Genomic DNA, 72089 nt, shown 5'->3' with positions numbered 1-72089 from the left:
GATGCTAGAGATAACTTAATGTCAAAATTATCCATAGAAGGTAACAAATTCTGGCTTTGAAGTTCTAAGTTTCTGAGTTTCTGGTTGAATTCTTGAGTTCTTGGGTTCAATATTTGTTTTCTTGATTTGATGATGCATGTGGTTAAGTCTTGTGCTATTGAGTTGTGTGGGGTGAGATATAGGTGGTGGTAGACTCAATTTGGTGTGTAGTTGAGGTTTGGAAGGGTTCCAAGAGGTTTTGGTTCGAGGAAAATCGAAGGAAGAAAAACAGGGTGTCGCTAGTCTGTGACTAGCGCTGTAGCGCTAGCCTTTGGGCGCTACAACGCTAGGCTTAGGTTTCCTGGCGCCTCTGGCTCTACTTGTAGCGCTATAGCGCCCTCTTCGTAGCGCTGTAGCACTACCCTGTTTCCATAAAGGGGTTTTTGGGTTATTTTCAAGGGTTTTTGCCCAGGGGTTCGGGGTTCGATTCCACCACCCCGTTTGGTGGAATTAGGGCTTCCCAGGGGCTCAAGATTGGTCCCGGGGCTAGGTTTTGGACTTGAGGTTTGGTGATGATTTTGATCTATGGCTGTGACTAGGTGTACGCTAAGGCTTGGACGAGATCGTGCTTAAGGATCAAATTGAACAAAGCTAGCGAATCTGAAGGTAAGAAAACTTCACCCAGTTATGTGATTGTGACGGGACTAAGTGCTCCCTATATCTATATAATTTCATAGATGGTATTACGCCATGGGACATGTGATAAACGGCCTAAGGGTGTCCTACTCAATATTTGTCCACAGGGCGCGGCTCGGCCACTGGTAGCTGAGGACAGCTTAACATTCACTGAGCTCGGTTTAAGCAGGCCGGAGTCAGTGGGATAAACAGAGGGTGCAGCCTAAGGGCACTAACCCTGGTTATCATATGTGATTTGATTATTGATATGGAATGATGTACTTAGTATGTTAAATACTTGATTAATGTGAATATCTGGAATGTTGAGTATATGAGTATACTGTATGAGTTATCTAGTTGTTTATTTGATGATTATGCTCTGTTATTGTGTTTTCTTGCTGGGCCTTAGCTCACGGGTGCTACGTGGTGCAGGTAAAGGCAAGAGCAAAGTGGACCAGTCCAGAGTTGGAGAGCTTTGGGGCTGAATGTACATAGTCAGCTGATCGACCGCCATGGCTGAGGAGTGATACAGGACAGGGAGAACCTAAATGTATATTTTGCCCTTAGAGTGGCTAGTAGCAGTACATTTGTTCTGAATTTTGTAAACTGTCTTTTATCTTTACTACTATTGAGATTCCATGTAAGAATGTTTGATTATAAGAAATAAAACTTTTGAGACTGAAATCTTTTAACCCTAGTACAACTTTAGTTATTGTAACACGTTTCTAACCAAATGACTTGATTAGCAAGTCTCGCACGTTTGTAAACACACAGTGTAACGGTCTTGGCTATCCAGGGCGTTACAATAGAGCACTTGTGAGCCAACCCCCAGGAAGAAAACCCCACATGGCATAATAATAATCGAATGATTTATAAGCAATAAACACATGCTTCACAGATACAAAATGCATTTATTGCAATCATATAAATCGTAAACATGTTTCACAGTTTGCAAGTGTACTCATTTCACTCACATGAATCATTTACACGGCCTAGGAAAACAACCTTGCCGAACGACCCAACCGAGTGAGTTGCATACTCCGGCACCAAGCCTAGGGTCCATGCCGGGCAAGTGGGGACTAGACCCTTAAACTGAACTCGCCTTCATGGCCCATGTTATGCACACTGGCCGACAGACCCACATTACACACGATGGCTCAATGTCAATTGCACAAATCATTCACAAATAATTTAATGCTAGTATGCATGACAACTAATATGCTCTATGTGCACATGCCAGTTTTCTTACCTCGAGTCCTGGGCAAATAGTGGTACAACCCTGAGTACGATCCCCCCTGAGCCTTATAAAAACCCTAGTCACAACGTAAATAAAGCACTCATTGGGGATTAGACTCAAATCCTGAGTACCAATCTAAACTCTAACCCTTGGAACTACTAACTCCACTTAATGGGGTGCTAAAAACATCCCTTGAGCTCCCAATTGGGCGCCCAAGACAGACACTCGAAACCCCAAGCCTTATTCCCAAAATTCAAAAATTCCACGTTTCTGGGGCACTGGCGTGGTCGTGCCCTACCCTATAACTATCGCGCCACTAGCTTCGAATCCTAAAATTAAATTCATAATTCCTTACTTTCTAGGACACTAGTGCAGTCGCACCTCAACCTAGCGCGGTCCTGCTAGGTTGTCAGAAACCCAAAAACGAACTCAGATTTTAGTGTTCTTCCCAAATTCATAAGTTAAGATTTCTCCCTACAAATTCCGACCCAAAATTCGGTCCTAAGATGTTTTCCATCAGATTTTTAACACCAAAACAACCACAAACCAGTTTTACAACCCAAAAAAAATATCAAAACATCATTAAAACACCTAAAACATCAAAAGTTGCAACTTTGAGCTTAGAACTCAAGCTCCTACCATCCAAATTCGAGAATTCCAAACAAAATTCTATAAATTGCAATTCGATTTTGAACCTTAAATCCATTTGAAAAAGGATTCTAAGCCTACCCAACTCTTCTCAACAACACAACTTACCCAAATCCAAAACTACACCCCAAATTCCTAACTTTTCCTCAAGAACACAAAGTGGAACAGAGAGAGAGAGAGAGAGAGAGATTTACCTCTGAAATTTCGAAAATCTTAGCTATAGTTGTGTCTTAGACAGCTCCTAATCCTTCCAACAACTTCAATTCTCTTGGGGAAATTCCTCAATCCAAGTTTGGAGTAATTCTTGAGTTTAGTGACCTTGAGAGTGTTCTTGAAAGTGACCCAAAATTGGAGGGTGATTGTAACACCCTGGATAACCAAGGTTGTTACACAATGTGATTATAAATGTGCAAGACTTGCTAATCAAGTCATATAGTTAAAAATGTGATTCCAAAGTCATAATCAGGTTAGGATTAAAAGATTTTGGTCATAAATGGGAAATTTCTCATTTAAATAAACGTTTAGTACATGGGATCCCAAAAATAGGTCTTAAAGGACAGTTTACAAAATTTCAAAATTTCTGGCATTGGTCATCATCTCTAGCCTCAAACCTAGTGTCAACTAGTTGTATAGATCTCCTTGGACGCATAGCTATCCAAGTTAATCTGCAATCAACGACTCAGCGGTCAGACTATGATGACAGGGTAACAATCTTTCCATGATCCACCATTGAAACACAACCAATCACAAGCAATCAAAATATAACATTATCAAAATATTCATCCACGTGCAACAACAATGCTAATAAGCACACCCCAATATCATCACACAATAGTCAAGGGCCAAGCCCTATCAGTATCTCATGCTCCCTATAAATCAAACAGATAACAACATTCATATTTCTTTCCAAACACTTAAGCATATAAACACGAATATACAATTACCAAACCCTGAGTCGAGCTTGTCTTTAGCGACGAATGTACATGTCCAACCAATCTTCAGGAACCCATAAACCTAGGACGCTCTGATACCAAGTTGTAACACCCTGGATAACCAAGGTCGTTACACAGTGTGATTATAAATGTGCAAGACTTGCTAATCAAGTCGTATAGTTGAAAACGTGATTCTAAAGTCATAATTAGATCAGGGTTAAAAGATTTTGGTTATAGACAGGAAATTTCTCATTTAAATAAACGTTTAGTACATGGGATCCCAAAAACAGGTTTTAAAGGACGGTTTACAAAATTTCAAAGTTATATACAACCACAAGCCACTCTAATGGCAAAATACGCATTTCAGGTTTTCTTGTCCCTACACTATCCGTTGGTCGTGGTGGACGAGCAACTGACTATGTACATTCTGCCCTAGAGCTCTCCAACTCAAGATTGGTCCACCTTGCCCTTGCTTTTACCTGCACTACGTAGCACTCGTGAGCCAAGGCCCAGCAAGAAAACCATAGTGCAGAGCACAAACAATACAGACAATCAAATGATCCATAAAGTTGTTAGCCATGTATTTAGCATGCTATAACAATCATCTAATCAGAGAGGTCAATCAATTATTCATAAGTCATTCATCTCAGTATTAAACAAACTATAAACAACAGACAACAATGATAACATATCAATATTCATCATGCAATGTTCAGGGTTGACGCCCTTAGGCCGCACCCTCTATTTAACCTACTTTCTTCGGCTCACTTAGGCCGAGCCCAGTGTTTAACCCACTGACTCCGGCCCGCTTAAGCTGAACTCTATGATTATTTAGCTGTCCTCAGCTACCAATGGCCGAGCCAAGTCCTATGCACAAATATCATTCCCAGCACTCTTAGGCCGTTTATTTCATGCTCACATGGCATATCACAATCACACAACATATGCATTCAAATACAGGGAATCTCAGTCCCACATAGTCACATAAGGGTGTAGTTTTCTTACATTTAATTCTAAGTGCTTTAGTCACTACGAACGACCCTCGACCACGATCCCGTTCCGAGCCCTAGCGTACACATAGTCACAATCCATAAATGGTACTTCGATGAGTTTAAATTCCAAAGGACAATCTCGGGACCAAACTCACTGTAATGCCCTACTTCCTTAGAGTCGTTACTAAGTGAGTTTAAAATGTGCATTTAACTCGCTAATCAAGGTTTTAAGACAAAAGTGTAATTAAACCATAAACAGAGTCATAAACTTTGAAAATAATTCCATTTACTGAAAATCATAAAGCGTTTAACATTTGGGATCTCAAAATACTGTTGAGAAATATTTACAACTCAAAAATATAACCAGAGTCGGCTAAACGACAAAATCTAGGTTTAGTACAATCATCTCCCAAAATACCTCTGGCCGTGGCAGCCAGGCAGGCCAAACATGTACGCGCCACTTCACGCTCTCCGTACTCATGGTTGGTCGACTTTCTCCTTGCCTTTACCTGCACCACAGAGCACCCATGAGCCGAAGCCCAGCAAGAAAACCCTCACAAGCAGATAACATATGCATATTTAACATTCAACATATAATCAAGCCACCATCAAACTAAACACATATGACCATGCCGTCCCAGACACTTTACCAGGCTCTGGGTTTGCGGTCCACACCGTGAGGATATCCCAAGTATCCTTTAGGGTCTCGCTCTAGCAACTCGCACTCCGTGTGCTAAACGCTGCTCCCGGCCCTTTGCCATTCTCGGCCTTACCACTCTCAGCCTTCGTCGTTCCCGGCCCTCGCTGTTCCCGGCCCTCACCGTTCCCGGCCCTCGCCGTTCCCGACTCTTGTCGTTCATTCACATATATGCACACATAGCATAATTAAGCATATACTTAAACATGAATAAATACAATCAAATGGGTTATGCCCTGCAACACAATCATATAGGGTCGTGTCCTGCAACACAAGCTCTACGGGTACAGCAGTTTTCTTACCTGTGTCCCAAGCTTTCCAAGCACAGATGTCTCGAGCACAGTCCCCTAGTCCGAGCCTCGCTGACACCCTAGTCACAACGCACCAAAAATATCCATCCATCAAGTTATAATCCATTAAATAACTTTGGGTCATAATTCTAGTCTCCGGGACCTTGAATTCTATCAATCTGGGTGATAGAATCCATCCCAAGCCTTAACCTTTAAATTCCCAAGCCTAAAATCTCTCTAAAGCCCAAAAATGCACTAAGTGCCGCGGCCCCATGAGGCCATGCCGTGGCCTGCCCCCAACCAGAGACCAACCCCAAAACAGGGCAGGCGCGCCGCGGCTCAAGCAAGGGCATGCCGCGGCCCGCCCTTCATCCTGGCCACCAAAAGGCTTCAGAGGGCCACGGCTCAGCAAGAACAATGCCGCGGCCCAACCCTTCGAACCCAGAAAAATCCTCCATTTTTGCCACAAAAACCCATCCAATTAACCCCAAAATCAACCCAACAACTCAAGCTAATCATCACAGAAGTTATATCATGAACTCAACAACAAAACCTAACAAGAATTCTAGCTCAAAACCTCATCAAACTCAAAGATGACTCTTCATCCAACTCACATGCAATACTCTAAAATATCAGCAGAAAACCAATATAATTCATCAAGTTAAAGGCTTACCTTTGCTTAATTAAATCTTTGAGCTAATCTTCTAAGTTCCAAGCTTCAATCCCCCCAAGCTCCAACCTTGAATTCTGAGTTTCCTAGCTTAATCTCCTTAAAGTTTCCCTTAGTATGGTTTAGAGAAAGAGAGAGAAAAGAAGAAGTTTGGGTCGGTTTCTCCAAGTTTCTGAGCACTTCTCCAATTTTGTTTTATTTAACTTAAGTTTCTAAGGTTACCTCAAAGCTCGGGGTGCCAAAAACGTCCCCGAGGGCAAAATGGTAAATTTCCCCAATTTTCCCTCCTAAACATTCTAACCTCAAATATATCTCCAAATATTTATTTCCATAACCCGATAACCCCATAAAATGTCTAATACCCAAAATACCCCTTGACTCGCCCTGAGTCAGATTTTTGACCCGCTGTGACTTTCTGGCTAACAGCTCCCTAGGACTATCTCGGATCGTGCAACACAGATATATCACGAGTATATCACAATTATCACATTTATGCCCTCAACAAGCTAAAGTTACAAACATGCCCCTAATAACCAAACGGGGCCCACATGCATATTTAATTCACCTAACACATGCATTTCTAATCACATACTCACACAAATTCACATATTAGCACAAAAAATCACTCATTGCCCTCCAGGCACTCTAATCAAGGCCCTAAGCCTTATTAGCAAATTTGGGTCGTTACACTCACGCTCTCGGAACCTATAATTCTACCAAACGAAGTGGTGAAACCGTCCCCCGAGCCCCTAAGCAAAAACCCTAAAAAGTGCCCAAAAACTAAGTTCTAAAAGTTGAGTAGCGCTACCTGATGGGCGCTACAGCGCTAGAGTCAGAGACTCCAGCCCTCCAAGAATGCAGCCTAGCGCTGTAGCACTCCCAACCTAGCGCTACAGCGCTGCAACCAGAACATGCAAATTTTATGGGTTTCTCCCTTCGCATCTCCCGAGCCAAAGCTCAAAAAATCTTCCCCAAACCTCAACCAAACTCAAAATTGAACCCATAACTCACTATAGCTCACCCAGAATACCCAAATAACACCAAAACTTGGCTAACAACCTCATCAAACACAGAAATAAAAATTGAGCTTTGAAGCTCAAGAACACTAACTAAACCCAGGAAACCCAAGACAATTAAGGCCAAAAATTGTTACCTCAGTTCGATGAATCCGACCCTAGGTTGCCTTCAGTGCCCTTCCAAGCTTTAATTCCTCCAATTCCCAAGCTTAAGTCCTTAAACTTCCATCCAAAATTCAAACTCAGAAATCAACCTCAACAAAAACTCAGCAAACTCAAAAACCTTAAACCTTACCTCAACTTGGAAGCTAAATTTCCAACTGAACTCCTTCAATTACTCCAACGATCATAGCCCCAAAGCCTAGCCTAGACTCCTCTTGAATTCTTAACTTCAAAGTCCACAAGGGAGAGTGAGAGAGGGAAAATCGCGCAAGAGAGAGATGGGTGAGCTGAGTGCTTTTTGTTTCTTTTCTTTTCCTTTAAAACTTCTACAACTTTCTCCTATATTCTAAGATAAATCAGGTTATATCCTCTAATAACCAAAAGGTCCTTTTACCCTCCCAATTAAAACTAAGCCTTTTAATCAATCTAAGGGTATATTAGTCATTTGCTCCCAATTCCCGCTAATTCCTCGAGTGTTCCTAATATTTACCACTTAAATCCTGTCATCTAATTAATCACCCATTATTTTTCCCCAATGTCTGAAAATCCCCAATATATTTTCTAAATTCCCGAAAATACCCTTAGGCTCCCCCGAGCCGGGTATTCGTTCCCATTGTGACATTTTTGCTAATTGCTCACTAGGATCGCCTTGTGCCAAATAATCCAAATACATCCACATAAGAATGTGGTCTCGCACTAATATCACATATATATTCACATTTATGCCATCAACGCGCCAAAATTACAAATATGCCATTATAAGCTAAACAGGGTCTATATGCATATCTAATACTCATAAACATGCATTTCACATATCCATATAATCATGCAAATCATCTAATCATGCATTTTATCATTAAATCACACATAAACCAATTATGTCATCCAAGCACGCTAATCAAGGCCCTTAAGCCTTGTTAGTGATTTTGGGTCATTACAGTGATAGTGCTTGAACGTGAATGGCAGCTGCCTACACACTTAGCCAAATTTTGTCTATCCCATAGCAAAAAGACCAACACACCCCTCCCCACAAACTCCTTTCTTAACACACCTCAAGGGCAGAATGATCATTTGCCTATAATTCCTATTAAACCTCAAATTACACCACTAATTCCCAATTTAACAACTAATCCGTCAAACACAATAATCCCACCAATTAATTTCACTTTACCAATTATCTCAAAATATATACAAAATTACCAAAATGCCTATTGGTTCACCCCGAGCCAGACATTAATCTCCGTTGTGACTTTTCTGCTAAATTGCTCAAAATGATCGACTCATGTCGAATATCACAAATATATCTACATAATAATGTGGTTTCAAGCACATAGCATATAAAGTTACAATTTTACCCTCAACGAATCAAAATTATGAAAATGTCAATTTTTAACAAAAGCGGGTCTTTAAACACATTTAATGTTCATATTCGTACATACTCAATTACATAAACATATAAATCACACTATACAATTAATCAGCACATAATTACCCAACGTGTCCTTCCGGTTTGCTAATCCACACACTTAATTTCATTAGAGATTTGAGGACGTTACAAAAATACCTTAGAAACAAAGCTTGGAACTAATAGTTACATATATATATACGACCCCAGCAACATCAGGAACTCAGTTGTGTGTTCAATTTCTTTTGGAGAATTTTTTATTGGTGATGGGGACGAGATTATACATGGCCGAAGGCAACGAGCTTCACATGCGGCAAAGATATGTAGATCCAAGTCTTGAGACTTCATGATCTTGCTCATGGCAATGAGAGGATTACAATGGTGGTTGGCTTGTCGTTGAAGGTTGCTTGACGATGGTCTTGCTACTGAAGCCTGAGAGAGAGTGATTGATTTGTCAAACAAGAAAGTGGAGAGAATTTGGAGCTTTCTAAATACAGCTAAAACTTTTAATTTTTAAATGATATTTATATAAGTTGGAATTGTATTTTTAATAGTGACATAAATAAATAATGGACATCTGACTAGATATGCAACTAATAGTTACAAAAATATAAAAAAAACACATCGAAAACCAAGCTTGGATCTAATAGTTACATAAAAAAGAAAAAATATATATGACTTCAGCAACATCAGGAACTTAGTTGTGTGTTTAATTTATTTTGGAGAAGTCCTTATTGGTGATGGGGACAAGATTAAACACGGCCAAAGGCAACGAGCTTCACATATGGCAAAGACGTAGATCTAAGTCTTGAGACTTCATGATCTTGCTCGTGGAAATGAGAGGATTACAATGGTGGCTGGCGTGTCGCTGGAGGTTGCTTGACGACAGTCTTTCTATTGAAGCCTGAGAGATTTGTCAAATAAGAAACTGGAGAGAATTTGGAGCTTTCTAAATATAACTATTTTTTTTTTTAATTTATAACTTATATTTATATAAGTTGGAATTTTATTTATTGACATAACCATATAATTTATTTTTTTACTTTTACGGTGAAGAATGTAAATTTTCAAAAGTAAAATATCAACTAAATAAAATAAGGTTTATACTTTTTTGGACTTTGTGTTTTGTTTCATTACTTATTTGGACCATGTGTTTTGATAAATTATTTTTTGGACCCTATATTTTGTAAAATAGTTCAAATAGAATCCTAAACTTGATTTTGGTCAAAGTTTTCTCAACTGAAATCACGAATAATTCACCAACCTAACACTTCAGAACAAAAATAAAATCATCATGCTTAAAAACTGTGTTGTTATATTCAATTTTGTTTTCATTAAAATTGAGTCTAAGGGTCTATTTGAGTAATTTTACAAAATATAGGATCCAAAAATAAATTTTTTTAAACACAGAATCCAAATAAGTAATCAGAAAAAATAGAGATTCAAAAAAAGTATAAACCCATAAAACAATATACTATTTTATTACTTTATTGTTTGTCTTAGAATGAATTTAGTATCCTTTATTTTAATTGATACCATTTCAACACCTTATATATGGTAAATTAATTTAAAATTGTACATTTCCACTAATTTTGGTAAATAAGAATTTTGATAAAAGATTTATAAATATGTTATAAATCTAAAAGAAAAAAAAAGTTTGAATTACAAAATTTAAAGCATATTTATAATTTTTTTAACAAAAATATTATTTACCAAAATTAGTGGGAAGGTACCGTTGAACTAATTTATAAGATCTTTTTATTTTTTATTATTTTAGGAAAAGATAAATTCATTAATCACACAGCACAAGACTTAATTTAAATACTATTACCTAAAGATCTTGTAATAGAATTAGCAGTGCATGTGCCACTCCATTTGTAGAATGCATAATAAATTGACAAGAACCACCACTTAATCAATAACATCCGATAATACTAATACTAGACCAAAACAAAGAAAAGAGCTACCCTTAAAAATAAAAAAAACTACTATGCTTGATCACATTCAGAAAAACTAACATGATAGCTTAGGCTAAAAGCCATTTGAATACTAAAATAGTTTCGTTACTGTTATACCCAGATTTCGAGCCATAGTAAATATGACCTCGAAAGCTGAGTTCGCAACAAATGGTCTCGTGAGGGTTAGGGTATGCTCTACGATTGTAAATCGAGCCTGCAAAGTATGATACATGACCTCGAATGTAGTGACCTCGAAATGATCTCGATCTCGAAAGATAGCTCTGAGAGCCCCTCATCTTCGGGAACAACTTCGGAGCAGGGATATTGAGCTCGATGTACTATCTCGAAAGCAATGTTAGCTCGGGAGATGTCGGTGGCTCGCACAATGACGTGAAACCTGAGATGCTGAAGCCTTGGAGATACGCTATGACCACCTTGAATATCTACAAGTATTGTAAATATGAGATGTAATCCTCATTTATTGATGTAAATCCCCAAGAATCGTGGGATATTATTTAGTCAGTTATGCGTTTCCTGATCTTTGGGGGACGTTTCCTTTTATATCTGATTATTGACATTTAAAGCCATTTATTTTTATTCACAAAAGAGTAACTACCCAAAATATGTGGGATAGTATTCTGCATCCTTCTCTATAAATAGAAAAGTCATGCACCATTGTAAAGGACCGAAAATCTGATCCTTGAGAGAAAACTCTGGAGAATTCATTCTTGAAGAATTCCTAGAGATAATCTTGAGTTTAATAACAAAGACTCGTGGACTAGGCATATTTAACTGCTGAACCACGTAAAAAACCGTGTTTGATTCGTTTGTTTATTTTTGGCCATTGTCTTAAATTGTTTACGTGCTCTCTTCTTTTATCTGTTGACGAAAAACGGCGTCAACAGTTTGGTGCTTTCATTGAGAGCCTCAAGCATCCATCCCGGAGAGATTCATGGCTGCAAACAATCAGAACACTCCTGAAGGAAATTACCCAAGGCGTCCTGGAAAACAACCAATGGAGAACCCAGACGCTGAAGAAAGGAGTGGGTCCTCTGATTCCCGGGGACCACCTCCACAACCAAGGGATGAGGACATGTACTATAACCCTGAGCGTTATGTCCCTATTGTAGAATTAGAGAATCGGCAGCTGAAACAGCTGCTGGCAGATGCCAACAAACGTAACGAGGAGTTGACTAGGATAGCCGCGGAGGCGCAGGTGGCTCAGCCCCCGCTTCCGCGCGAAGACCAAGTCCCTCCTCCAAGGGACGTGCACGTTCCTCCCCGGAGGCCCCGAGGACGTCCACGAAAAAATGCTGCCACAAGGAGGCCAGCACAACCTCCAGCACCAACAGAGCCATCTGCTCCTTCTAGGCCTCAGAGGAGTACCCGAGCTCGGGTCCCGCCTAATCCAGCTGTGGGAGTGCCTGCAGGAACTGAGAACAACCGAGCTCCTGCCGAGGCTCAGACTCAGGTTCCTGGTAGTGCACCGAACGCAACTGGCCCATCTCGGGCAAATTCTGGACCCTCCAGGCCGAGGCAAGGAAGACAACCACCGTCACCTATACGGTTTCCTCCGTCTCCCATAAGATATCCTTCACCTCCCCGCAGGAACGCTCAACCTGGTCAAAATCAGGATCAAGGGCGTACGGGGGAAAGACAAGGAAACAGGGAGACGTTCCAGGGGCGAAAAGGCGCGCCATCCGAGAGAAGTCAGACGTCCCGATCTCGCACTGCAGAGACAAGGCGACGTAGAAAGGATCCACCACGAAATGACCGATCGATGAGTTTCACCAGTGATGAGTCCGGAGAAACTAGGTCTGTCAGTAAACACGACCGGGGTCGTAAAAATACTGGAAATCACAAGAGCCATCCCGACCTGCGCAATCATCTGAATCAGAGCAGGGGAAAGGGAGATCAGACAAACCCGGATCTTAGGAATCATCTGAATGGGCGTAGAGATCCCTCACGGAGACGCGAGCCTGGGATCGCGATTAATGACTATCAATTCCAAACACCGCCTAAGGACCCAGTACAAGAAAGGATCGATCAGCTCGAAAAAGCCTTTAGGCTTTTGAAGAATGAACGAGGGAACGGTCGATATGAGGACTCTGATGAGGAGCTCGAGCCGTTTGCTCCCAATATTTCTAACACTCAGTTCCCCCAAGGGTTCCGGATTCCTCACGTCCCAGCGTTTGAAGGAAAAACCGACCCATGCAGCCACCTGAGTACATTCAACACTATCATGAGAGCTAGTAACGTGGGTTACGAGCTCAGATGTATGTTGTTTCCGACATCATTGGCCGGACCTGCCAAGAGTTGGTTCGAGAAGTACAAGAGACATTCTATAACTTCGTGGATCAATTGTCTAGAGACTTCAAGAAGCAGTTCCGAGCTATGATGGGAGTCAGACCCGAAGCATCCACTTTGACTAACGTCCGACAACAACCGGGCGAAACACTGAAGAGCTACCTGACAAGATTTAATCTAGAGGTCGCCCGAGCTCGTGACGTGGATGACAGTGGGCACTTGATGGCCATCCGAGCTGGTGTTTTACCCGGGAGTGCCCTTTGGGATGACATGCAAGGGAAACCGGTGAGGTCGATAACCGAGTTTAACAGACGGGCGCAGAAATTTGTCAATGTAGAGGAGGCGAGGTCAACACTCAAGGCGACCTCGCAGACCGAAACTACAACGATAAACATTAACTCCGCCTCAACCTCGGTTGACCCAGCAGCTACACAGCCTACCTCGGAGAATCCCTCCAAGAGGAAAAAGAGCGAGGGAAATAATCCCGAGGCTGATGGAGGAAAGAAGAAAAAAGGAGAAAGGTATTTCTCCGTATATAAAGTGCATACCGAGCTCAACGAGTCTCGGGAAAACATATACCTGGCTAATGAAAACCAGGTCCCCTTCAGGCGTCCGGACCCTATGAGGAATCAAAAGTCCAAGAGGGACTCCAGCAAGTATTGTCGATTTCATAGGGACACCGGCCACACAACTGATGAGTGCCGACAGCTGAAGGACGAGATCGAAGGATTGATCTCGAGAGGTTATTTCCGGTAGTATGTAAAAAACCAGAATACTGGACAGGCTACTGCCAGCCAGAGAGTAGTCGCGCTTCCGGCAGCACAGAATAATAACTCCCGATCTCGGGATGAAGACAGGCCTCCGCCGATAGATGGAGAGGACGTAATAACCATCTCGGGAGGTCCTCATCTCGCAGGAGGGGGCAGAAATGCTCAAAAACGATATGTGAATGAGCTGAAGACAGGGGACGGGTCTCCATATGAACCCGAACCAAGGGCACCAAAAAGCCAAAGGGTTGAGACTCAGCCTATAACCTTCACCGAGGAGGATGCCTCCCATGTCCAGTTCCCTCATCATGATCCACTCGTCATCACCCTACAGCTTGCCAACAAAAGAGTGCGTCGAGTTCTCATAGACAATGGGAGCTCAGTTAACATTCTTTATAAAGCGACACTAGAGAAAATGGGACTCTCCCTTCGCGACCTGAAGGCTTGTGCAACCACTTTGTACGGCTTTTCTGGAGAAGGAACCGCCTGTATGGGGTCCATTGAACTCCCTGTGACCTTGGGAGACTATCCAGTCTCGGTGACCAAGATGATGGAGTTCGTGGTGGTAGAGTTACCATCTGCCTACAATGTACTGCTCGGGAGACCCGCCCTGGTCGGGCTGGGGGCAGTTTCATCTGTAAGGCATCTAGCCCTTAAGTTCCCAACTCCAAGCGGGGTCGGAACATTGAAAGGAGATCAATTGGCAGGAAGGGAGTGCTACAACATTTCCTTAAGGGGAAAGAAACAAACAAGCGCGCAAGCACTCGTTGTCATACAGAATAAAGATGGGACAGTTTTAGAAATTGATGAGGAGATCGATCCAAGGATTGAGGAGAAGGTCGACCTCCACCCTTTGGAAGAGCTCGAAGAAGTTCAGCTCGAGGAAGCTGATCCCTCAAAGAAAGTGAAAGTCGGGAAACACCTCCAAGACGAATCAAAATAGCAATTAATTTGCTTTCTGAAGAAAAACCAGGATGTCTTCGCGTGGTCACACTCTGACATGGTGGGAATAAGCCCTAATGTAGCGAGCCACGCATTGAATATAGACAAAAGCTTTCCCCCGAAGCAGCAAAAGCGAAGGCAGCTGGATGAAGACAGAAAGAAAGCACTAAAGGAGGAGGTAGACAGGCTGAAAGCAAATAATTTCATAAGGGACGCTTTTTACCCGGACTGGGTGGCCAATCCAGTGTTAGTCCCAAAACCCAATGGGACGTGGAGAACGTGCATTGACTACTCAGACCTCAACAAGGCCTGCCCGAAAGACTGTTTTCCCCTGCCGAGAATTGACCAGCTCGTAGACGCCACGGCAGGGCATGGTCTGATGTCGTTCATGGATGCTTATTCTGGGTATAACCAGATTCCCATGCATGCCCCGGACCAAGAGCATACGAGCTTCATCACAGACAAGGGGCTCTACTGCTACAATGTCATGCCATTCGGACTCAAGAATGCCGGAGCCACGTACCAGCGGCTCGTAAACATGATGTTCTCAGAGCAAATTGGGAACAACATGGAAGTTTATGTTGATGACATGCTTGTAAAGTCTCAACTTAACAAAAACCATGTTGATGACCTCGAAGAGTGCTTTGGTGTGCTCATAAAGTACAACATGAAGTTGAATCCTCAGAAGTGCACTTTTGGGGTGTCTTCAGGGAAATTTCTGGGTTTCATTGTCAACTCTCGTGGAATCGAGGCTAATCCCGATAAAATAAAAGGCCCTGATCGATATGCCTTCACCTCGGAAGCATAAAGATGTTCAAAGCTTGACTGGCAGGATGGCAGCTCTGGGCAGGTTCATTTCGAAGTCAACGGACTGCGGTCTCCCATTCTTCAACTTATTGAAAGGAAGTAAAAAGTTCGAATGGACAGATGAGTGCGAGCTAGCCTTTCAAGAGCTCAAAAGGCACTTAGCTGAACCACCCATCCTATCAAAGCCTGAGACGGGAGAAGTACTGTTCCTGTACCTCTCAACTACCGAACACGCGATAAGCGCGGTGCTCGTCCGAGAGGAAGAGGGAATACAGAAACCCGTCTACTATATCAGTAAAAGATTACTGGGGGCAGAGTCAAGGTATCCACTGATGGAGAAGCTCGCCCTCAGTCTGATCCACTCATCTCGAAAGCTCCGCCCTTACTTTCAGGCACATCCTATCCATGTACTAACAGATCAACCACTAAGGCAAGTCTTGTCTAAACCAGAGGCGTCTGGTCGACTCCTAAAGTGGGCTGTTGAGCTCGGACAATTCGAGATCACCTACCATCCGAGAACAACCATTAAGGCACAAGCGTTGGCAGATTTTATAGTGGAATGCACCGGTACAGCCGACGACGAGGTAACAACCACGGCCCACGAGCTGTGGAAACTTTACGTCGACGGGTCGTCAAATGAAAATGGAGCGGGGGCAGGAGTTATTCTGATCACTCCTACAGGGAGCAGATTTCACTCTGCTTTAAAGTTCGGCTTTAAAGCATCTAATAATGAAGCTGAGTATGAAGCTTTACTTGCGGGACTACGAATAGCAAAGGAGCTCAAGGCCAAAGCTATACATTGCTACAGCGACTCCCAGCTCGTAGTTAATCAAATCTTGGGAGAGTACCAGGCTCGTGGCACAAAAATGGCAGCTTATCTGGAGAAGGCAAAATCCGCATTGGAGTTTTTTGAGTTTTATGCAATCGAACAGGTTCCCCGAGAACAAAACTCAAACGCAGATGCCTTAGCTCGCCTCGCCACCTCCGCCGAAAATGAGGAGCTAAATGTCGTACCCGTAGAGCACCTGTCAGCGCCCAGCATTACTGAGCCTGACGAGGAAGATGTGTGTATGGTCGAGACAGAGCCGACCTGGATGAGCCCGATAGTTGAGTACCTCGAAAATGGAATTCTTCCAAAAGATCGAAATCAGGCTCGGAAACTAATGTATCAACTTCCCCGTTACACCATCCTGGACGGAAGGCTATACAGAAGAGGGTATTCCATGCCATTGCTCAGATGTGTAACTCCTCCCGAGGCAAAGAAGATTATTGAAGAAATTCATGAAGGATTCTGCGGAGACCATACCGGGGGGCATAGCCTGTCCAAGAAGATTATACGCCAAGGATATTTCTGGCCAACCATTAAAACGGATTCTTTCGAGTTCGTGAAAAAGTGCGACAAGTGCCAGAGATTCGCCACGATACCCCGAGCTCCACCTTCCGAACTAACCATGTTGACATCCCCATGGCCTTTTGCGGTATGGGGCATCGACCTCATAGGCTCACTCCCAACTGGCAAAGGAGGAGTAAAGTATGCTGTGGTCGCAGTTGATTACTTCACAAAATGGACGGAGGCTGAACCATTGGCGACCATAACTTCGAAGAAGATCCTAGATTTCGTGGTAAAGAACATCGTATGCCGATATGGAGTGCCAAGAAAGATTGTGTCTGACAACGGAACCCAGTTTGATTGCGACTTATTTACCAACTTTTGTAACAAGAACGGTATAATAAAGAGCTTTTCGTCAGTGGCTCACCCTCAGGCGAACGGTCAGGTCGAAGCCGTTAATAAAACTCTCAAGAGTTCCTTGAAGAAAAAGTTGGAAGAAGCAAAGGGACGATGGCCTGAGGAATTACCCCAAGTCCTTTGGGGATATAGAACTACAGCTCGGACATCAACTGTGCATACCCCGTTTTCTCTAGCATACGGTTGCGAGGCAATGTTGCCCATTGAGGTCGAAATTCCAACGATTCGAACTCAGATTTACGACCAAAGTTCCAATCATACTCAGCTCGAAGAAACCCTAGACTTGATCGAAGAAAAAAGGGAAGAGGCTCAGCTGAAAAATGCTGCTTACCAGCAACGGACCACGAGATATTTCAATAAGAGGGTTCGAGACCAAAAGTTCGGAGTGGGAGACCTGATTTTGAGACGAGTATTCTTAGCAACCCGAGATCCAGCAGCTGGGGTGCTCGGGCCGAACTGGGAAGGACCATACCAGATAGAGTCAATCATCCGACCGGGCGTATACAAACTTGCGAGATTAGATGGGAGCCTGATACCTCGAGCATGGAATGGCGAACACCTTAGACCATATTATCAATAGTGTAGAAAGTGTCGCCTGTAACCATGATTTTCTGTATTTAGTTTGTTTTTGAATAAAGGGTCTACTTTGTTTCACATGTAATTTATTTTTATTTTTGCAATCTCTCTGAATTTAATAACCTATGATCACACTCATAGGATATTAAGGGGGCATCATTGGTATACATACCACCAGCTTAAAAAATAAAGAGTATACATAAAGTATTTGGATATAACCAAGTACGCGATATTAGACAGTTCGGACATAACCGAATTATCAAACACAAAGTATTTGGACATGACCAAATGCGCGAGCTTAGATAGTTTGGATATAACCGAACCATCAAAACCTAAATATCTGGAGTTAACCAGATGTGTAGACACAACAGGTTTGGAACAAACCAGCCAAATTATCGATCGATGACAAATGGGAGCCTAAACCTATTGCGAGATAAGTCAAAGTCGAGGCTGGAATATCTTAGAAATATAGTTTCGAACTCTTAACCTCGGAGCTAAAATACTGAGGATGAGGAAAAGTAACTAAAAAAAGATATAACCAAATCATTCATATTACATACCATATAAGTACTTTCGAGTTCATGGTTGGAGTAATATCCGACCTTGATAAATAACGAGGTCGGAAACGGATAATCCGAATAAACTATGCATGAATGCATCGAATTTCGAGCCTAAAATCCAAACTATGTTTGTATGCATAAATAAACATAAACGAGTTCATCAATTATAAGAATGTGCAAAATATTTCGAGCCAAGAAATGTAAAGCATGTAAAAAATTAAATTAGTTAAAGAAATTGTATCAGCCTCATGGGCGTAATTCACAATAATTACATAAGAGGACGCAGCCCCAATGACTGATCTTCCCGAGATCAGACTCAATGAAGAGGAGTCTCCTTGGCCTTCTCAGCGGCACCGGACCCCTCAGGACGAATAGCATGACTATCCTCCTGAGCTCCCTCCGAAACGGTACCCCGAGCAGCCTTATCCTTCTCGAGCTGCTCAGCCTTCTCTTTCTCGAGCCGTTCAGCCTCTTCCTTCTCGAGCCGAGCATTCCATCGTTCGAGGAAGGACGCCTCGTGGGGACCCAAAAAACTGGTGTCCAGTTCTTCGTTATAGGCCCACATCCGGTACATGGCTGAATCGACCGCCGTTTCCTTCTTTTCTTTGAACTCGGCAGTAAGGCGGGTTTTGATATCCTCCATAAGGTCGAGGGTGACGACCTTATCTTCCTCGAGCTTCTTATTGGTCTCCCGAAGCTGGATGTTATCTTTCTTTTGCTCCTCGAGTTCGTCTTTCAGCTTTCCGAGCTCCTTGGCCATTTCCTCACGCTCCTTAACCACTGCCTCGAGCTTAATGTTCGCCGCCTTCAGGTCATCATTCGCTCTAAGGTGGAGGTCCCTCTCCTCTTGGGCGAGGGTCCTGCTCGAATGGACCTCGTTGTTCAGCTCGTAATTGAGCTGGGCAGTGAAAGCAAGAGCCTGAAAAAAGGAAGAAACCATCATTAGCCTCGAGACAGTGTGAATGTAAGCAAAGGGAATATAGGATACTTACCGCGGCAGTGTGCTCGATACTCTTCTCGTACAGGACAGTGCGGTCTCGAGTGCCAGTTAGACACTGCCATTGAGGAGCCTCGAAACTGCCGTAGCTCTGGCCGATCCGGGACATTACATCCGAGATCAGCGTAGATCCGTGAGGACCGGCAGCATTATCCACCACATACGAATCCATATGGGTGGAGATGGTTAGCTTCTGAGCTCGGGAAGCAGAAGGTCTTTTGGCGAGCTGAGTAGAAGACATTTGACCCGCCGCAGGAGGTTGGGATTCGGCCACGGCAGCGATACCGGTCTGCGAGGCCGGCGCCACCACAGAGACGACGGCCTGCGAGGGTGGTATCGTCGTGGGGGCGTTAGTCTGGCCAGTCGACGCAGCAGCAGAGCTCGAAGCCGGCGGGGGAGGAGGAGGCGTTTTCCTAGATTTCTTGGAGCCTTTCCCAGGCTGGCTGGTTTTCAGTCCCCCTGCCCTGGGGCGTTTGCTCCTCTTGGCACCCGCATTGTCGATGAGGGCGTCGAGGTCGGAGTCCATATCGCCTGCACAAATCATCACAGTGAGTCAGTAAAAGAGATACAAGTTACTTCAACACTATATATAGAGTGGTGGAAGAAAAAACCTAACTGGAACTTTCCCCCGAGCTTGAGCTTGGGGACCATGAAATTCCCCCGTCTTCAGAAGAGGCGGGGGGAGGGCCTTCCCTATAAGTTGGTGATAACCTCGAAAGGTCCCTATAATCATTGGTCCCATACTGCACAGCTATCCCATTCCACACCTCGTCCGTGGTATACATAGTGTCGTATTTCCCGAGCCCACTATCAAACCTATGGACACAGTCATCTACCCAACTCCATATGTAGAAGTGGTATCTATCCTGTGGGCACGAGACTAGTCTATTGGGCCTGTGTTTTAATAAAGTGGGGGACCACATTCGCGAAGTAGGAAGGGTTTTACCTCCACCGGAGTCCGAACTCGAGGCTTCATCAGTGGCCTCGTTCCCCGACCGCGGACTTCTCGAGCGAATTGGGAGAGATGCTTTCCTTTCCCTCCTCGGAGGAAGGATGCCTGTGGGCAGAGGCACTTCCTCCCAGCGTTCATATTTTTTACTGGACCAGTCAGAGGTTGACTGGCCCTGTCCCAACAACCCACAAGCTCGTAGCTTGTCCTCATGTAGCAGAAATGAGAGAGACCTCCTGCCATAAGGGAGTCGGAGCAGGCTCTCTCTGTGCTCCTTCATTGTCTCGTCAGGGGTGGGACGCTGAAAGTTAGCTGAAAGGCGAGATACACTTCAACTAAACATGGCTTCAAGGGCTAAAGATTCGAGCTCAAAAATAGAAAGTAACGAGAATACTTACGAATTCGCCTAAACGAACGATGTTGAGACGGGAACAGACCGTCTGTCCAGAAAAAAGCCTTCTTGAAGTCAGGGGGATGGTTCGGAAGGTCTTCAAAGATTTTTGTCTCTTTGGGGTAGCTCGAAAGATAGTAGAAACCATCTCCTCCCCGAGCTCGGGAGGGATTACTCTTCAAACAAAAGAGATATAAAATCTCTTGGGGTGAAGGTCCTATCCACCCCAGCTCGTGGAATAAGGACCTCAGGGCAGACAGCACCCTGTATGAGTTGGTGTTGAGTTGGAATGGAGCCAACCCAACGAAATCGGTGAAGTCTCTGAAAAAGGACTTCAGGGGCAGCAAAGCTCCTGCCCTTAGGTGTTCCTGGCTCCAGGCCGCGTATTTCACACTGGAATCGCGGCCCCCAGGAGCGAAACAGCTCCGTTCATGCCTTGTCGGAGCTCGACACTTCAGTGTGTCCAACGAGCTAAGGCCATGAATGGCCAGGATGTCAGTTATCTGGTCGGAGGTGGTAACCGAGCTCTGGTAGAATTCGTCTTCAAACATCTCCCTCCTAGGCTGCGAAGATGAAGGCTCCGCCATTAAGGAAAACTGAAGTTCCCCCGGGTGGTATGCTACCGTGACTTTTAACGCGGGGTCGAGAGGAACTGGCCTAGGTCCGGGGTTAGGCTCCGGATAGATGGCTTCCCGAAGGACCCTTCTCTTCTTTTCGATGACCTCGTCAATCTGGCGGCGATAGTGGGCTCGAATGTCTTCTTGCTCGCGTGCTATCTCGTACTCTGTAATCCGACGCTGGTTCCGGGCAAAGATCGATTCCGGGCTCGGAGATTTGGGCTCGTAAGGAATTGCTCGTAATGACCCCCACCGTCTTTCCGAATTCTGTGACATCTAGCGAGAAAGAAAAAATGGTGAGGGCCATGCATGCAAGAATCACGAGCTCGATGGATGAGCTCGGAGATCTAATGACAAGAAACTAAATATTAAGACCCTCACTAAAGAGTCAGAGCGCGTATTCCACAGGGAAGAAAAAGAACGTGGATGATTTTTTGAAAATCCTGAAATTCAAGGGAAAGAAAGGTGGCGTTTAGCCAAGAAAGGGCATTTTCGGGTTTCGTGTAATTGTCAAGAACAAGGGTTTTTACCCGAAAACTTGGTGTACAAGAAACATAGCCTAAGAACTTCAAAACCCAGAAAATGGAAACCACATTCAAACGTCGAAACTGGGTATAAACCAGAGACGAACATCCAGAAAGAAAATCCAGAAAACATAAAGCCTATTGATCCAAAACCTCCTACCGTATCATTCTATTATACGCAGCAAGAGCGACATAACAAAAAAAAAAAAGAGAAGAGCTAAGAACAAAAATGGCGTACTTACACAGTGATGGTGATTGCAGCGAAATCGTCGAGTGGAGAAGAGGTTGCAGGAAAGAACTCACTGACTCGAACAGACCAGGGTTCCTTTGTTTTTTGGGTCGAGAAAACATGCGCGGGACGGAAGCTTCTTAAGAAAGTTTCTGGCTTTCTTGTTTTTTCTTTTCTTTCTGGTTTACAATGAACAAACGTAAAGAAGAAGACGAAGAGGAGATCTTATATATATAGGCGGGAAAACTAAATCAATCAGGAGCGTTGGTTAAAATCCTCAACAGATCGAATGGAGGGGAATCGGTGATAAGATGGCGCCGAAAAGCTGTCAGACGAACGATCATGGGTGTGTTCCCAAGGTACTCAAGTACCTAAAGTGAGCAATACCCATCTGGCACGTGTTCGTTTTTAAGAGTGTGACGGTATGGTTCCCAGAAAGAGTAGTTCAAAAGTTTCCTTCTCTTAGGACTCGAACAAATACTTTTGAGGGGGCAAAATGTTATACCCAGATTTCGAGCCATAGTAAATATGACCTCGAAAGCTGAGTTCGCAACAAATGGTCTCGTGAGGGTTAGGGTATGCTCTACGATTGTAAATCGAGCCTGCAAAGTATGATACATGACCTCGAATGTAGTGACCTCGAAATGATCTCGATCTCGAAAGATAGCTCTGAGAGCCCCTCATCTTCGGGAACAACTTCGGAGCAGGGATATTGAGTTCGATGTACTATCTCGAAAGCAATGTTAGCTCGGGAGATGTCGGTGGCTCGCACAATGACGTGAAACCTGAGATGCTGAAGCCTTGGAGATACGCTATGACCACCTTGAATATCTACAAGTATTGTAAATATGAGATGTAATCCTCATTTATTGATGTAAATCCCCAAGAATCGTGGGATATTATTTAGTCAGTTATGCGTTTCCTGATCTTTGGGGGACGTTTCCTTTTATATCTGATTATTGACATTTAAAACCATTTATTTTTATTCACAAAAGAGTAACTACCCAAAATATGTGGGATAGTATTCTGCATCCTTCTCTATAAATAGAGAAGTCATGCACCATTGTAAAGGACCGAAAATCTGATCCTTGAGAGAAAACTCTGGAGAATTCATTCTTGAAGAATTCCTAGAGATAATCTTGAGTTTAATAACAAAGACTCGTGGACTAGGCATATTTAACTGCTGAACCACGTAAAAAACCGTGTTTGATTCGTTTGTTTATTTTTGGCCATTGTCTTAAATTGTTTACGTGCTCTCTTCTTTTATCTGTTGACGAAAAACGGCGTCAACAGTTACAAACACCATAATACTAAAATGATAAAAGTGAATTAGGGTTCGAAAGACAGCCCATGAATTACAATTGAACCAAAAATTGGATCAGAGATAAAACTGAACAAGCCTAGTTTATAATATTTTGAGAACATAAATATGAGAAAAATAAACATAATTTCTATATTTATGGGAAAAAAATAATTATATAAAATATAGTAAGTTTTGATTTTTTTAAAATATGATAATTTCATATAATATAAAAAATTGATTATCATAATCATAAATACACAAAACTCTATCTTTTCTCTTTTCTTCCTCTCTCCTCTCCCATTTGGTTCTCTCATCTCAGCCATCCGCTGGCGATGCTACCTTCGCCTTCGCCCCCGACGACGACGACGCACCTCCGCCCCCACCCCTGATGACAACTTACCTCCCCCTCTGGTTCTTCTTTTTCTTGATTCTTCTTCTTCTTCTTCTTCTTCTTCTTCTAGTTTTATTTTTATTTTCTTTGTTCTTCTTCTTCTTTTTCACATCTAGTTTCACCATTTCAAATATGGTTTTGCACTTCATATTTAATTTTTTTTCCTTTTAAACGTAACTGTAACTGGTTACAGTCACAATCTGTTCTGATTTCTGGGTTTTTTTTTCCAAATCTATTTAAGTAACTGGGTACAATGACGTCTGATTCTTTTTATTCATAACTGACATTTTTTTAGATCTAGTTGTAACTAGTTACAATACCTCCCCCTCTGGTTCTTCTTCTTCTTCTTGTTTCTTCTTCTTCGCCAACAGATAATTATAAGAATAAATAGGATGGATTAGTGCTAATTAGTGAACCGTAATATGAAAATAGTTTAATTCTAGACTTAGGAAATTAATAACATGGGAAAGTGATCACTCCTTTCTTTTTAGGTGGTTCGAAGATTAAAATCCCTCTAGTCCACCAGTCGATATTATTGATATCTCTTGACTCTTTCTTACAGAGTGCTTCTTTACAAAGATATGTCCAACCCCTTGCAATGCCCAGGGTCTTGGTATTTATAGGGAGAGGATACTTGGGTTGGCAAGGGGGTCATCCCATGACCTCTTTACCCTTCACGTCATCTCTGTGACACCGATGATTAATTCCTAAAACCTGACAGTGAAGTGTGGTCTAATCAATTGGTAAGGAGGGATAATGGGCCGCATGGCCCAAACCAGTCGTGGGATGCCTGAATACACATGTTTATACTGCATGCCCGAGAGTTCAGGAATGGAATATACACTTGATGTCTGATATATGCACGTTTACATTGCGTGGTTGTCTTTACAAGGGTTCGAGTGTCAAACCCATGCCGCATCACGAGCTTGATGTAGAGCCAGCTCATGATATCCATACCGTTGATCCACTGCCTTCGAGTGAACTGCTAACTCTCTAATCAGCTCGGGCTGGACAGGTGGAAACCCATAATAATAGCTCCGGGTGGACGATTTACTCGTGGCAGATCGAATTAGGCCCTTTTCCAGCTCGCCAATAGTTCGCGGATATTTAGGGTGTACACTTATTCTTCAGATTTAGTTTTATTTTTATTTTCTTTGTTCTTCTTCTTCTTCTTTTTCACACCTAGTTTCGCCATTTCAAATATGTTTTTGCACTTCATATTTTATTTTTTTCCTTCTAAACGTAATTGTAACCGGTTACAGCCACGATCTATTCTGATTTCTGGATTTTTTTTTCCAGATATGTTTAAGTAACCGGGTACAGTGACATTTGATTCTTTTTATTTATAGCTGATATTTTTTTAGATCTAGTTATAACTAGTTATAATAACGATCAATTTAGATATTTTTTTGTTTAAATCTAATTTTTTTTCTAGGTCTAGATAAGTAACTAGTTACGATATATATATTTTTTTTTCAGATCTGGTTTTTTTTTTTCAAACCTAGCTGTAACCAGTTACAATTATGATCGTTTTAGATTTTTTGTTTGGATCCTATTTGTTTTCAGGTTTGACTAGGTAGTCGGTTACCATTGCAACTAGTTTTTTTTTCATATAATTTTTTAGATCTAATTGTAACAATTTACCTTCACGATTAATTTAGTTTATTTTTTCATATAAGTTTTTTTTCTCCAAATCTTACTAAGCAACTAGTTACAATTCAACTAGTATTTTGATAATAGTACATTACTAAAAAATCAAAATTATTTTTATAGTTGTAACTAGTTACTACAACACCACTTAAAAAATAAAACTGGGTTTTATAGATATAACCAGTTACCACACATCACTAAAAAAGTTGACAATGACAAATGATCACTACCACAAAAATAATATCAAAATTGTTCTGATAGTGGTAACCGGTTACAATGGAGAAAATATTGATTGAAGAAAATAAAAAATAGAAGAATAGAAGAAAACAAAACGTTTTTCAATGTTTGAACAAAAAAATAAATTAAAAATAATACCTACAATTATTGTAATATTCAAAATTAGCCAAAATAATCTTATATAATTAAATATGGTAAAACTAATAAATTATTACACAAATATGGGAAAACAAATCCTATAAAAAAGTAAGAAAACATAAAATACCATATAAAATGCACACACAAAAATATCATATTTATCAAAATTTAAAAAATTTCCCATATTTCATGTATATTTCTCTAATATTTTAGTATGAAGTGGACTATTAGATATCAAAACGACGATGTCGTCTGCACCAAACTTTTAAGTAGAAGCAGCGCCATAAACACTATCTTTAATTAAAATTTAGAACAAAAAAATAAAATTATCTGTTTGGATCATGTATTTTGAAAAATAATTTTTTTGGATTCTATGTTTTGTAAAATAGTTTAAATAAAAATTTAAATTCGATTTTTGTCAAAATCTTCTGAGCTGAAATTATAAATAATTCACCAAACTAATAATAAAAAAAAAACAAAATTATTTTGCCTAATAACTACTTGTTATATTTAATTTATCATTTATCAAAATTTAATTCACATAAATAATATATCAAAATTTAATTCACATAAATAATATATCAAAATACAAACCACAGTTACAAAAAGGTATATAAATTAACGCTCTTTTATTAATTTGGAGTGAAAAGAGAAGAGAAGGTCCCCAACGGCGAACGTCTGTGGTCCGTCTTTTTGTGCCGAAGAAGCTGTGGATTAATCTCTTTCAAAAAAGTTCTAAAGTGAAAACACCGGAAACTGCATCGTTTTTCTAAGCTCGATGATCTCTATCGCCTCCGCTGAACTGAACTACATAGTCTTCCGTTATCTCCACGAATCAGGTTTCTCTCTCTTTAACCAAAATCAAAACCTGTCTCTACATTTGGAATTTATGTAAATATCTGATTTTTCTATGTTGGGGGTGGAGGGGTGTTATATATGATTAAAATAGCAATCTTTGATGGCAAAAAGTGAATTTGTGTTAAGCTTCTAAATAACAAATCGGTTAGTCTAATCTCCAGATGTGGTTAGTTTATATTTGCGGCTTATCCGGCGCTTGTTAGAAACGGTTGTGTGATCTCTCAGCCCTTACTTCTCTAAAACACTCTCAGGTTCAGCTTCCAATATTTTTTTCTCTAATTTTCTTACAAAGCGATCTGCTTTCTTGTTTGGGCCTGCCCACTATGTAATCGCCACCTATACATTAATTTTCATAGGTTCTTTGATTTTCTCAAGATTAGAATCAATGACTGCAATATCTGGGGCTGATGTTGATGTGTTCTTTCGGGGCCCTAAATTTTGATTTTTTGTTTTGGTCAGAATAATTTATATATGTATATATTTATTTATATAATTTGATTGCTGAATTAGTTTCTGAAAGTTTCTTCAGGCTTTACACACTCAGCTTTTGCTTTTGGATATGAAGCGGGTATTAACAAAAGCACAATCGATGGCGATATAGTTCCACCAGGTGCCCTTGTCACATTTGTGCAGAAAGGACTGCAATATCTCGAGCTCGAGGCAAACTCTGGCTCTGTAAGTGTTTATTTATTTATTATTGTTGTGATTTGAGTTGAATCACACTGAACAAGAATATAGAACCTAAACAAGAACTGAACTAATGCAAAGATCACAAACTAATGAAAAACAATAATAAACTCATAACAATTACGTGGTTCGAACACAGACAATGTGTCTTTGGCCTACTCCACGGGGAAACAAATCTCAGCTGCTTTTATTCGACTTCAACTAGAAACCAGATTACATAAGTCTTGAATACAATAAATGGAACATCTAAACTCTACATAAGAGAATTACTAAGTTTTTGATACAGCTTATATGACCGAGTACCTAAGCCTTATATAGCTTAGCATACACATAAGACTCCCAACTAACTTAACGGTCACCAACAATAATAAGCCACATGTACAAGTGACTCAATTATATAACAAATTTCCACCTTGATTGAGTTACTTGTAATCCAAAGCATAAAGAAGTCTGATGATGAAAACTGAAATCTGCAACAATTCCAATAATGTACCTCACTGCTTGAGGTAATTCTAGCATTCTTCAACATGAATCAAGCCTGAGCAATGTTTAAACTTGGCTTGGGTAACCACTTTAGTCAACATACCAGCTGAATTCTCATCTGTGCCGACGATTTTAGCTTGAACCTCCTTTCTAGCAATGACTTTTCTTATAAAATGTAACTTGATGTCAATGTGTTTTGACCTCATGAAACATGAGATTTTTACATAAAATGTAACTTGATGTTAATGTGTTTTGACCTCTCATGGAACATGGGATATTTCATGAGATGTAAAACACTTTAACTATCACAATATAAAGTCAAGTTAATGTGTTTTGACCTCTCATGGAACATGGGATATTTCATGAGATGTAAAACACTTTGACTATCACAATATAAAGTTATGTCTTCTGAATTTAACTCCAACTCATTGCTGAAACCTCTTAGCCAAATAACTTCCTTTGTTGCCTCTGTAGCTGCCATATACTCTACCTCTGTTGAAGACAAAGCTACAACTTTCTGCAAGTTAGACTTCTAGCACACAGCTCCCTAGGACAGTAAATACTTGTCTAGTTGTGGATTTTCGAGTATCTACATTCCCTGCATAATTAGAATCCACAAAACCAGCAACAACTTCTTGTGTAACTCCTCTTTTTCCAAGTACAAGCCCAACATTCTAAGTTCCTTTGAGATATCTTACTGTCCATTTAGTTGTTGTCCAGTGTTCTTCACCAGGATCTGCCATGTATCTGCTCACAACACTCATGGCTTGAGCTAAATCAAGTCTAGTTGAGACCATAGCATATGTGAGGCACCCTACGCATTGAGCATAGGGTACTTTGTTCATACAATTTCTTTGTTCTTCAGTTTCAGGAGATTGATTTTGAGATAGCTTGAAATGGTGTAAGGTTTAAAAAAGCGTTTTTAAGCCTCAAAGCGTCTTCTTTTTGTGAGACGAAAGTAAGCCTTGAGGCGCATTGAGGCGTAAGCGTCAAATTTCTAATAGAAAATATATTTAGATACATAAAACTCAAACACAGCATAAAATGTCTCACAAAACTCAAACATAACATAAAATGTCTCATAAACTCAAACATAAAATTGTCTAAAATTATAATTTAAAGATAAAAGTTTTGTTTCTAGAGCTAGGATCCTAGATTCTAGTTATCCTAGAACAAACTTGAGTAGTTGATGGTAAAGGTGATTTAGAAATCATCTTCCAACTCATCATTGCTTAAAGGATCTTCAGAGGTATCGTCATATTGTACATTCCTCTCATCATCACCATCTTCATTATCACCATCAATATCCTCCCATTCATCTTCATCCAAGCCTATTACCCTATTTCTTTTCCCTAAAATAGAAAAAATAAGTCAACAACTAATTATCAAGGCCTAAATTAAGACAAAAAAGTAGAGTTTACGAACCTGCTCCGGAGCAATTTTATTGTTTTAGTTCAATTGAGTCGATCCCGATCCTCCACGATCCTCATCATTCGGCCTTTGTAAATCTCCAACATTTTCACCTTCATCAACAACCCATTCATCATTCGATGGCATCTCATCAATCAACAACGCATCATCCTCATTTGATTGAGATTTCAACTTCAAATGTCTATCTTTCAATCTTTTATTAAACATTATATATACCAAAGAATACATTTTTAGGGTAGTCAACCGATTTCTTCTTTTTGTATGAACTTGATTGAAAGTACTCCAATTTCGCTCACATCCCGATGATGAGCAAGTAAGGGGGCGGCAAGCGAGTTTCACGTCTTTGGCAAACTACTGTGTTGGCAACTTTTTGGGCCTTATGGCTTGAGAGAAATAACAGACTTTTCGAAGATATTTCCAATCCTGTAGAGACTATTTGGGATAAGATAAAATTTTGGGTGGCCACTTGGGTGTATAGAAACAAATGTTTTGAGGGGTTGCCTTCTATGACCTTATTAGAGATTGGGGCAACTTCTAGATTTAATTTCTGGGGGTGGGTTTTGTTGTGGTTTTTTTTTTTTTGGCTGTTTTGTTTGTTTTCTTTGTAACCACGATATTCCTCCGCCATAAGTGAGGGTTTTCAACTATTTGAGTAGATGTCAACCTTTTGACCTTTGTCTCTTTTTCAAAAAAAAAAAAAAAAACCCAATACTTTAATTGCAAACTTTTGTAACTCCGGAGTGCCATCCCCAAACTGAATCCACCATTCCACTAAAAATTTAAATTAAAAGAACAATTATTTTAGTATAATACAACAAAAATCTAATAAACTTAAAGTATTAAAATTAGAGTTAAGAATTTTAATTACCAGGAGATCGTTTTTCAAATGTTTGTTTGGCTTGGATGAATCCAAAAAATTCTTCTTTGTTGCGAAAAGTGCTACATTGGAGGTCAACTTTCTCTCTGTCTTCAGGATTTGGTATAAGCTTGTCCATACAATGGAACAAACCCAACTTGATCTCAGGATGACTGGAAAATCCTGGTGCATATTGACAACGGGGATTCAAAAAGTTTGCAGCGGCATGCAAATGTGGATGTAATTGAGATTCCCATTTGACATCTATGATATCCCTTATCTCCTTGTAATATTTTTCTTGTCCTCCTAAGTTATGTGCTATCTTTCTTTGGCTGAATCCATGGCATTATAGAGAAAACCTATGGCTGGTTCCTTATCAGCATCAACTAACCTCAACACTTCAACCAAAGGTTTTGTGGTCTTAATAGCATAAATCACACTTGGCCAAAAATGCTTGTCCTTCAAAACTATTTTTCTTCTTTTCCTTCTGGTTTAGATGCCCAAGCACAACTTGTCCACTCTTCGGAAGTAAACATAGCCTCCAAAGGTTGCTTCACTTGATAAATGTTTTGCAATGTCAAAAATGCAGCTGCAAATCTTTTGGCAGCAGGCCTTAGAATATCCCTTTTGGCAAACTTTCTCATCAAGCTCAATACCCATGGGTGATCGTGAATAAATTTGCTCAATTTTTTCGCTTTGAGTAGGGCACTCTTATCTTGTGGCAAGTCTCCAATCTTTTCAAGCATCAAATCAAGATAATGTGCAGCAGATGAAGTCCAATAGTGATGCTTTCTTTTCTCCATTAATAATGTGGGGCAGCCGCTTTGTAAGCACTTGCATTGTTAGTAACCACTTGTTACAGGATGTTCTCCAATTTCTTCGACAACATCATCCAACATCTTGAACAACATGTTGGCATCTTTAATGTATGAAGAGGCATCAATACTATTAAAAAATACAGTGCCATTAGGATTATTGACCAAGATATTGATAATATTTATATTTCTAATGTCCGACCACCCATCAAACATAATTGAAACTCCAGTTTGTGGCCATGTCTTCTTAATATCAACCATAGCATCAGTTGTCTTTAGCTCTTCTTTCAATATCCAAGTCCTAAGCTCATACATACTAGGTAGCTTCAATCCCTGATCGTAATTACCAATAGAACGACACGTTAATGAAAGGACTATTGGCCAAATTAAAAGGTAGGGTATTCTCATAGAAACTTCTCCCAATGTCCATACAAACTTTATTATGCATTTCCTTTTTCATTTTTTGGAGTTACACGTGTTTGTTCAGCGGCTGTCCTATCTTTAAAACCCCCATCATCACCACCCACATTTGCCATAAATCTATCCATTGGCCCTCATACACCTCTACTAGATGTGGGAGCATTTTGTGGGCATTCTTTCTTAGAATAAGAACCCATCTCAACCATTTCTTCAAATTTCATTTGTGAAATATGTTTTTTCAATGAACCTTGTTTCAAGTACCCAATAAATTCATTCTTAACTTCATCGGGTACTTCCCTACATGGTGCAACAGTCTTCGTAGTATGTGCAAGGTGATCTTTCAATCTCAACACCTCCCTTGATAATCTTTTTGCAATATTTGCATTCAAGATAAACATAATTTTTTTTATTCCCTTCTACTCCCACATCAACCTTAGTACTATGCTTCCAAACGGGGTCTTTTCTATTTGAGCGACTCCCGCCACTAATATTACCACCACTACTACTAACTCTTCCAACAACACTTTTATTTGAGCTTCTAACCATTTTACCATCTACAAATAATAAGCAATAACAAAATAAATAAACATCAAGTTCTAACCACTAAATAATAAAAAGACTAATAAGTTTTATTTAGAAAATACCTAATAAGGGAGGTTCGGCTGGCTTGGATTCTGGTCTTGGTTCTTTCTTTGCTGTCTTGGCCGAAGAAGAGGAATAGAAGGAGGAGAAGTGGTCGGGCACTCTATAGTGTTAGAGTTTTAAGTTTTATTTGAATCACTATATTGGGCTTTGTTTATTTTTAAGTGAATTTGGCCTTATTTGTTTTTGTATTTATTAAGAGATTAAGCCCTATAAAAATGGGCCTAAACTAATTACATAAAAAGCCTTAATTTTGGGTGTTTACCGAGTTTATCTAAAACTACGAATATGTAATGAAATAAGAGCTGGAAATAAAGGATAAAAGATGAACATTCACAGTTTTTACGTGGTTGGGGCATTAATGGACCTTAGTCCACGGGTCACTAGTATTAGGCTTTAGAGAGTTTTGACAATGAAGTTTTTCTACAAGTTTTAGCAGAGTTTTTGCTTACAAGAGAAATTCTGGGATCCTTGCTACAGTGCACAACTGATCCTATTTATAGGCAGTCATGTAGCTTGGGCCAGACTAATCCGGGCCCAATAGAGATGTAATTACAATTTGCTCGCTAACGGAGCCACAATACAAAGAATGTAACGTAATTAGATGTTATTAGTCTAAGCTCATTGGGCTGGCTTAGGCGTAGCCAAGCCTTACAGTTGTCCATTGTATGTTTGCAAGGATTGGTCTGCATGTGCTATTAAGGGGATCTTGGGGACAGGATCTGTCAGAGTAGTGGCAATATTGTTTCCTAGGAACAATGTACGTTTCGTGCGTACCCTCTTCTGCAGGTTAGTTGAGGATACCAACTGCCAGATTTTGTGGGGACATGTCAGCATCAGGGAAAACTAGTCTTGCCCTATCTGGACGTCTGATCTGGGTTCATTTACTAATGTCCCGGTTCATTTACCGGAGTCCTGGTTCGTTCTGGGTTCATTTGCCAAGTTAGACATCGTGGTGGTGATCTCTCCTGGATTCTTGATAAGGTCCGTCTCCAGTGAACAGTTAGTCTGCCACTTTAATTAGCATCTCGAAAGATGTAGGTTGGTCGTGGCCGGGGAAATGAGTTGGGCCTGCATATCAGTCCCAGTTTCTTCATTATGCTCGCACCCATTGAATGTTGTTGGACTCGATAGTGTTTGGGCTATCAAGGTTTCCTCCTTCCCCGTTCATTGGGCTCAAGATGGGCCTGGACCTCTTAAGAGGGCCCACGGACCCATTGGGTCATGCTACGTGTTACGGGTGAAAAACAAAGATAACATTTATCCCCTAAGTCTTTTGTCCGTGTTCGCATGGTGGAGACTTGCCTCACTCTCCCGATCAATTTCAAATATCTCGGTTCGTTTACCAGAAGTCGGGTTCATTTACTTGAGGGCCATTTGGGCGATCTCCGGCCTTTCCAATTCTCAACGCCTCAGACACGTGTCTCCAGGTTGATGGTGCGTCTGTGCCACTCGCACCCTAAAAATTCGAAAAGAATCTTTTGATTACCCAGTTGATCGATGGGTGTCAGCGTAATTCTCGAAACGTTCCATCTGTACGAAAAAGGTTTATTGGGTACTTGAGTGGGTTGTTTAATGCTTCTGCATTATCCGAAAGCATTGGATGGGGATGGTCTTGAGATTTTTAACATAGACTGTTGGATGAGGTAGGTATGGCCCGTGGATTGACGAATCCACGATTTTAGTATTCGATTGGGCCAATTAATGCCCTTGCATCATCCGGGACCGTCCAATGGGGATAATCTTGGGATCCCCACTGTGGATTGTTGGATCAAATAGTGGATTTGTACCTTACAAATAGCTCGTTAGGCTCATTTTCACACTTTATTCATCCCACATATTCAAACAGGACAGCAGAAGAGAGCTTTATATGTCCAATATTGCCGTTGAGATTCTCCGGTGATTAATTCACCTTCATGTTCATTTGTTTCCGACTTGACCTCTTACTACTCAACCAGCAGATAATTCTGTCCCAGTTGACACGTCTGGGAGTGCCGACGAACTACTATATCATCTTCTCAGGTTCAAGATTGAGATTCCACGAATCTCAATTCCAATACCCCATAGTAAGTTTTTTGGTCGTTTTCTTTTATTTTTATTCCCATTTGGTTGTTTTTATTGTCACGCTATTTCCGTGACCATAAAACTGTTAAGGGTTGTGACCACCGTGTAGGGCGGTTCTAGGTAGGATAGTGGTAGACACGAACTATAGAGTTTTTGGGTGACACCTCATCCTAGTTTGATTGTCCCGGATCAATTCCGATGCCTCAAGACTGGTTGGGGTGAATTAGAAAAACTTTTGGCCTTTAGTTTTCGATTGAAGATCCTGGGATCTCTATTGTTTGTGGATCTGGGTCTGGAAGGGATCTCTCCAAGCAGTTTTAGGAGAATCCCTGTACCTCAACCAGTGTTCTTCGATTTTGGTGCTAACTGCTTGGTTCTTTTTTTCTTTGTCGCTTCCAGGCCCCTAATCATGAGTCGCAACAATACTTTGTATGCGAAAGACATTGTCTAAGCGTGCCCCGTAGTCCTAGAGGGGACCAAACTTCCCACTGGCAATGCGTGGGAAATGGACGGGGAAAAGAACGAGTTCTGGAATTACCATATGTTGCATCAGCTGAAGAAGGCCCTTGGAGTAGGGTTAACTCCGGGGTTTTTTTATAACCGACTGGCCCGGAAGGAGAGGAAAGCTCATACCGGAGCAGGCATGTTCAGGGCTTGGAGAATAGGCCACATCAGTGTGGGAGCTACTCTCCCGCTCCACGATTATATCGCGCGCTTCCTCAAGTTCGTGGAAATCTCCCCTTTCAAGCTTCTGCCCCAAGCATATAAATTGCTCGTGCAATGGCGCACAGTCTACGCGTCGAAGGAGGAACTGACACCCACCCCCGCGGAGGTGCTGTACTTTACAAGCTGGAGCCGGAACTTAACTCTAAGGACAAGGCGCAGGACAAGTTTTATAAACTGAAGGCCCGTGACATTAGTCCAGCTCCATTCAACACGTGGAAGCAATCCCCGAATGTCAGACACTACTGGTTCAAGACATCCGGGTTTCTCCTGGAGAAGAACCCCACCTGGGTGCTGGACTTCCACCCGGTGGGTATGTTGTCCTTCTTCACTTTTAATCTAGCCCTTAGTTTTGTTGACTCCCTAACGATCCTGGAAAACAGGTCCATATACTCAGACTCGACTCAGTAAATCGATCTTGGATCGAAAAAAATACTATTCCACTCTTAGTGCCGAGGAGCTGGATGTGGGGGGTTTCGTGACTATGGAGAACCTTCGGCTGGTCAAGCTGATTGCTGCGAACCGGTTGATAGATGCCCCTAACTTCCATGGGTTACAATGAGAGAGGGATCCGAGCTGGTCTTTATCCACATCGAGGTAGTAGAGGTCGCGACCAAGGCGAATGCGGAGAAGATGAAAAAGGAGTAGGCTCATCAAGCGGAGAGGGCCGAATCCGATGAACTAGACACCCTTCTCGAGGGGAGGCAGCCTAACACTTGAGCTCCCGGGGCTAGCATTTCGAGGCAAGGTAAAACCCCTCCGACTTTAACTTATGCCCATCATTTTGAGGGCTTTGTTAGGAATAGGCAGCGGTACCGGGATTATTTATTCGGGACTGTTAGCAAAGTGGGACTTCCTTGCCCCATTGCTATAGGCACACTGACCCTCATGTGTTCGTCCTGGTTCCTTTAATACCATAGCTTTTTGGACTTGGATGACATGGGGGACCAAATTCATTCTTTTGCACTTGGAGAGTTGAGTCGTGCCCATTCCATGGATGAGGGTTTGTCCCGGATGACTTTAGACTTGAGTGTTTATTTTAGTTTTGTCTGTTACCCCCATTTCTTTATTTTGCTGATCAATTTTCTTTTTCTTTCTATCTCAGGTGATCCAAATATGTCCAATCCAATGGCCAAAATGAAGGCGGTTGTGTCCCTAGGGGAGGAACAACAGAAGGATTGGTTGCCAATCCTTGGGTAGCAATAAAGGCTTGAAGAGCCAGGAGAGACTCTTGCATCTAGTGGGTGACCTCCTGTTGTTCAGTCATTCTGGCTTCTTGATCCAGGACCTGTTATCTCAAACGAACCACCTCTGGATCTGCATGTTCAGGATCCATTTCTTTCTCGTCAGGATCAATGGGGTTTTCGGCCGTGTGGTCCCCATATTTTCCTTCATCTTCCTCGTAATAGTCTTCGTCGTAGTCACCTCATCCCCGAAGTTCTGGGAGTCGTTGAGCAGAGGCCCCTGATAAGGCGTATCCTCGGGTAGGTCTTGGGAAGTGGTTGATTGGGCAATGGTTCTCTATTGTCTTGTTGTTGTTGGTGAGCAGGATCAAACACGGTATGCCTGGTGTTCACCATTTTCGCAGATGATCAAGGTTGACTCGAGCTTTCTTTAGCTATCAATGAAAATACTAAAATGTTTACCCAATTTTTCAGAAAATAGAAATATGTTATGAAATAAGAGTTGAAATATGTTATGAAATAAGAGTTGGAAAGAAAGGATAAAAGATGGACAATCACAATTTTTATGTGGTTGGGGCGTTAATGAACCTTAGTCCATGAGCCACTAGTATTACTTTAGAGAATTTTGACAATGAAGTTTTTCTATAAGTTTTAGCAGAGTTTTTGCTTACAAGAGAAATTCAAGGATCCTTGCTACAGTGTACAACTAGTTCTATTTACAGACAGTCAAGTAGCTTGGGCTGGACTAATACGGCCCCAATAAGAATGTAATTACAATTTGCTTGCTAACGGAGCCATAATACAAAGAATGTAACGTACTTAGATGTTACTACTCTAGGCCCATTGGGTCAGCTTAGGCGTAGCCAAGCCTTAGAGTTGCCCATTGTACGTTTGCAGAGATTGGTCTGCATGGGCTACTAAGGAGATCCTGAGGATAGGATTTGTCAGAGTAGTGACAGTACTATTTCCTAGGAACATTGTACGTTTCGTGTGTACCCTCTTCTGCAGGTTAGTTGAGGAGACCAACTGTCGGATTTCGTGGGGACAAGTCAGCATCAAGGAAAACTAGTCTTGCCCTATCTGGACGTCGGATTTGGGTTCGTTCACCAGGACCCGGGTTCATTTTCCAAGGTAGACATTGTGGTGGTGGAGATCTTCGCTGGATCCTTAATAAGGTCCTTCTCCAGTGAACAATTAGTTTGCCACCTTAACTAACATCTCGGAAGATGTAGGTTGGTCGTGGCCGGGGAAATGAGTTGGGCCTGCACATCAGTCTTGGTTCCTTCATTATGCTGGCGCCCATTGAATGTTGTTGGGCTCGATAGTGTTTGGGTTATCAAGGTTTCCTCCTTCCCCGTTCATTGGGCTCAGGATGGGCCCGGTCCTCTTAAGAGGGCCCACAGACCCATTGGGTTATGCTATGTGTTACGGGTGGAAAACTGGGATAACATTGGGCTTTAAAAATTGGGCTAAAAAGCCCAAATTTCATTTAACACACCGAGGCGTAAGCCTCACTTATTGCCCTAAGGCGTACCAAAAACCACCACCTCTCTTCAAAGAGGCATACGCCTCTTTCCCTCCTGCCAAGGCTTAAGCCCTGAAACTTTTTCAGACTGCCTCAAATTGAGGCGCACCTCAGAAACACTTTTTTAAACAAAGGAGTGGAAACTGACTTGGCATTCTCCATACCAAATTTCTCAAAAACTTTCTTCAAATACCATTTTTGTGTCCTGGTAATTATTCTAGGACTTGGCCTATTAATCTCGATCCCCAAAATTCTGCTTGCAAGTCCCATATCCTTCTTGAATTCATTATGCAACTGCTCTTTTAATCTATGAATTGACTCTTTACAACTACCAACAATTTAGATATCTACTTATAATAATAGACATCTTATATTTGTAGTATACACAGGGATCATAATTACTTCTACTAAATTTTATTGTAAGAATTTTTGAATAATTCTTATTTGTGAGTTTTTGAATATTTGTCATATTTTATTATCTCCAATGAGGGAGAATATATACCGCCTAGAAGGAAAAAATAAATCTAAACAAATAAATATACAATCAGCTAATTCTAGGAAAAACAAAATTATAATCCCTTATTTCTAGAAAGAAAAAATATACATAATATTTGGTATTAACACTAAATTGATCCCTATATACAGCTGTGATCAATTTCCTGATTTAGGAAATAAATCCACACTCTATATCAAACATCCCAAGCTTGCACATTAATTCTTCAAAACTGGTTCTTAGGAGAGCTTTGGTGAGGATGTCTGCTGTTTGAATTCTTGGAGTATAAATGGTTTGAACAATGGCGTTCTCAATTTTCTCAGTGATGAAGTGTCTTTCTATCTCAATATGCTTAGTCCTATCGTGGTGAACAAGATTTTTCGCAATACTAATGGCAGCTTGACTGTCACAAAACATTTGTATATACTCTTCTGTAAATACTCCCAGTTCACCAAGTAATTTTTTCAGCCAAATCCCTTCACAAATGCCAAGAGCTAGAGCTCTAAATTCGGCTTCAGCTGAGCTCCTAGAAACAATTGACTGTTTCTTACTCCTCCATGTTAGTAGATTACCCCAAACATAAGAACAATAACTTAAAATACTCCTTCTATCTGTTACATCTCCTGCTCAGTCTGCGTCTGTGTAGACTCTGATTTCTTTATTATCATTCTTCCTGAAAAAAAACGTTTTCCTGGAGTCATCTTGAGGTATCTAAGAATTCTAGTAACAACTTCCATGTGCTCCTCAGTTGGATTATTCATGTATTGACTCGCCACACTAACAGGAAAACCAATATCAGGTCTAGTGTGAGATAAATAAATAAGGCGTCCAACTAGCCTTTGACATCTCCCCCTGTCCACAGGTGTCTTATCTATTCCTGAGCCAATTTTCTTATTAGAATCCATTGGAGTTGAGGCCGGTTTACACCCAAGCATTCCTGTTTCCTTGAGTAAGTCTAGAACATACTTACGTTGAGAAACAAAAATGCCATGTCTTGATCGTGCAATTTCCACCCCAAGAAAATATCTGAGATACCCAAGATCTTTAATTTCAAATTCCCTTGATAAGAAACTTTTCAACCTTTCTAGTTTCTCTTTGTAATCGTCTGTTAGTATTATATCACCAACATAAACTATTAGGATAGCAAGCCTTTTATCTGATGAGAGTTTGACAAACAATGTGTGATCTGCTTGACATTGAGTATAGCCATTCTAAATGATGGATTTAGATGAATTCTCAAAGCCAGATGGAATATCCATATAGATTTCTTCAAGATCACCATTTAAGAAAACATTCTTAACATCTAGTTGGTGCAGTGGCCAGTCCCGATTTGTAGCAAGAGAGAATAGAACACGGATGGTGTTGAGTTTAGCCACAGGCGCAAAGGTCTCTTGATAATGTATCCCATAAGACTGAGTGAAACCCTTAGCAACCAGGCGAGCTTTAAACCTATCAATGCTACCAGCTGCTTTATGTTTTAACGGTGAATACCCATTTGCATCCCACGGGCCTCTTTCCATTTGGTAATTTTGTAATTTCCCAAGTGCCATTCGTTGATCTCATCTTGTACAACCTTTTTCCAACTAGGATCAGTTAGTGCCTCTTGGATTGTATGAGGAATCCGTACACTATCAAGAACAGAGACAAATGCGTGATAGGATGGAGATAAGATATTATAGGACACAAAGTTGCCAATGGTATGTTTAGTACAAGCCCGGACTCCCTTTCTCAAAGCATTAGGCAGATCATCATTTATACGAGTATCATGACTAGGCAAACTTGAATGTATTTCTAGAGGATGTGGTTCCAGTTTCGATTCATGGTGGTCCTCGAGATGTGTTCGGTCTTCTAATTCTTTCTCAGAATTTTTTCTTCTTTGGTAGACAACTCTTTAGGTTCTGGTTGAGAATCAATAGTCATTGGTGGCCCAGATGAATTTCCAGATTGATTTTCTGTCTTGGGAAGGACTAGATGTATCTTGATTTTCTATGACTTGGGAAGGACTAGATGGATCTTGATTTTCTATGACTTGGGAAGGAGATGGATCCATTGGTTGTGGTTTGGAAGATTGAATAGAAGGTGGAGTATAAGTATGAGTACCTGGAATAATGTCAGCATGGGTACCTAAAATAATATCCCAAAGATGAGATTCACTTGCATTCTCCCCCTGAATCTCAGACTTGTAATAAGCATGGTTTTTGAAAAGGTGACATCCATAGAGTTATAGGTTTTTTTAGTAGCAGGAGAATAACACTTATAACCCTTCTGATGAGATGAATAACTAATAAAGATGCATTTGATAGATTTAGGATCTAACTTACTGTGATGTTGCGAATAGAGATGGACAAAAACAGTGCAACCAAATATCTTAGGATCAACAAAGCTAATGAACCTTGTATGAGAGAATAGTTGCAAGAGTGTTTGACACGGAGTTTTAAATTTGATAACTTTAGATGGCATCCGATTGATGAGATAGGCAGCAGTAAGAATTGCGTCACCCCATAAAAATTTGGGAACGTGAGTCCCAAACATGAGAGATCGAGCAACTTCAAGATGTCGATTTTTGCGTTCAGCAATTCCATTTTGCTGAGCAGTGTCAACACAAGAACTTAAGTGAATGATGCCCTGTTGTATCATGTAGGGACCCAGAACAGAATTAAAAAATTCCTTGGCATTGTTAGTTTTGAGAATTTGAATCTTAGTTTGAAATTGAGTTTGAATCATAGAATGAAAGCGCTGAAAAATCTCTTTCACTTTTGATTTATTTTTCATAAGAAATACCCAAGTTAATCTAGTGTGATTATCTATAAATGATATAAACCATCTATTTTTAGTTATAGTGTTTACACGTGAAGGTCCCCATACATCACTATGAATGAATGAAAAATGTTTGGATGGTTTATATGATAATCTAGAATAACTATTGCGAGTGTGTTTTGCAAATTGACAGATTTCACAGCAGAAGAGTTTGGATTTTTGACAGATAAATAAAGAAGGAAACATTTTTCACAGATACAAATATTTTGGATGACTAAGATGATAGTGCTATAACATAATATCACTGTCTTTATTAGAATAAGAAATAGACTGATTATTCAAAGAAAGCAAACTGAACTTTTGGAATGTGCTAGTGGATGGAATTTCATTCTGTAGAACATAAAGACCAGAACACATCTCAGCACTGCCAATCCTCTCCTCTGAATCCAAGTCCTGATATACGCAAAGATTTGCAAAAATTGTCACACAATGGTGGTCACGAGTAAATTTACTAATAGAAAGCAAATTACAGTCCAATTTAGGCACATAAAGTACATATGTGAGAGTTAGGTTTATTTATTGTGACTGAACCCAAACCCTCAACTTGAGAGAGTGTGCCATCAGCAATTTTCACTGAATGATTTCCTGTACTCGTGTGAAACTAAAAAAAAGTTGATGCATCTCCGATCGTGATTTGATGCGCCAGAGTCAAGAATGCAAGATTTAGTAATTCTTTTATTGACAAAACAAGCTACTGACTTATTACCTCTTATGGCCAACATTCTAGTACCCAAGCTGAGCTTTAGTAAACGGAGCTGAGTCAGATGCATCTTTATTCCCTTTAGTAGTAGAACTAGTAGTGGCAGCAACATTCCCTTGACTCTCATGATCACCCCATGACTTGGGCTTCCAATTTGGAGGCTTTCCATGGATTTTCCAGCATGTTTCTCTGTAGTGTCCAGGTTTTCGGCAATGGTCACACCAAGGACGTCCCTTATTATGACGATTATCAAGATTTGCACCACGAGACTGTCCTCGGGCAGCAAGGGCAGATGATTCCTGATCTGAAAGTAGAGTTGGAGAGCCCATCATAACCTTTTTCCTACTTTCTTCAAGACGGACTTTAGAGAATGCCTCTCTGACCTTAGGAAGGGGCTTGGTGCTCATGATTCAACTCAGGACTGCATCGAGATTTTTGTTGAGGCCATGAAAAAATTTGAAAGTCCTCTTTTTCTCCACAATGGTACGGTAGAGGGTAGTATCATCAATAAACTTCCAGGCAAATTCTTCAAATAGATCCAGCTACTACCAATAGCGTATGAGAGTGTTGAAGTATTGAGTGACAGAGGTATCATCTTGGCAGAGATCATACAAGGCAGCTTCGATAGCAAAGAGTTCTGAGGTATTTTTAGAACTTGAATAAGACTCTTTGACATCATCCCATAATTCCTTTGCCGTGGCATATAAGAGAAGATTTTCCCTTATATCATTATTCATAGAGCTTGTCAGCCATGATTTAATCATATGATTGTCAGATTTTCAAGTTTTGAACGTAGGATCATCTTGCTTTGGAGCAGAATTTTCCCCAATGAGATATTCCTCCTTGCCTTTTTCACCAATATAAATCAGCACAGATTGGGACCATTGGAGATAGTTGTGTCCATTGAATTAGTGGCTGGTTACCAGAGAAACAACATCATTGTATGAGAGAGAGCTGGAGTAGAGAGGGACTGATCTGATGAGGACGTCTTGGAGGTTACCTTTGAGGTGAAGCTGTCTTTTTCAGCAGCCATGGCAGACAGGAATGGACACACGGAGAAGAGAAGAAAGGAAAAAGAAAAATATTGAAGCCCTAGGAAAGTTACGACTCTAATACCATGTGAGTTTTGAATATTTGTCTTATTTTATTATCTCCAATAAGGGAATATATACAGCCTAGAAGGAAAAAATAATTCTAAACAAATAAATATACAATCAGCTAATTCTAGGAAAAACAAAATTATAATCCCCTATTTCTAGAAAGAAAAGATATACATAATATTTGGTATTAACACCAAATTGATCCCTATATACAGCTGTGATCAATTTCCTAATTTAGGATATAAATCCACATTATTGATTGTATTTTAAAATAATTACAAACCTATTGTTATATATAGAAGAAAAGAAGCTCGTTTCCTTATTTTGTTGTGAACAGAATATCCTATAATCTAGGAAAATAAAGCTGAGAATAACTATACAAGGAAAGAATAAATAAAAAAAGGGATAATTGTGGCAAAGTACCCAAAGTTTGGGTTTTGTACGCGTCATAAACCCAATGTTTATTTTTAGTGGCAATAGTACCCACAGTACCAAAAAGTGTTATTCCGTTTGGTTTCCTTCCTTGGTGGCATCTGGGTGTACACGTGTACGCACCAGATAATTCAAACAGAAGTTGTACTTGTAACTAAATCAAAATAAATTTAAGCTAAATAAACATAAAACTAAAACAAAATAAAAAAATCCAAAACGACCTAAATAAACACTGCCATCAACTATTCTTTTTCTCTTTTCCTAGCGATTTTCCATTTTCCTCTCAGTTGATCTTGTTTGTAACTCTGCCATCAACTAGAGGTTTTTTTTGTGGAAGTAGAAGCTTTTTTCTGTGTACGGTGGCTCATGGGAACGGTGAAGGTTGGTGGGGATGAAGTGATGTTCGAACAACTGGGCTCTGGTGACAAGGTGGTTTTGCTCCTTCGGATCTCTTTCTTCTACATCGGTGTAGCACCACCATTTTGGCTCCTTTCCCAGCACCATCAACAGAACTTAGTGACTTTAGTGGCGTTGGGTCGAAGGGTGGTTGAAGATCAATGTTGGGCTGGATTCGTTCGTGACTCAAGATCGAGGTTGGGGCGGGTTCGTACATGGTCAATGAGGATGCGATGGATGGAGAGATCTAGAGGCAGGTGATGTCGGTGACGATGCGATGGATAGAGACCAACAGAGGGGATGAAGCAAGATCTACAACCTCCCCCTTTTCTTTATTTCTTCTTTTTCTGGTTCATAGGATTAATTTTTTTCTGGGTCTAACTCATTATTGTGTGTGATAACTAATTTGATGGTTTCAAAAAAAAAATTGACAAGGATAGTTTCAGATTTTTGGTTGTAAGATTGTTTTAACTAATATATATTTGGATATTTGAGTATGGATCTAGGCAAATTTTGTTTAAGTGATTTTGACGAAAGTTTCATATTCTTGAAATTTGATGAAGGTTATTGTTGATTGTCGATTTAAAATTACAAATCTGAAAATTACTATAAAATCTTGTTTTTTTTTAAATGGATGAATTTTGTAGAAAATGATGAACCTTTTTTCTTAAAATTTTAATTTGGGTGTAAATCTGGATAAATGAAGAAGAATTATTTTAAATAATAAAGTATTTAATTTGGATTCAAATTTAATTAAAATATTGAATTATCTGGTGCGTACACGTGTACACCTAGATGCCACCAACAGAAGAAACCAAACGGAATAACACTTTTTGATATTATGGGTACTATTGTCACTAAAAATAAACATTGGGTCTATGCCGCATACAAAACCCAAACTTTGGATACTTTTGCCACAATTATCCCATAAAACAATAAACTTTACAATAATATCGAATCCTAACAAATAAATGAATAAAAATTAGTTCTAATATTTTTACTCCCCCTCAAGCTAAGTTCTATGTGTTATACAATCCCAGCTTGGAATTAAATTCTTCAAAGGTTGTTCTAGGTAGAGCCTTTGTTAGGATATCGGCAATTTGCTTGTTGAAATGTAGTTGAGTTGAATGATTTTTTAGTTCACCTTCTCATAAATGAAGTGCCTGTCTATTTCAATGTGCTTTGTTCTATCGTGATGAACTGGATTCATAGCAATCCTGATGGCGGCTTGACTATCACTGAACATTTAGAAAGAAGCAGGAGTCTCAATTTTTAACTCATTCAACAATCTTTTAATCCACATTCCTTCACATAATGCACAATATTCTGATTCTGCACTACTCTGAGAAACCACTGATTGTTTTTTGCTGCACCAAGTGACTAGATTTTCCCATACATAGGTATGGTAACCACTTGTTGATCGTCTATCAGTCAATTCTCTTGCCCAACTAGAATCTATGTAAACTTCCAAATCTCGGTTTTCATGTTTTCTGAAGTACAACCCAAGACCTGGTGTCATTTTGAGGTACCTTAGAATGCAAAGAATAACTTCCAAATGCTCCTCACTTGGACTGTGCATATGTTGACTCACAACACTAACAAGAAAAACAATATCAGGTCTGGTATGAGAGATAGATTAGTTTTCTACCTAATCTTTGATAACTCCCCCTCTCTACTGGAATTGATTCACCAATTCAGTTTGTTTTCAAGTTGGGGTCCATTGGAGTATCTGCAAGCTTACTCCCAAGCATTCCAGTTTCGTTCAGAAGATCTAGGATGTACTTTCGTTGAGATATGATGATCCCTTTTTTAGATTGGGCTACTGTTAGGCCTCCTATACATTTTACATACAGCAGAAGAGCTAAGAGAGCGAGTAAGTAAGGGCAGGGGTGTCTTTTGTTGTGTAAGGGGTAGTTTGGTAATTGCTGAGGTAGTTAGGATAGAGAGCGAGTAAGTAAGGGCAGGGGTGTCTTTTGTTGTGTAAGGGGTAGTTTGGTAATTGCTGAGGGGTAGTTTGGTAATTGCTGAGGTAGTTAGGATAGAGAGCGAGTAAGGGCAGGGGTGTCTTTTGTTGTGTAAGGGGTAGTTAGGTAATTGCTGAGGTAGTTAGGATCCTTTTGTATTGGGACCAGGTGTGAATGTCAGGGGTATGTTGGAGTTGATTGCTTTTGCATCTCTGGAGAGTACAGGACTCGAATTTCCTGGTGTACTGATTTCCAATTCCCTTATAGTATATTCAATACAAGTGAATTTTTCATCATCTTCTGGATATTGGGTTTTGTTATTTGCTAGGGTATACTATTACATTGAAGTTTCCAGGGAAGTTGGCACATCAATTAATATCAGAGCCGTCCTTGCTGGAGGATGCCTCCAAAGCGCATGGAGTCGAGAGTTGAGTCCGTGGAGGGTGCGATGAGTGCCGTATTGGGTGAGCTCTCGAAGTTGCGAGCGAAGCAAGACCGGCAGTTTGAAGACCTTAATGCCAAGTTGGATCTGATGTTGAAGTCCCTCTCGACTAGGCCACGGTCGCCTACTGGCAAAGGCGATGCAGGGTCGACGGACACGCCGTCTCCTGGTCCACCGCCTGCGAGTGGCTCCTCCATTCAGGCAGCCGAGGGGTTTCGCCGTCCAGAGTTCACGCCGTGGAAGATTGAATTGTTAGTGTTTACGGGCAACGATCCTGCGACTGGACTTATTGGGCCGAGAGGTATTTTAGTCTGCAACGGTTGTCACCACCGGAGCAGTTAGAAGCAGCAGTGCTGTGTTTGGAGGGGGATGCGTTATGCTAGTTCCAGTGGGAGCATCGTTGGCGACCCATTCAGCATTGGCTGGAGTTGAAGTCTTTGTTGCTATGTCACTTTCGTCCTTCCCATGAAGGATCCATTTACGAGCGCTTCTTGGGCGTGAAGCAAACCACGACCGTTGTTGAGTATCGGCGCCAGTTTGAGCTTCTAGCATCCTCCTTGGGTCTAGTAGCTGAACCCCTATTGGAGTCCACTTTTCTCAAAGGCTTGAAGCCCGGAATTTTGGGCCCATTACGTATGTTAGAACTTGCGGGCTTGGAGAAGGCCATGGACTTGGCCCAGACCATTGAAGCTAATCAAACCATGCTCCAAGCCCATAGGGCAGTGGTCGGCCCTTTCAATCCACCTGCCTCTCGTTCCACCAGTTCCAGTAGTCTCCCAAGGGCACGACGTTAGCCCCCTCTCTTTCCCCAGCCCCATCGGACAAATAGGGACGGTTTCAGCGACTTACAGAGGCAGAAGTTCGGGAGAAAAAGGCCTGAGGGGTTTGTTTTAAGTGTGATGGGAAGTGGCATGCGGGTCATCAATGCAAGTCTCCCGAATTGCAAGTCATCTTGCTACAGGAGGAGGATTTTGGAGCTATCGAGGGCATTGTGGAGATTGAGACCTGCCCGAAGGAGGTGGCTGAGGCACACATTGTGGAAGTTTCTTTGAATTCTGTCATGGGCTTAACCTCTCCCAAGACCATGAAGTTGTTGGGCACCATTAATGGACAGGATGTGGTGGTCCACATTGATAGTGGGGCCACTCACAACTTTATCGCCACTGATCTCGCAACCAAATTGGACCTTCCAGTCTCAACCACGGACGTGTATGGGGTTCAGATGGGGACAGGACAGGCTATTAAGGGTGAGGGTGTGTGTCTGGATGTGCATTTATGGTTGCAGGCATTGACAATTACAACTGATTTCCTTCCTCTTCCTTTGGGCAGTACTGACGTCATTCTTTGGATTCAATGGTTGGAGACTTTGGGTGGAACCTATCATAATTGGAAGGACCATGTGATGAAGCTGAAGGTAGGTGAGCAGTCGGTTACCTTGATTGGCGACCCCTCCTTGCATAAAACGCGAGTTTCGTTGAAGGCAATGATGCGAACTCTACAATTGGAGAAACAAGGCATATGGGTCGAATTGGGGAATATGGCAGCCGAGGTGTCTCCATCCTCGGTACCCAAGGGGATTGCCAAGTTATTACAGCAGTTCCACGGGGTGTTTGAGATGCCTAATTCTTTGCCGCCACTCGTAGTCATGACCATGCCATCACCCTTAAAGAAGGTACTCCCCCGATTAGTGTTCGACCCTATCGCTATCCCCACATTCAGAAAGTTGAGATTGAGAAGCTTGTGGGAGAAATGTTGGCAACATGGATTATTCAACCGAGTATCAGCCCATTCTCTAGCCTGGTGTTATTGGTGAAGAAGAAAGATGGGGGTTGGCGTTTCATAGTTGATTACCGAGTCCTAAATCGCGAGACGGTTCCCGACAAGTTTCCCATTCCGGTTATCGATGAGTTGATCGACGAGTTACATGGTGGCCAAGATATTCTCCAAACTGGACTTGAAATCGAGATATCACCAAATTTGGGTGCGCCCATCCGATGTGCATAAGACGACATTCCGGACTCATGAGGGTCACTATGAGTTCCTGGTGATGCCATTTGGCCTCACTAATGCACCAGCCACGTTTCAGTCTCTCATGAACGATGTGTTCAAACCTTACCTCCGCCGCTTTGTGTTGGTTTTCTTCGATGACATCTTGGTGTATGACCCGGATTTGGTTTCTCATGTGCGGCATCTGACTATAGTGCTCCAAACCTTGGCTTCCAATCACTTCTATGCCAATTTGCTCAGGATCGCGTGGAATACCTCGGTCATATCCTTTCCAGGAATGGGGTGGCAGTGGATCCTTCGAAGATTGGAGCTATGGAAGCATGGACCATTCCAAGGAATCTCAAGGAACTTAGGGGGTTCCTCGGCCTCACTGGTTACTACCGCAAGTTTGTGGCAGGTTATGGAGCAATTGCCAGGCCACTCACGACCAATTGAAGGACCAGTTTGGTTGGAACGAGACCGCGACTGTCGCTTTCACGGCTTTGAAGTGGGCAATGACTTCGGTTCCCGTGCTCGCCCTACCGAATTTTGAGAAGTTGTTTGTAGTTGAGACCGATGCCTTGGGCCAGGGGATTGGCGTCATGTTGATGTAGGAGGGATGCCCAATTGCTTATTTTAGCTAGGTGTTAAAGCCTCGTGCTCAACTCAAGTCCATTTATGAGAAGAAGTTGATGGCCATCGTGTTGGCAGTGCTGAAATGGCGCACTTATTTGTTAGGAAGGCGATTCTTAGTTCGGACAGACTAGAAAAGCCTTAAGTTCCTCTTGGAACAACGAGTGGTCACTCCAGAGACACAAAAATGGGTGGGGAAGTTGTTGGGTTTTGACTTTGAGATTCATTACCGGCCTGAGAGGGAAATAGAGCAGAGGATGCCCTTTCTCGTCAACCAGCAGTGGAGTGCTCAGCACTATCATCTGTTCAGTGGCTTGATTGGGAGATAGTACACAAGGAAGTCTTGCAAGATGCTTTTCTAGCTCAGGTGCGTGAGGATTTGACGCAAGGGCGGGTGGTTCGAGGTTTTTCAGTGGAGCATGACAGATTATTATATAAGGGTAGGTTGGTGCTTTCGGCCACATCTTCTTTGATTCCTCTATTCTTGCGCAAGTATCATGCCTCTAGTATTGGGGGTCACTCAAGCGAGACTCGAACTTATCAACGACTTGTAGGAGATGTGTTTTGGAAGGGTATGAAGAAGAGGGTTGTCGAACATGTGCAGCGGTGTGAGGTTTGTCAACGAAACAAAGCCTTAGCTATGTCGCCAGTTGGTTTGCTTCAACCATTGGCGTTGCTTGACCAAGTGTGGGAGGATCTTACTATGGATTTTATCGAGGGATTACCGAGGTCGGAAGGGGTGGATACGATTTTTGTGGTTGTGGATCAATTAAGTACAGTCACTTTATCCCACTTCGACATCCGTTTACTGCGAAGAGTGCTGCTGAATTTTTTTGTAAGAATGTGGTGAAATTGCATGGCATACCGAGGACCATTGTGTCTGACAGAGATAAGGTTTTTCTCAGCCGTGGGCTGAATTGTTTCGACTAGAAGGCATGGAGTTGCGCCATAGAACCGCCTACCACCCTGAGACGGATGACCAATCCGAGGTAGTTAATCGCTGCCTTGAGACTTATTTGCGATGTTTTGCCTCCGATAAGCCAAAGGCGTGGGCCAAGTGGCTCCCATGGGCTGAATACTGGTATAATACCAGTTTCCACTCCTCCTTGGGGTGCACTCCTTTCCGAGTTCTTTATGGGCGTGATCCTCCACCATTGGTAAGATATACAGCGAATACTTCCTCGTTAGTGACCGTGGATCAATGGTTGTTGGATAGAGATGCTTTTCTTGAGGACCTTAAAATGCATTTTCTTCGGGCCCAACAGAAAATGAAGGCAGTTGATTCTAAACGTTGACCAGTGGAATTCCAAGTCGATGACTTGGTTTTTGTGAAGCTACAACCATACCAGCAGAAGACCTTCGCAAGGCGAAAGAATGAGAAGTTGGCAGCCCGTTTCTATGGGCCTTTCAAGATCATTCGGCGCATTGGCCTTGTGGCTTATCGCTTGGATTTACCAGCGGACTCTTGAGTTCATCCAGTCTTCCATGCGTCTCTTCTTCGTGCAGCTCGGGGGGTCACTAACTCATCCTATTTTACCACCGCAGTTGTATGTTGACTTGGAGTTGCTCATGGAACCAGCAGCCGTGTTAGATGTGCGTCTTGTGAGTCGGAACCAAGGGAAGGAGGTGCTCATTCAGTGGAAGGAACCAGTTTCCAGATTTTCACCTTGAGGACAAGGTGAAAGAATTTGGGGGGGGGGGGGGGGGGGGTTACATACAGCAGAAGAGCTAAGAGAGCGAGTAAGTAAGGGCAGGGGTGTCTTTTGTTGTGTAAGGGGTAGTTTGGTGAATGTTTCAAGCCTTAGAGAGATTTTCGTAGTTTGCATACCAATCGACCATTGGAGTTTTTCTTCAGACCAGGTGGAATTTTCATATAGACTTCTTCTTCAAATTCTCCATTCAAAAATGCATTTTTGACATCCAACTGATGTAAAGGCCAATCACAATTGATAACAAAACTCTTATTGTATTGAGTTTGGCAACAAGGCAAAGGTCTCCTGATTGGCAACCAACCGTGCCTTGAATCTGTTGATGCTCCCATCTGAGTTGTACTTAACAGTGAAAATCTACTTACATCCAACTACCGGCTTTCCATGAGGCAACTCAGCAAGAACCAATGTTTCATTTTTCTCAAGAGCATTGATTTCCTCATCGACAATAACCTTCCATTTGGGGTCTTTTAGTGCCTCGTGAATGTTTGTGGGAATCTGAACAAGATCAAGAGGAGAGAAAGGCTCGATACATAGGAGTTAGTTTCCCATAAGCAGCATACTTTTCTATGGGGTGACTAGTCCATTTTCTAACACCCTTCCGATGAGCAATAGATAAATTCAAATCATCATTAGCAGTAGGTGTCAACTCATGAGTCATTCAATCCTTGCCTTCATGATTTTCAAGGTTGAGGGAGCTCGGATGTGTGTTTGAACAGTCCTTGCTTTGTATGTCAGCCTCTATATTTTCAAGTTTTCTCCTTTTGAAAACACGAAGTTCTTTGTTTTTATTTTCAAGTTGTGCATGAGGTACTTGAGAAGGTGAGTTTGGAGGTGAATTTGTTGGAGTGTTTGCTGAGGATGGGTGGTTGGCTGTTGGAGGTGAGGAGGACAGAAGGTTGGCTGCTGGAGGTGAGGAGGATGGAAGGTTGGCTGTTGGAGTTGTGGAGGACGGAAGGTTGGTTGTGTTTTCTTGATACGCATCTGGTTGAGAGGGTAATAGAGAACCAGATGATGTAGATGAGGAAACATTGGGCAGAATGGAAGCAACCTAAGTGTCTTGAAGTGTTTCCCAAAGTTGGTATTCCTTGGAAGTCTCCCCCTGAATGCTAGATTTAGGAAAGAATGATTGATGTTCAAAAAATGTAAAATCTAGAGTATGGTAGACTCTTTTAAATACTAGAGAGTAACATTTGTACCCCTTTTGAGTACTAGAATACCCAAGAAAAATGCATTTATGCGATTTGGGGTCAAGTTTTGTTCGTTTCTAATCATAGATATGGACAAAAGCAATACATCCGAATATTTTGAGTGGCAAATCTGAGGAGAAAGTTGAGAGTTGAGTGAATACTTGAAGTAGCAGATGTCGTGGGGTTTTGAATCTTAAGACACGACTAGGCATACGATTTATAAGATAAGTGGCAGTCAATAAGGCTTCCCCCAAAAGTGTTTAGGCACATGATTTGAAAACACGAGAGATCAAGATTTCAAGGTGTGTGTTCTTTCTCTCAGCCACTCCATTTTGTTGAGGGGTGTCAACATAGGAGCTAATATGGACAATTCCTTGATCTAACAAGTATGGGCCAAGGATGGAGTTGAAATATTCCTTCCCATTATCTGTTTTTAAAACCTGAATTTTTTGTTTAAATTGATTTTGAATCATGGAATGAATTTTTTTAAAAATAGATGCAGTTTCAGATTTTTCTTTCATGAAGAAGGTCCATGTGGTTCTAAAATGATCATTAATAAAAGAGACATCAATAAAAGAGACAAATCATCTGGAACCATTAACATTTTTTACCCTTGAAGGTCCCCAAATGTCACTATGTATCAATGAAAAAGGTTGGGAAGATTTATAAGAGTGGTTGGAGTAAATACTTCGAGTATGTTTAGCAAGGTTACACACTTCACAATGAAAAAACTTGGACTTTTTATTAATAAATAAATGAGGGAACATGTGTTCAAGATAATTAAAATTTGGGTGTCCAAGGAAAAAATGCCCAACATAACAGACTTTCATTGGAAATAGAAACATAATTGAAACTAGTATCGAAAACAGAATTGAAAACACAACTTGACTTGTGAACTTGTTTATTTGTAGGAGTGCTCTTGAGAATATAGAGATCACCACACATTTCAGCGCTGCCAATCACCTTCCTCGAGCCCACAATCTGAAATTCACAAAGATTAGGATAGAATTTAGTCACACAATTCAAATCTCTAGTGAGTTTATTGATGGTAAGCAGGTTGCAGTTTAGTTTAGGAACAAAAAGAACAGATAAAAGGTGAAGTTCATCTGTAAGGTGAATAGATCCCGTTCCCATCACGTTGGAGAGTGATCCATTAACAATTTTGACTATAGTGAGTTTAATGCATGGTGTGAAAGTATGAAAAGCCTTTAAATCACCTGACATATGGTCGGATGCCCCAGGATCCACTATCCAAGGACCAGTGTTGTTGTAATTTGTAGCAAAAGCGTGAGAGGTGGTACCTTGAGTACTCATAATACTAGCATGTGCTTCGGAGGAAGATGGTTTTGATTGTTGTGCCACTGAGATCTGCCCAAAAAACTTCTGCAGGGCCGCAAACTGATCTTGTGAAAAAGGACTAACTTCGTTGGATGAATCTTCAGAGGTGGCAGCCACATTATCCCGTCCTTGATTTCCACGGGGTTTTGGTTTCCAGTTAGCAGGCTTGCTGTGAATCTTCCAGCAAGCTTCACAGAAATGTCCAGGCTTTTTACAGTGGCCACACCATGGTCTGCCCCCCTTCCGAGGCCTGTTATCCTTGGGAGGAAGCATGAGTGAGCATCATAGATCCGTCAGAGTGTGAATTTGCATCAGACATCATGAACTTTTGTCTACTTTCCTCCATTCTGACCTAAGAGAATACCTCACGAATAGGAGGAAATGGTTTGACACTCATGATTCTTCCCCTGACATGATCGAGGTCCTTGTTCAGACCCAATAAGAATCTGAAAGTTCTCTTTTGCTCGACTATGTGTTTGTACAATTTAGAGTCGGTAGGACACTTCCAAGAATATACTTCAAATAGATCAAGTTGTTGCCAGTACCTTGTGATGGTGTTGTAATAGCGTGTGACAGTGGAGTCCCCTTGCTTTAACTCGAAGAGTTTTGCTTCTATTTAAAAAAGTTCTGAAGTATTTTAAGAACTGGAATATGTGTCACGGGTTGCATCCCATATTTCTTGGGCTGTACGTTAGAGGAGAGAATTTTCTCCAATTTCAAGAAGCATGGAGTTGATTAACCAGGACATTACTGTATGATTTTCAGATTTCCATTGGCGATAGGAAGCATCAGCTTCTTTAGGAAGCATCAATTTCGTTAAGTTCCACAATTGCACCAGTGAGATTTGTCTTTCCCTCTGCCTGAGATGTACATGAGGACTGACTGCGATCATTGAAGATAATTATGGCAGCTGATTTTATGGTAGGTGATTGGGAGAGGAGAGACATCAAGGACTTGAGGAGAATTGGTGAGAGGAAGGTTTGTGATAGTCGACTGAGAAGGAGGATTTAAATTGGGCGATTCATCAGAGGGAGAGAAATCGACTGGGAGATTTTCTTTGAGGTTAGACATGGTGGCTGGATTATTTTTTGCGAGACAAGTCTAAGAAAATTAGGGTTTAGAACCTGGTTCTGATACCATGTAAGAATTTGTGAATAATTCTTATTGATTGTATTTTAAAATAATTACAAACCTATTGTTATATTCAGAAGGAAAGAAGCTTCTTTCCTTATTCTGTTGTGAACAGAATATCTTATAATCTAGGGCAATAAAGCTGAGAATAACTATACAAGGAAAGAATAAATAAAAAAAATAAACTTTACAATAATATCGGATCCTAACAAATAAATGAATAAAAAATAATTCTAATATTTCTACATTTATCTTGGTCATAAACTTATGAAACCTTAAGTTCCATTGTCTAGGTGCCTGTGTAAGACCATAGAGTGATTTCTTTAAGAGACACACTTGATCTAGGTCCCTGCTCTCAAAGCCTTCTAGTTGTTGCATGAATATTTCCTCTTCAAGATTTCTATGTAAGAATGCAGTCTTTACATCCGTTTGTTCCACTTCTAAATTAAACTTTGCTGCCTTAGCTAATACAATTCTGATAGAAACATGCTTCACAACAGGAGAGAAAATATCATAGTTGTCTACCCCTTCTTTTTGGGTAAGCCTCTTTGCAACTAATCTAGCTTTGTTTCTCGGCTTCTCAACATTAGGTATGGTATCCCATCTTTGACTTTGAAAACCCATTTGCATCCCATAACTAAATTTTTGACAGGTCTTTTTACTAGTGTCCAGGTCTGGTTCTTCTCGAGTGATTGCATCTCTTCTTGCATTGTCTTTAACCAACTATCCTTTTCTTTGCTGATAATAGCCTCATAATAATTACTTGGTTCTGAGTTAACTTGCTCAACTGTTATGAATGCATAAGCAATAATGTCTGCATAGCCATATCTTTCAGGTGCTCTTGTCTCTCTTCTTTCCCTATCTCGAGCCAATTGATAGCCTTCTAGACTACTGCTGCCTTCTTCTTTTCTTGACCGACTTGAACCTTTCTTACTATCTTGTTCCACCTCAATCTGAATACTTGTTTCTTCTTGTCTTGTTTGAACTGCAGTGGTTGGTCTCATAGCCATTTCATCCTCATTGAATACTACATCTCTACTTATAATGCCTCTTTTAAAACATGATTCCAAGCACCACAACTTATATCCCTTCACACCAGTTGGATATCCCAAGAACATGCATTTAATTGCTTTTGGTTCCAACTTGTCCTGTTTGACGTGAGCATAAGTTGTACATCTGAATATTCTTAAATGCTCATAACTTGGTATCTTGCATGTCCATACCTTTTATGGTGTTTTGAAATTGAGAGCTGTAGAAGGACATATGTTGATCAGATAACAAGTTGTAGCAACAGCTTTGGCCCAAAATTTCTTATCAAGGTGTGCACCTTTCAACATACATCTAACTCTCTCTAGAAGAATTCTATTCATCCTCTCGGCTAGTCCATTTTGCTGAGATATCTTCCTTACTATTCTATGTCTAGCTATCCCTTCCTTTATGCAGAAGTCATCAAACTCACTTGAACAAAACTCAAGTCCATTATCAGTTCTTAGCATCTTTACCTTTCTACCAATCTGATTTTCAGTTACCTTTTTCCAATCCTTAAAGCTATATAAAGCTTGATCTTTAAATTTGATTAAGATAACCCAAACCTTCCTTGAGTAGTCATCAACTATATTCGTAAAGTAATTTGTTCCACCCATAGATAACACTTTTGATGGCCCCCACAGATCTGAATGGAAATAATCTAATGGACCTGCTGCTGTATGGTTCCCAGTACTGAACTTAACCCTGCAGCATTTACGAAATACACATTCTTCACAAAAACTAAGATTCCTTAACAGTTTTCCCTTTAGACCACCATTCTTTTCTAGCGCGACTAGTCCTCTCCCACTTGCTTCTCGAGCCTTAAGTGCCATAACCTTGTTGAGTCTATCTATTGTGTTGTTGAAACCACAGCCGCTTTACCAGAAATGGACTTTCCATTCTTGAACTCTCCTTCCATAACTACAAGTGATCCTTTCACCACCTTCAATGAATTACCACCAATCTTTATGCTGCATCCATTTGATGCAAGCACACCAATTGATCCTTCTTAGATCAGGTTCAAATCTTACATTTTACACTATTTTTTTAATGCCATTATGCATTTTTATCATTACTGATCCAATACCATGAACCTTGCAAGCTTTGTTGTTCCCGATAATACTGTTCCTCCATCAATATCTTTGAATGAACAAAACAGGTGCTTATTTGGTGTCATGTGAAATGAGTACCCTGAGTCCAATATCCAATTTCCACCTGAACTCTTGCCCGAGACAACCAAGACATCTGCAGATTCATAGTCATCAGAAACTACACCTCCCTCTCCTTTATCTTTGTCTTTCTTTCTGTCTCTGTTAAGCTTTGCCTTTAGTGTCATGCATTCATCTCTGAAATGACCCTCATTTTTGCAGTAATAGCATTGCTTGCTCGTTCTTGATTTTGATCTTGAACGTCCGCCATAGTTGCTACTGCCTTTGTAATTATTTCCCTTGTAGTTATTGTTGCCAACCTTTCTTGAGTCTCTTATGTCTAATCTTCCTCTCACTAATAGTCCTTCACCGTTGACATCTGACTTCCCATTTGTTCTTTTTTGAATTTCTTTCGAATTGAGGGCAGCTTTGACTTCTGACATTGTTAGTGAGCCATACAAAATTATATCCACAAAATGTTCATAAATTTTAGGCAAAGGACTGAGTAGAAGAATACATTGATCTTCATCTTCTATCTTTACTCCAATGTTTCTTAAATCCAAAATGATTCTGTTGAACTCATCCAAGTGCTTCCTGAGTTCTTTGGATTCGTCCATTTTGAGTGTGTACAGCTTCTTCTTGAGATACAATTTATTTGCCAGGGACTTCATGTAGATTGCTGCAAGATTGTTCCATAATCCCAATGCAATTTCTTCATCTAAAACCTCCCTCAAGACTTCATCTCCCAAACTGAGAAGAATTGCACTATGTGCCTTAACTTCTGTATCCTTCTTGACTTTTCATCCTTCAAACTGGATAATGCAGTCTCGTCTATAGCCTCTGAGGTCCCTTGTTGGACTAACAAAGCCTTCATCTTGATTCTCCAAAGGCTGAACTCATTTTCCCCTGTGAATTTGTCCACCTCAAACTTTGCAGCAGCCATTCTTGATACTCCTTTGAAAGCTTCACCTTGATTGTTGAAAAAACTCGATCTGCAAGAATCTAAGCTTCTGATACCACTTGTTGTGATTTGAGTTGAATCACACTAAACAAGAACTGAACTAATGCAAAGATCACAAACTAATGAAAAACAATAATAACTCATAACAATTATGTGGTTCGAACACAAAGACAATGTGTCTTTGGCCTACTCCACGGGAAAACAAATCTCAGCTACCTTTATTCAACTTCAACTAGAAACCAGATTACACAAGTCTTGAATACAATAAATGGAACATCTAAACTCTATATAAGAGAATTACCAAGTGTTTGATACAGCTTATGTGACCAAGTAACTAAGCCTTATATAGCTTAGCACACACATAGGACTCCCAACTAACTTAACGGTCACCAATAATAATAAGCCACATGTACAAGTGACTCAATTACATAACAATTATAATTATTATTTCTGTGTTGATTTAGATGTTTTGCATTTGTTTTTGAGCTGATTGAGATGTTTTGGCTGGTTTAATTTTGGTCTTGTACTCCACTTTACAGATTGAGGCTGATGTAGATGAAGATTTCTCGTTTATACAACCCTTGGATCTCATCTCGAAAGATGTCTATGAACTGCAGAGGATCATTAAAGAAAAAAAGGAGAATCTGAAAATGGATAGGGTTAAAGCAGATGAGAAAGATAATGAGATCAAGCAGAAAATAGAACAGGATCATGCACCAGAAGGAGAGGAGGAAAAGGTAAAGGAACAAGAAAAACAAAATGATAAAGAGATGATAATGAAGGATTTGGAGGAAGATAAGGGAAAACCGGAGCCGGATAAAAATTTGGATGAGAAGTCTGAAGATAAGACTAACATTGAACATGAACAAAAGCGTGCAGAATGCAGTGGTAATTTGTTTGTACGGTTTTTTTTTGGCCTTTTAATTTACTCGTCTTTTTCACTCTATTAAAGTCTGTTTTATAAGATTGTTGCCCCCATATGAGTAGTGTTTTCATATTTGTAAGCATTTTATAATGTGAGTGAATTTGTTAATAGGACCAGAACCAATGGAAATCTCCACAAGTCCATTATTTCCTTTTGAACTTCCTAGTTCTGACATAACAATTCTAGAAGGGCACGCTTCAGAGGTCTGGACATGACTCTGAATAATTCATTGTTTTTTGAGTTTGAGCTTACTATCTTGTGGATCGCATGATCTATTTTTCCGCTCTTATAGGTTTTTGCTTGTGCATGGAGTCCATCAGGTTCACTTCTTGCATCTGGGTGAGTATATTGTATTGCAAAGATATAGAAGTTCAAGAGTTATTTAACAAGAACTAAGTTTGAAATGTTTTGACATTAGATCTGGAGATTCAACAGCTCGAATTTGGACCACTCCAGATGCAACTTCAAAGCCTGTCATGCAAAGTGGCTCTACATCTGTCGTTGTGTTGAAGCATTTCAAAGGTAAAACCAACGAGAAAAGCAAGGATGTGACAACACTAGATTGGAATGTGAGTCTTTTTAAAAAAAAAATCATTTTTTTTATTACTTAATATGAGATTTTCTTTTCTATCATTGTCAATTGATGTATTTGATTTTGACTCCAAGATGTTTTTCAATTCTTAATAATACTAAGATTTGACATGCCATACATATGGACTTTTTCATAATTCTTTCTCTTTCAGGGTGATGGGACCTTACTTGCAACAGGCTCTTATGATGGACAAGCAAGGATATGGAGTAGAGATGGTGAGTCGTTAATGATAATAATAAGGAATAACCACCTATATAACAATCCTGCAGTTAAGATCCTGTGAATTAGAATGTCAACATATTCTTGAACTGTGTAGGCTTTGCTTTAGTTGTTAGTTTGAAGCACTATCATTGATCAGCTTACCTTCTATTATTAATGGTGTTATTGATTTAGGGGAGTTGAGGAGTACACTGAACAAACATAAAGGTCCTATCTTTTCTCTAAAATGGAACAAGAAGGGTGATTATCTTCTTAGTGGCAGTGTGGATAAAACTGCAATTGTGTGGGACACAAGGACTGGAGAATGTAAACAACAATTTGAATGTCATTCAGGTACCATTTATGTCTATGGAACTTATGATTGATATGAATTGTGTTAAACTTCTATTATGTTCTTATACTCTTAATTGTATGTGTGTACACTCACATTTTATTCCCTTCAAGTCTTAATGGAACTTAAGCCAAATTATCTTTTTCAGCTCCTACACTAGATGTTGACTGGCGAAACAATGTTTCATTTGCTACATGCTCCACTGATACTACAATACATGTTTGCAAGGTTGGAGAGAAACTACCAATGAAAACCTTTTCAGGACATCAGGTTTGCCTTTGCAATGAAAAGATCAGTGCTATTATGTCTGTTGGTTCATTGAAAACACTTTTGGTAATGAATGCATCATCTAACATTAATTAGATTTATAATTTCAAGAAGTAAGTTGTTATTAATCACTACAGAAAATGGGGCTCTAGCAACGACAAAATTCGTCGCTAGATCCCAATTTTTCATTGCTAGATGTCGTCGCTAGAAATCACTTTTGATAATGAATGCATCGTCAACTTTAATCAGTTTTCTAATTTCAAGAAGTTAGTTGTTATTAATCACTACAGAAAAATGGCTCTAGCGACGACAAAATTCGTCGCTAGAGGTTACTTTCTAGCGACAAAATCAAAATTTTCGTCAATAGACCTTCTCGCGATGGCACATGGGGTCGCTAGAAGATACAATTTTCGTTGCTAGAGATTCCCAAATTTTCAATTCCCACAGCCTTCTAGCGACTACATTTTTTGTTTTTGTTTTTACTATTTATTCTAGATTAATATTTATAATTAAAATTATATAATAAAAGTTAGATTACAACATAAATATTTATATTAAAAGCTTAAATAAATTTACGAGAATTTGTCACTTAAAATAGAAAGTCGTCCCAAAAAATAAAATACATAAGAGTCCTACTGGCTCGGTCTTGTAGGATCTTGATCATCGAGTGGAGGTGGTGATGCTTGTTGAGAATATCCAGATCCCGAGCCTCTATTTAGCCTCCGGACGTGCTCCTCTAAAGCTTGTATGCGCTCCATCATCTCCTGCACCGACTCGGGAGTAGGCAAAGGTGGAGGAGAGAGAGGCATAGAGAATGCAGAGAGAAGTGTAAACAGAAGTGAGGAAGGGGGAGGGTTCCAACTTCCAAGTCTGCTTATCGTGCGACCTTCTAGTGACGACACATGTCGCTAGAAGCCATAAAGTAGTCGCTAGTATTAGTAAAACTTATCGTGCGAGCAGGAACAATTCCCGCTTGTCCCAAAACACCTTTAGCGACGACCTACCCCTTGTCGTCACTAGACCGGTAGTCGCTAAAAACCCATTTTTTTGTAGTAAGTGGGAAATGTAAAATAGCAGACCAGCTAAGAGATTCATGAGGGTTACTGCATGTTCTTTACTATCTTTTTATATTCTTTTCAGGGTGAAGTTAATGCCATTAAATGGGACCCAACTGGTACATTATTGGCTTCTTGTTCTGATGATTTTACTGCAAAGGTGATTGCTTCAAATCCTGGTCTTTGTATAAAAGATTCTTCTCCAAACTCCATAATCTGTGGAAAGTGTAGTGTTTCTTTGTGAATTATGAGCATGACCCAGATGCTCATGCTTGAGTATTCTCATCGTTTGATCTTTTTTTCTTCTATGGGTTTTTTTACTAGTTTCCCCCTCCATTTGTTTTCTCTTTTTAACAAATTTGAAAACTCAAAATATTCTAATGCAGATATGGAGTTTGAAACAAGATAAGCACTTGCATGATTTGAAGGAACACACTAAGGTATATGTTTTCCCCACTTGTAATTTGGTATTGAGAAAAGTTTAAAATATTAATTGGGTTATGGTGCTCAAAATCATAGGAGATTTATACTATTCGTTGGAGTCCTACTGGACCAGGCACAATCAATCCTAACCAGCAGTTAGTGCTAGCGAGGTAAATTTCCTACATCTCTGGCATCCATGTCTCACAATGGGGCAAAGTAAACCAATTAACCAAGTACTTGCCTCCCAAATTCAGGTTATTATGGCCATTGAAAGAAAATGCTGTACTATTATTGGGCAACTGGCAACTGGCCACTGATTATTGTTGCATGAAAAAAAAACAATTAAATCATGTTATCCAAATTTTATTTTTTTGAGCAGTGCTTCCTTTGACTCTACAATAAAGCTATGGGGCGTCGAACAAGGAAAACTACTCTACAGTTTCAATGGCCACAGGTACCAATAAGAAAATTATATAAATATGATTTTTTGTGTGGCAAAAAAAGAAGAGATTCAGTACTACAAGCACTCAATTGAATACTTTTATATAAATTTATGGGAGACCTCTCTTGTGTTCTTTCCATGCATCGGCATAGGGTGCTTGATTATGGTTGCCTGAAATTGGTTAACTTTCAACCAGATTGATAGTAACTTCTTTGCTTAATCATAATTTGTTTGCTTGGTTAAATTTCTCTCACCAAGCAAATTCTTTTACCATATTTTAAATGCTTGAAAATGATGCCGTGGCACTGGCAACTTGTCAAGGACTGATGTGGTATTACATTTAAAAAAAAATGGTGAAGATTTTTTAGGCAGCATTTGCCACTTCATTCACCTTTAAAATAAATAATAATAATGATACCTGAAATATTTCCATACAATGCCGAATCTAAACTCTTTGTGACACTTTTTATTACCAATCCCAGGGATCCTGTGTACTCTGTTGCATTCAGCCCAAATGGGGAGTACTTAGCCAGCGGATCCATGGACAAATGCATGCACATATGGTCGGTCAAAGAAGGCAAAATTGTAAAATCATACACCGGAAATGGTGGGATTTTTGAAGTCTGTTGGAACAAAGAAGGTAATAAGGTTGCTGCTTGCTTTGCTAACAACAAAGTCTGCATTTTGGATTTTCGAATGTAGAAGTTGGATTATTCAGATCATATTTTGTTCACTTCATTGGAGGGTGCTTATATTGTATGTGATTGTTTAGCCTTGTGATATACCATCATTTTGTTAATTTTGGGGACACAACAGCGTCTGCTTCCAGTTTGTCATCACAAATGGACAAGGTAGGGTAGTTCGAATGGACACCTACTTTAGTCTGAATAAGAATTTCTATAGATGGCTAGAAGAATATAGAATGAACCACGAGAATATAAAATAAATAATATAGTGGGTTCAATTGATTTAACGCCTTGTATGGAACATGGATTTAAGGAAAAAAAATGAAATCCAAAGGATTATATTTTCTCATGTGTGGATCAATAAATTAAGAGTTATTTTTTTAGAAAAATAAAAATTTAAATGTAGTACAATTTTTTAAAATTTACAACAATAAAAAAATATAAAAAAAAAGACTTATCAAATTTGTAGAAAATATTTTCCTCCAATTTTTCTTTCTATTTTCTCGCATAAGATTTTTCATTCCTAAAATCCAAGTTCCAAACATAGCGTAAAAGTGGCGACAAAAAATAATTGGCTAATTATTTACAATAATAAAATAAGAAAGCTTACTATTTTCATTTTCATTTCATATTCGTTTCTTACACAGTTTTCATTTTCTTTGTTTTGCTTGCATTCTTTTATGGTATCATGAGTTAATTCTCCAGCGGGCATTCGATCAACATCGATCCAAAGAGTGAGTCAAGCCGTATGAGATCTGCATAGTGCGAAAAGACATTTGTTATTCAAAAAAATAAGCAAGCTGAAAAAAAGAGGTCACTTGTGATCAGGTGATTCAAGATTGGTGAATGAAAAATTGTCACCATCTTGAGGGGGATATTAGACTATGGTGTCCCCCATATGAAATAAGTGTAAGAATATTGAACCATTAATAAGAACATGTGTAACTCTACTAATAACCAATTAGTTTTTCGTGGGAGCCTCAAAATTCTTGTCATTTTGGTCTTGTATTTCTAAAATAAATTATAAATAATTCTCTGTTGTACTCTAAAAATATGAGCTCGATTATTTTGCTCAGGGTATAACTGGCAAGCAATAAATGAAGGAAAGTGGACTCCAGATCAAATAGCTCAAGGTTGTGCTACCAAGTTTGGGATAGTTTAAGATCATCCAGATCGACTCAAATATCATTAACAGAGGTCGAGATATATGGTGTCCTGACCGTCCTCATCAAGCTCCAAGAATGATCCAAGTTAAGATCGTTATGCTCCCATAACATCCAGTTCGAGTAGCGCATCCAGCTCGCAGAAGTCCAATGACGCGCATAAGGAAGAATCCCAACAGACTCGGAGATTCTTCATGCATAATAAATGTTTATAATCGTTATGTATCCAATGCCCGATATAACAACCATAGGTTTAATTAGGACATTTATGTATTCAATTATTTGGGAAGTTACCCAATCCTGTAAATTACATTTTATTGTACGGTTACCCAGTATTGTCTACCACAATTCCCTATAAATATAGAGGGAATTGACAGTAAAAGGGATCAACTTTTTTTGTGCTAAAACTCTGTAGAAATTGTCACAAACAATTTCTCCAAGAGTTCCTAAAAGGAAATAAGAGTGACTTGTGGACTATGTGGATTTTAACTGCTGAACCACATAAAATCTTGTGCGTTCACACAATCTGTTTATTATAAGGTGTTTAGGATTTCTTAATCCCTTGGTGAAAAACTACGTCAACAGATTGATGCTTTCATTGAGAACAGATTAGGCTTGAAGTTTGTCGAAAAATATTCAATCCCAACAATCATCATGGTGGTAACGCGTTCTATGCATGACAACGAATCAGAGAGACTTGGTGATCACGGTGATTATCGTAGGGCTAACTCTACTGGAGGAGACACCTTCATGCAGCATCGTCCTGGAAAGCAACACATGAACTAGGACGACACTAGAAGCTCAACTTCACTTCCTCGAAACCCAAATTTGGGTATCCGACTGCCATCAAAATGGAGAATACCCAACTAAGAGGCCAACTCGCCCAGGCTAAAAGGTGAATATATGAGATAATGGCTCGGTTACCTCCTCTAGCAACCGACGAGAATGTCGGAAGGAGACAAAGTGGATCCCACCAATCTCGATCACGCAGAAATACCCCTTAGCCCCCACCACCGCGAGTCGTTCTGCCAGAACAGCAACCCTCAAGCTTGGTGCCATCTAAACGAACTCCTAGAAATAACCAACCTGCCAGCAATCATCCCAGTCAGGCGGGGCAAGTAGGGACTGCGTCAAGAAGAGTAGAAGTCCCTATAAATTCCCCAGCGCCTCGACCAACAGTCTAGGCACAAAGAAATGAAGGAACATTTCCATTAGTTTGCGACATAGGAGTGGATCGGGCGAGCTAGCATGGTACATCCTAATGGGAGGCACATCGCCTCACCAATAAGGCACCCTCCATCACCTATACGCCATCCAACACCCCCACGACTGCAAAGAAATGTTCCAACTCGCGAGAACAACAAGAGAAATTATGTACCCGCAGAAGATACGTACGTCCCACTGTTGGGGGAGAGTGAGATAACACCACCACAAAAAATAAAATCTACATAAAAAATGGATTGGCAGAGACTAAAAAATATTGAGAAAGAACTTGCAAACCCAGGTAGATCAATGGTCTTCTTCAACTTTGATGAAGCTTCAAAAGCTCTAGGCAAAACCACCACCTTAAGAAAATCCTTTGAGCAAAGAAAAAATACACAAAACCAAGGCTTATACACGTTGCAAACACTGTCCTAATACTCTATTTCCCAGCCACCACAGATGCTTGAGGTCTTCTCTTGAGGAAATGAGGATTGAGATTTAACAAGCCTTAAACTCTCAAAGTAAAGCAGTTTCTTTGAGAGTTCTTGGAGAAAAACTAGAGATTCTTGGAGCTAGAGAGAGAGAGAGGGTAGAGAGAGATTGGAGAGAGTGATAAAGTCTTTCAAAACACTATTTTGACCCTTATATAGAGCAAGCACTGTTATTAGGTCTAACCAATAGGATTAGACTTGTAAAACATGTCATTAAGAGCATTTCACGTAACTTTTACGTACTGCAATAGGCGATGCGTCGCCTGCAAGCAAGCGAAGCATAGCCTGTTAGGGTTTCTTGAAACCCTAAGCATCAGGCGATGCTACGCCACTTGGGTGGCGACGTATCGCCACCCTCTTTGTTTTCGAACACTTCCAAAGGTCCTAAAAATGCTCTAAATGCTACCAAACTTTTTCTGAACCCTTACTTTCATGCATCCCTTTGGACCTAAAATTGCACTCTAAAAGTCCCTACAATTGAAGCTCAAATTTCACATCTTCACTATGTGAAATTTACTAAGTGTTTACACTTTACTTGTATTTTAACACTTATCTTTTGTATTTGACCAATCATAACAACCCCCCCACTTGGTTTAATGCAAGCTTCATTCTCTAGCTTAAAACAGTTTTGGTGTATAAAATAAAGTGTCTTTCGGTTTGGACTTTACCTTAGTGAAAATACCACAAAATCTTATCGAAATCATTAGTTGCTTAAAGCTTGAACCAAGTATTCCATATGATAAAAACGGTGAAACCTCACACACCTCCACCACATCTTTTGTTTTTCCCACTTTCTTGCTTAGCACTATCATGGTCATGTGCTCATCTCTTCATGAACTTTCCGGGGAGAAACTCCAACTCCCATGAGAGGCGGCTAAGTCCACATAGGTGGAGTTCTTACAACATATTTGCTACCTTTATAGATCCTTGGTACGCTCAATTGGACTTCATTAAAATCCCTAGGCTTAACCCTAACTCGGTAGCAACCAACACTAACCATCTTAGATGGAACTCATAATAAATTTTAGTGTCGAAACTATTCACTTATCAATGACTTGTTCTTACCCATTGAACTCTTTCCCTTGATTTGTACAAGTTGAGAGTTGGGTTTCCATCATTGGTGAATCTATTATTCTAAGAGTTTCAATCTCTTCCCTTTTGAAGTAGAACTTACTAACCTTCTCATAAGAGGTTTTGTAAATGGATCCGCTAAATTCTCACTTGTCATAAGATATGAGATCGATATGATTCCACCTTGAATCAATTGTCTCACATATTCATGTCTTACATTAATGTGTCTAGACTTTCCATTATACACACTATTATATGCTCTAGCAAGTTCGGATGGGCTATCACAATGTATTGAAATTGTTGATACCATATTTGTGGTTAAAGGAATATCCATCATGAGATTCCTAAGCCCCTCGGTCTCTTTGTCGGTTTCTGCTAAAGTTATAAACTCTGCTTCCATGGTTGAGTGTGATATACAAGTTTGCTTCTTGGAGCCCCATGAGATTGCACCTCCTCCAAGAGTAAACACCCAACCGGTGGTGGAGAGATTATCTCCAACTTCCGATATCCAATTAGCATCAGAATATCCTTCAAGTATCTTTGGAAAATTTGTATAGTGAAGACTATACTCTTTGGTACCCTTAAGATAACCAAGAATTCTCTCAATAGCTCTCCAATGCTTGATACTTAGATTGTTAGTAAACCTACTAAGTTTACTAACCGCATATGCAATATCTGCTCTTGTGCAATGAACGGTATACATTAGGCTTCCTATTGCACTTGCAGATTCCAATTGAGTCACCGCTCTTCCTTCATTCTTTTCAAACTTCATGTTTGAATCAAATGGTGTACGTGCCTCTTTGATTTTTTAGATGACTGAAATTGTCGAGCACTTTCTCAACATAGTGGGTTTGACTCAAAAGAAAACCCTCACTATTCCTTCTAACTTTGATACCTAGAATGATATCCACATTTCCAAGGTCTTTTATTTTAAAGTTAGAAGATAGAAACCTCTTTGTTTCTATTATTCCTTTCATGTCATTACTCAAAATCAACATATCATCTACATATAATCACACAAGTATGATAAAGTCACTAGTCTTATAGTATAAGCACTTGTCTGCATTGTTGTGTCTAAATCCATTACAAAAAATGATTTTATCAAACTTCTCATGCCATTTTTTTGGAGCTTATTTCAAACCATATAATGATTTGACAAGTCTACACATTTTATGTTCATTTCCTTGAAGAACAAAACCTTCCAGTTGCTCCATATAGACCTCCTCCTCGAGATCCCCGTTTAGGAATGTTGTGTTGACATCCATTTGGTGAACATAAATGTTATATATAGATGATAAGGCTAACAATAATCTTATAGAAGTAGTTCTTGTTACCAATTCATATGTGTCAAAGTAATCTATTCCCTCTCTTTGTTTGAATCATTTTGCTACTAGCCTAGCCTTAAAGGTTTGTATGGTACCATCGGTATGGTATTTCTTTCTAAATACCCATTTGCACCCAATTTTTTTGGACCCCTTTGGAAGGTCAACTGATTCCCAAGTGTGGTTTGACATAATTGAATCAATTTCATAATTAATTGCCTCCTTCCAAAAAACGGAGTCTCTTGAGGATATTGCTTCTTGAAGGTTTTGGGATCATCTTCTATTTGAAGTACTATTGAATGTTTCCAAGTAACTTCCTCATTAACACCTTCAACAAGGTATAGTGTCTCTATTGGAGAACATTTCTCGCTTAATCCCAAGTCTTTGAGCCTTTGGCTCCTTCTATGCCATTGAGGTTGCTCACCAACTATTCTAGGAGTCTCCCATGAGGCTCTCTAGTCTGAGTTGGTTCTAACTTGTTGTCATCACATGACATGTCTCAAAGAACTCAACCTCTCTAGATTCAATTATTACATTAGACTCCAAGTCTAATAATTTATAAGCTTTTCTATTTTGGGCATAACCCACAAATGCACATCTTTTAGTCCTTGGACCCAACTTAGTCCTTTCAGGATCGGTGCTCTTGCAATAAGCAAGACACCCCCACATTTTAAGATAACCAATGTTTGGTTTCTTTCATTTCCATAACTCATATGGAGATATATTTTTTTTCATGGGAATATGATTCAAAATATGACAAGCGAATAGCAAGGCTTCACCCCACAAACTAAAATTCAATTTAGAGTGTAATAGCATAGCATTATCATCTCAATAAATGTTCTATTTTTTCTTTCCGCTATACCATTTTTTTGTGGATTATAAGGGGTTGTACATTCATGAATTATTCCATGTTCTTCGCAAAACAAGTTAAATTTATTTGAAAAATATTCACCACCCATATCACTTCTAAGAACTTTAATTTTTCTTTCAAGTTGATTTTCAACTTCCGTTTTATAAACTTAAATACATCAAATGCTTCATCTTTATTTTTAAGAAAATATACATATGTGAACCTAGAGCAATCACCAATGAAATTAATAAAATATCTACTTCCTCCTCTAGTCAACATTCCATTTAGTTCACATAAATCACTATGTATCAAATCTAACAACTCAGAGTTCCTTTCAAAACTAGGAAAAAGTTTCTTTACCATTTTAAATGTAACAAATAATTCACATTTGTCATGCTCAAAATTATCACAATCAATTAATCCACATTTGACAGCCATTTTAATTGTGTCAAATCCTATATGTGCAAGTCTAATATGTCACAAAGTAATAAAATTTGAGTTAAGCATATAACAAGAAGAAGAAGAAACTTTATTGTTCACATGGTCAATAGATGTACAAATTTTGAACATGCCATCACAAGCATATCTCTTTCCCACAAAAACATTGTCTTTAGATAAAATGAGCTTGCCAGAATCTATCACAACCTTGATTCTCGATTTGCCAAGTAAATTGTCACTCACAAGGTTTCTACTCATTTTCGATACATACAAGACATTGGTGAGTAGAACCTTCTTGTCGGATGTGAATAAAAAATCAATAGCTCCCTTTCCTTCAACCTTGGACCTTTTCTCATTGCCCATTTGTATCTCATGCCCTTCCTTTGAAGATTCAAAGGTCTTGAAAATAGTTTTATCATAGGTAACATGAATGGTGACATAAGTATCATACCACCACCCACTCACATTTCCATGAATGGCATTAACTTCGCTTTGTATTGCCACTAGCTCCTCTTGGGTTTAATTGACTCTTGCCTCATTGTTTTGGCTCCTCTTGAACCTACAATCTCTAGCAAAGTGGTCATTTTTGTCACACACAAAGCAAGGTCCCTTGGAACTTTTGAATTGTCCCTCATTCTTCTTGAGCCCCAAGGGTTTTTGACATTTTCCCTTGTTAGGAGGGTTAGCCACCACATTGGCCTTAGAAGTCTCTCCATTGGACTTCTCTTCATTCATATCTCTAGAGCGAGATTCCTCCTCAATTCTCAACTGTTTGAGAATTGCCTCCAAATAAATCTCTTCATTTCTATGGAGAATTTTCTTTCTATAGCCTCTCCAAGAAGGAGGTAACTTGGCTATAATGGCATCAACAAGGAATTGTTTCAGCAATACAATCTTAAGTATAGACAATTTATTCCCAATAATTTGCAACTCATGAATTTGAGGGAGAAGGAGTTTATCATCATGAAATTTAAATTCCATATATTGAGTAATAAGAAATTTCTTAGTACCTTCTTCTTCACCTTGTACTTCTTTTGTAAGGCCTCACAAATCTCCTTGGTGGTCTTGGTGTTGGTGTGGAGATCATAGAGCCTATCCGAGAGGGCATTAAGGATGTGACCCCTACATAACAATTCATCTTCTTCGCGCTTCTTCATTTCTTTGAAAACTTCTTGAGTATCATCGTCCTTGGGATCTTCCAAGGCATTTAGGTCTTTATCCAAGACATAGAAAACTTTCAAAGTGGTGAGCAAGGATCTAATCTTGTCTTGCCAGCGGACAAAGTTAGTCTCATCAGAGTCATGAATTTTAATGTCGAAAGAGAGTTAGATTCTTCCATGATATGCTATCTCATATTATAGAGTATTAGAATGTTGGGGAGAGTGAGATAACACCACCTAAAAAAAATAGAATCTACACAAAAATGGATGGACAGAGACTAAAAAAATATTGAGAAAGAACTTGCAAACCCAGGTAGATCAATGGTCTTCTTCAACTTTGATGAAGCTTCAAAAGCCCTAGGCAAAACCACCACCTTAAGCAAATCCTTTAAGCAAAGCAAAAATACACAAAACCAAGGCTTATACACGTTGCAAACACTGTCCTAATACTCTATTTCCCAACCACCACAGATGCTTGAGGTCTTCTCTTGAGGAAATGAGGATTGAGATTTAACAAGCCTTAAACTCTCAAGTCAAGCAGTTTCTTTGAGAGTTCTTGGAGAAAAAATAGAGATTCTTGGAGCTAGAGAGAGAGAGAGGGTAGAGAAAGATTGGAGAGAGTGATAAAGTCTTCCAAAACACTATTTTGACCCTTATATAGAGTAGGCACCGTCATTAGGTATAAACAATAGGATTAGACTTGCAAAACACGTCATTAAGAACATTTCACGTAACTTTTACATACTGCAGTAGGCGATGCTACGCCACTTGGGTGGCGACGTATCGCCACCCTCTCTGTTTCTGGACACTTCTAAAGGTCCTAAAAATGCTCTAAATGCTACCAAAATTTTCCCAACCTTTAGATACTTTCATGCATCACTTTGGACCCAAAATTGCATTTTAAAAGTGCCTACAATTGAAGCTCAAATTTCACATCTTCACTATGTGAAATTTACTAAGTGTTTATATCTTACTTGTATTTTAACACTTATGTTTTGTATTTAACCAATCATAACAATCCCCCACTTGGTTAAATAAAAGCCTCATTCTCTAGCTTAAAACATTTTTGGTGTATAAAATAAAATGTCTTTTGGTTTGAACTTTACCTTAGTGAAAATACCACAAAGTCTTATCAAAATCATTAGTTGCTTAAAGCTTGAACCAAGTATTTCATATGATAAAATCGGTGATGGGAGCTAATAACAAGTTCCCAAATAACCTGGAGATGAAGGATCCAACCCTTGAACATCTGGGTGATGGAGGAACAAATGAAAAGAATTTTGTCCAGGAAAAATGTGGACGACTGCGATTCTGATGAGGAGCTCGAGCTGCTTGCTCCCCACATTGCAGCAGCTCCATATCCCATTGGCTTCAAAATTCCAAACATGCCTACATACGATGGAACCACTAATTCATCGAACCACATTGGGACCTTCAACACTTTGATGTGAGCCCATGTCTACATCGACCCGTGTTGTGTCCTGTTCCTAGCCACTTTGATAGGACCAGCCAAATTGTGGTTCAACAAGTTTAAGAGGCACTCGATCACTTCCTGGAAACAGTTATCGACTGAGTTAAAAAATTAGTTTCGAGTTGCGAAAGAAGTTTGAGTAGAGGCCAACTCCCTGGCCAATATAAAATAGCAACCGGGTGAATCGCTTAAGGCGTACATCAACCGGTTCACAAACATAGCAGCTCGGGCTAGGGACGCTGATGATAGTGCCAAGCTCATGGCCATTGTAACACTCTGGTTACCCCAAGACAGTTACGGTGAACTTTGAACCGTGAATTTAACTCGCTAACCGAGTTCTTTGGTTAAAAACGTGCTTCAAGGTGTTATTAATAGGTTAAGGTGGAAAACCAATCAAAAGGAAATGATATATTTTATTTAAACAAAAAATTGTTCATGGGCCCACAAAAACGTTTACAAGTTGTTTATGATACAAAATGGTCATTACAGTATAAAGTTTACAACCCTTCAATCTAAGCGGCAAAAATAGGGTAAACCCTCTAGTTCCTATGAGAAACTCCTTGGTCATGGTAGTCAAGCGGTTACATATGTACACATCACCACCTAAGCTCTCCACTCAAGGCTGAGTGAGCTTTTCTTCCCTTTACCTGCACCACATAGCACCCATGATCCGTAGGGGTAAAGCTGTGCAATCCCACACCGCCTGGGGAAGGTCAAGTGTGATGATTCTAAGACTGTGTAGGTATGGGACTACACAGTTGAAGAGGGCTTAAATAGATTGATGGGTACCACCTATATCAACAAGAAGCTTCTTCTTTTCGATAGCCCATCACTTGAGAACTCCAAAGTTAAGCGTGCTTGACCTGGAGTAATCTCAAGATGGGTGACCTCCTAGGAAGTTTTCCCAGGAAGCGTGCGAGTGAGGACAAAGCACGCTGGAAAGACTCGTGTTGGTTTGTAGGGTCAGTCGTCATTCCAGGAAGCAGTCATAGTGACGTGGGATGTTACAGCCATGCGGTCAGGAATCACCGTG

The 72089-nt window shown here is 40.2% G+C and overlaps 1 protein-coding gene across 6 annotated transcripts; it reads left to right on the top strand.

The window, feature by feature from the left end:
• Positions 1-26429: 26429 nt before the first annotated feature.
• LOC133807390 (WD40 repeat-containing protein HOS15-like) lies at positions 26430-63527 on the top strand. Of its 6 annotated transcripts, none has more exons than XM_062245702.1 (16): positions 26430-26632; positions 27181-27326; positions 57487-57835; positions 57984-58075; positions 58165-58211; positions 58291-58441; positions 58616-58679; positions 58858-59016; positions 59163-59284; positions 60422-60496; positions 60723-60776; positions 60856-60929; positions 61139-61213; positions 61684-61841; positions 62593-62621; positions 62964-63527. In XM_062245702.1, exons 1-16 carry the CDS (start codon positions 26572-26574, stop codon positions 62982-62984), a joined length of 1677 nt encoding a protein of 558 aa, XP_062101686.1. In that variant the 5' UTR covers positions 26430-26571; the 3' UTR covers positions 62985-63527. The 6 variants fall into 6 exon arrangements, with proteins under 6 accessions (XP_062101686.1, XP_062101685.1, XP_062101683.1 ...); XM_062245701.1 differs by having other exon boundaries at positions 62581-62621; XM_062245699.1 differs by lacking the exon at positions 62593-62621.
• Positions 63528-72089: the final 8562 nt, after the last annotated feature.

This window comes from Humulus lupulus, chromosome X (assembly GCF_963169125.1).
Source record: "Humulus lupulus chromosome X, drHumLupu1.1, whole genome shotgun sequence".
Taxonomy (NCBI): Eukaryota; Viridiplantae; Streptophyta; class Magnoliopsida; order Rosales; family Cannabaceae; genus Humulus; species Humulus lupulus.
Note: the sequence above shows the minus strand (reverse complement) of the source record. Positions and strands in the feature narration are given on the sequence as shown.

Coding starts and splice junctions, on each gene's coding strand:
- LOC133807390 (XM_062245699.1), top strand. CDS start 26,572: ATGATCTCTATCGCCTCCGCTGAACTGAACTACATAGTCTTCCGTTAT. Junction 26,633..27,180: donor CCGTTATCTCCACGAATCAG/GTTTCTCTCTCT, acceptor AAGTTTCTTCAG/GCTTTACACACTCAGCTTTT. Junction 59,285..60,421: donor AAACCTTTTCAGGACATCAG/GTTTGCCTTTGC, acceptor TATTCTTTTCAG/GGTGAAGTTAATGCCATTAA.